Raw genomic sequence first — 72,089 nt, forward strand, 5'->3', positions numbered from 1 at the left:
ATTTACATAGAGCTGCCATATAAATATTAGATCGATATACCGGTTTAAGGTCTTAGACCCATAACAAGCGCATTTATTATCCGATTTCCATGAAACTGTTTGTTGTTTTAATCCTTCCGACATCCGACTCAAATATAGTTTCAATCGGAGCATATTAAGATATAGCTGTCATATGGACCGATCTGTTGATTTAGGGTCATAAGCCCATAAAAGCCGCTATAATTATCTGGTTTCGCTGAAATTTGAAATAGTGAGTTGATAGAAGATTCCCGATATTCAACTCAAATATGGTTCAGCTTGGTCTATATTCAGATATAGCTGCCATATAAAGTGATCTGCGGTTTAAGGGTCTTGATCCTATAAAAGTTGCGTTACTGGCCAGATTTCTGGCTACTAAGATGTTTTAAGCCTTCCGTCATCACACCTATATATGATTCAAATCTGACTTTATTTAGATATAGCTGCTATATAGACCGAACTGCCGATTGAAGGTCTTAGGCGCATAAAAGCCGCAATTATTATCCGATTTCGCTGAAATTTGAAACAGTTGTTGATTAAAGTCTTCCGATATCCCACCCAAATATGTTTCAGAACTTTTAATTTTCAAATATAGCAGCCATATACAGTGATGTACCGAATTGAAATTTGTGCAAAGATGCTTAATATCGATGTTGGTCGTTGGGGATTGGAAATGGGCCATATCGGTTCAAATTTAAATATAGCTTCCATATAAACCGATCGCCCGATTTGACTTCTTGAGATTCTGGAAGCCGCAATTTTTGTCCGATTAGGCTGAAAGTTTGCGTGAGGTGTTCTATTACGACTTCCATCAACTGTGCCAAATAAGGCTTAAATCAGTCTATAACCTGATATAGCCCTATGTAAACCATTCTCTCGATCATACTTGTTCGGTTCCAAGAAGCTTTAATTTTTGCTTGACAGAAGTTAAGTATCTTATATATAAAATTCAATTTGTGTTTGTTTGTTTGTTCCGTATAGACTCAAAAATGACTGAACCGATTACCTTGAAATTTTCACAGATTTCACAGGTTGGTCTGGAAGGAAACATAGCCTATATAATTTTTTGATATCGGGAGGGGGCCGGACCCTACCCCTTACTCCTAAAGTACTACCCAAAAATAAAAGTGGACCGATCGGGACAACATGGGATTCAAATGAAAGGTATTCAAGAGTAAAGTACGAATTTTATAACAAAAGTTGGTCCAGGTAGCTGGGGGCCGCCCTAGCCCCATAACCCCTTAAAATATGTTTATTTGACGACCATGACAATATGGGACTCAAATGAAAGGTATACGGAAGTCGATTACGAATATGGTGACGATGTAGGAATAGGCTTTATAATTTATTGATAACGGAATCAAAAGTGAACCAATAAGGACAATATGCGTATCAAATGAAAAGTATACGGGAGTAGATATCGAATCTGGCATACGAATTCATGTCGAAGAATAGGCGGTCACTCCGCCCCCACACAAACGCCCAAAATGGGCACATTAGCCAATCCCGGATATATGGGACTCGGTTTGTTTGTTCCGTATAGACTGAAAAACGGCAGAACCGATTTTCATGAAATTTTCACATATTGGGAAGGGTGGTCTGGAAGGAACCATAGCTTTTATAATTTTTCGATATCTGAAGGGGGACTGACCCACCCCCTTATGCGAACATCCAAAAGTGGACCGATCGTGACAATACAGGTATCAAATGAAAGGTATTGGAGAGATAGTCTAAGTACCCATCGGGCCACCCCAATCCCAAAACTCCCCCAAAACAGACATGTTGGACGTTCGTTTCAATATGGGACTCAAATGAAAGGTATTTAGGAGTAGATTTCGAATCGGGCATACAAAATCAGATCGCAGTGTAGGGGGTCACACCACCCCTCATAAACTCCATTAGACCCATTATGACTACATGAAACTTAACTGAACTTAGTTTCTTAAAATTTTCATAGATTGTGTATGTTTGTCTGGAAGAAAACATAGGCTATATAATTTTTGGATATCGAATGGTGGCGGACCCTCCCCCTTACCCCAAAAAACGCCACCCATATCCGATAGTGGTCCGATAGTTGTCCGATGGGCAAAATAAGGGTATCAAATGAAAGGTATTGGAGAGCAGAAAACGAATATGGCATTAAAATTTGGGTCCAAGTACCCAGCGGGCCTCCCAACCCCAAAACTCCTCTAAACAAATATATTCGAAATTCATGTCAATATGGGTTTCAAATGAAAAGTATTAGGCAGTAGATTACATATATGGCATAAAACATTAGGTCCAAGTAATGGGAGGTTACCCACCCCCAAATACCCCCAAATGGGCATATTAGCCGATCATGGCTATATGAGAATCAAATGAAAGGTATTTGGGAGTAGATTACGAATATGGCATTAAAATTTGTGTTTAAGTCAAGGTGGCGCTTTTCCTCCTAAAGATACGTGAAATGGGTTATTTGACCCATTATGACAATATGGGACTCAAATCAAAGGTATTTGAGAGTAGAAAACTTATTTGATATCCAATTTTGGAGCCAACTATTTTGGGGTACGCCCTAAACTAAACTTAATTTCCGTTGGGAATAAAAAAAGAATTTGATATCTATTTTCAGTGCAAAGTGCCGGTGGCCGCCACAGCACCAAAACACCCTTCAAACGGTCCATATTTAACGGCCATGGCAATATGGGGCTCAAAATTAAGGCAATTGGAATTGCTGCACGAATTTGATATATATTTTTGAGTGAAGATATCTGAGGTGCCATCCCTCCCGTAAAAAGCTCTTCTCATTACCCTAATTTTTGAAAACACTTGGAACCGAGCAGGGGCAAACTTCTCACACATCAATGAGTGCATTCCGATTCAAGTTTAAATTCAATGATAAGGGATCTTTTTTATAGCCGAGTCCGAACGGCGTCCCGCAGTGCGACACCTCTTTGGGAAAAATGTTTTAAATGACCATGCATGACATTGTGCCTCGATATCCGCATTCAGGGCGAAGTGTCCCTACCCTAAAAGGATAATAGAGAGTTAAAGAAGGCGCAGCGGAGCGGGCCCGGTTCGGCTAGTATGGAATAAAATTATGCCCTACAACTAAATTTATTTTGTATAAATTTTTAGCAGAATCCATGGTGGTGGATTCCTTAGATTTGGCCCGTCCAACTTAGCAGGCTCTCACTTGTTTTTTTTTTTTTTTAATTTCGTCTTTAGGAATCTTTTTCTTTGTAATTTTGTCTTTAGAATTTTTTTTTGAAATTGCCACTGAAATTTCGTCTTAGACAAGTACTATGTTTGCTTTTCGCGATATTTTTCCCCGATTACTTTTTTATATACACAAAAAAAAAACGAACTAGTAGCAGTAATTTAAAAAAATTCCTTTGGTAATAGATTTCTTACCAAAATATTGTCAAAATTTTGTCTTTAGAAATAATTTCTTTGAAATTTGAGATAAAATTTGATATCATTCTGTGTTCAGAAAAAAATTTACTAAAATTTTTTATGAAAAAAATTTCATTATTACGTTATTTAAAAACAAAAATCATTTGTAGTTAGAAAAAAAATTTAGTGGATCCCGGGCATGAGCAAAACATTTAATTTTCTTTTAAAAAAAAATAGTGAAGTTTTGTATCCATACAAAAAAACGGTAGGATTAAGCACGGTTGTAGAAAGTCGTAGCAGAACACCTCAAAATTTCAGCCCAATCGGTTAACAATTGCGGCTGCTAGGGGCTCAAGAAGAAGTCAAGTCGAAGGACCACTTTATTTGGAAGCTTTAATAAAAACGACCAACATCAATAAGAAGTTTATGTGCAAAATTTCATGTGGCAAGATTTACGCGAACGACCGCTACCGCTATCGCTATTGCGATTTTAAATGACAGAGGGATGGACATAGCTAGATCGACTAAGAATGTAAAGACTTTCAATAATTAATGCACTTTATGGGGTCGCAGATCAATATTTCGAGGTGTTGCAAACAAAATGACCAGATTAGTATACTCCATAAATATTCATTGACACTGTTTTTAATTTGCCTCATTTTTCTTTTTTTTCAGTGTTCAAGACAACACTTAATTTGTTTTCAAGTAGATTGGTTTCCCTAATAGAACTCTTTCTAAAAGTTGTTTTCTAAAAACAACCTTCAAATCCTTTAAAAACAGATTATTATCCTTGGCTCAATGCAGCAACACTCAGGGTTAAGCACTGCCAGAGTTTGTACGACACCAACACAGACACACGTTGAGAGCTCCTTTAACAGCCAAGGACTATTTTGACCATTTTTGTTAATTTGCTTAAATCTTTGCTTAAATTGCATTTGCAATTTGCTAGTTACACTCTTTTTTGTTTGCTATTTGGCAGATTGTTCCTTCCAAATACACACAACAGTGGCCCCTACCGACGTATCATTCTTAATCTTTGCAACAGAATAACTAGGGCCCTGGTTAGTTTGTTTGTACAATATTTGTGTCGGAGTGGTGGTGTTGGTGGTGGTAGTGTCAGCTTCCAAGCCTTTATCGGTGCCCAGGATTTGGTTTCGCCACCGATCCCAGACCTGATGGTGTGTGTAATGGTATCCTACGGTACTGGTGATGGCGATGGTGCTGGTTCTGATCCTGGTTGCTCCCTTTGCATCCACCATGGCTCGTTCACAACAATGTGTCGATTATGCAAAAATCGTCTTTTACGTTTTTTTCCTGCCCCCTTTTGCTGATGGCTTAACATTCTGCCAATTCAGGCAACTCCATTCAGTTGAGTAGAGAAGCAGCAGCAAAATCGTTTGGAATCTATTAAAAAAAGGCTATTAAAAGTGAATTTTATGGCATCTTAAATGTTCTGTGATTAAGGGGCAAAGGGAATCAGCTACCGTAAATATGCAAACAGCTACCACCAATCAACTGGTGGCCCATTTTTGCTTGTTATTGATCCCATATCCTTTGCCAGTGGGAAGAGTATTAACAGCATTTGGCCTAGGCAAATGCATTCAGCATTCAGGGTGTATTGCATTTCGGCGAAAATTGTTATGGGAGCCATAGAGATAATATCTTACAGCAGTTTGTTGCAAATGTCTGTGTTTTTAATACCCTACGCCGCTACTGTGGTGCGGGGAATTATTGCGTAAGGCAATTGTTTGTAACGTCGAAATGGGATGATGATAAGTTCTATCGAAAGGTATGCCAATCTTATGAACAAAAATTTACTCCTGAACTTTCTTACTTACCATTGAGTGCAGTGGTATTCAATTCAATTTCAAGCACAATAATAAATGACCTCCTTGCCATAGCCAAGTGCGAAGCGCAGGCCGCTTGACAACACCTCTTCGTAGAGTACCTTTTTTATGGCTAAATACCACACAATTTGTAGGCCAATTTGAGGCACCACGTTTCCTCAACAGAACGATTTTAATAACTGACAAGGTCAAATAATTGGATTTGGATAGTTAATTTAACTGGAAGTACCAAATCCAGAGGCCTTCTAAAAAGATTCACGGGCATTAAGCAATATGCAGGCGCGCTACTGGATCTATAGGTGCTTGTATAGGGTGATTTTTTTGAGGTTAGGATTTTCATGCATTAGTATTTGACAGATCACGTGGGATTTCAGACATGGTGTCAAAGAGAAAGATGCTCAGTATGCTTTGACATTTCATCATGAATAGACTTACTAACGAGCAACGCTTGCAAATCATTGAATTTTATTACCAAAATCAGTGTTCGGTTCGAAATCTGTTCAAATTTTGACAAATTTTGTTCAGCGATGAGGCTCATTTCTGGTTGAATGGCTACGTAAATAAGCAAAATTGCCGCATTTGGAGTGAAGAGCAACCAGAAGCCGTTCAAGAACTGCCCATGCATCCCGAAAAATGCACTGTTTGGTGTGGTTTGTACGCTGGTGGAATCATTGGACCGTATTTTTTCAAAGATGCTGTTGGACGCAACGTTACGGTGAATGAACACATTTCGAACCGAACACTGATTTTGGTAATAAAATTCAATGATTTGCAAGCGTTGCTCGTTAGTAAGTCTATTCATGATGAAATGTCAAAGCATACTGAGCATCTTTCTCTTTGACACCATGTCTGAAATCCCACGTGATCTGTCAAATACTAATGCATGAAAATCCTAACCTCAAAAAAATCACCCTATATAAACCCACATACTAATGTAGGCCTCTGTATTTTGGTTGACTGCGATGGAGAGGAAGTGCAACAAAAGAACTCTAAAACAGGTTTAGAGAATACGTGAAAGCTTGACCGCTGTAGAGTATTCCAAAGAGCATAGGAGAGTTTTTCAAACAGAAACACATAAAATTCAGAAAAATTTATGAAATTTTTATTTGAATCGATAGTACGGTCCTTGTAATTGAATGTTTAAAGATTATTTCATGACCGTGACAGCGCCTCAAATGATACATCCGCTTAGTCCAATTTTGGCATACTCTTTCCAACATTTCAACCGGTTTCTCACGAATAAATGCTTCAATGTTGTCTTCCAATGTGTCAATTGAAGCGGGCTTGTCTGTAAAGTCATGAGCTTTTTCATAGCCCCACAAAAAATAGACTAAAGGCGTTAAATCGCGCGATCTGGGTGGCCAATTGATCGGTCCCGAAGGTGAAAAAAAAGTACACCGATCCCAATGCGTCAATTGAAGCGGGCTTGTCTGTATGGATATGAGCTTTAACATAGCCACACAAAAATTTGTCTAAAGGCGTGGAATCGCACGATGTAGGCGGCCAATTCACTGGTCCTGAACGTGAAATAAAATTTTCGCCAAACTCGCCTCTCTATAAGTCCATTGTCACGCGTGCTGTGTGGCACGTGGCACCGTCTTGTTGAAACCACATGTCATGCAAGTCAAGCTCTTACACTTTGGGCAAAAAAAGTTCGATATCATCTCACGGTAACGCTATCCATTTACAGTTACGTTATGATTCGCATCACCTTTAAAGAAGTGCGTTCCAATGATGTTACCAGACCATAAACCGCACCAAACTGTGACTTTGTTTGAATGCATTAGTAGCTCTTGCAATGCTTCTGGCTGATCTTTACTTAAAAAATGGACAATTCTTCTTAATTACGAACCCATTGAGCCAAAAAATACTTCGTCGTAAAATAGTTCTTCCACGCGATGAACTTGCTTAACATAGCTCGCATTTTTGTAACAAACTTCAATAATTTGCAAGCTTTGTTCGTTTGTAAAACGATTCATTCTTAAATTATAGACCAAACTGAAGATGTTTGACAGTGAAACAAACATGGAAGTCATAGCAGAACACTACATGCAAAATTTCGGCCAAAACTGAGGCTTCCTGGGGCTTTAGAAGTCAAATTGGGAGATCGGTTTATATGGGAGCTACATCAGGTTATCGACTGAATTGGACCGTACTTGACACATTTGTTGGTAGTCGTAGCAGAGCACGGCGTGCAAAATTTCAGCCAAATCGGACAACAATTGCGTCTTCCAAAGGCTCAAGAATTCAAATCGGGAGATCGGTTTATATGGGAGCTATATCAGGTTATATACCGATTTGGACCGTATTTGGCGCAGTTGTTGGAAGTCATAATAGAATACTGCATGCAAAATTTCAACCAAATAGGACAAAAATTGCGGCTTCCAGGGGCTCAAAAAGTCAAATCAGGAGATCGGTTTATATCGGAGCTATATCTATATCTGAACCGATGAGGCCCACCTTGATTTGAACGCAAATTTTAATGTCATATTATTAATCTACTCCCAAATATCTTTCATTTGAATCCCATGAATCCCATATAGCTATGGTCGCTGATATGCCCATTTGGGGGTATTTGGGGAGTGGGCCGATCCCCCATTACTTAGACCTAATTTTTATGCCATATTTGTAAGCTACTGCCGGAAACTTTTCATTTGAGTTCCTTTCGTCTTCTACACATTTTGGGGTTAGGGCGACTTTCTGGGTACTTAGACCCACTTTTTAATACCATATTCGTGTTCTACTCTTCGATACCTTTCATTTGATATCCATATTGTTCTTATCGGTCTACTTGTGATTTTGGGTGGTATTTTTGAGGTAACGGGGAGAGTCCGCCTCTTTCAGATATTAACAAACTGTAAAGCATATTTGTTCTTCCTGAGGATATTCGTAATCTACTCCCGAATACCTTTCATTTATGTCCCATATTGTCATGCTTTTCCAATAAACCTATTTTAGGGGGTTTTAGAGTTGGGGAGGCCCCCCAGTTATTTGGATAAAATTTTTAATATGAAATTCGTATTCTACTCCTGAATACCTTTTAGTTGAATCCCATATTGTCCTGATCGGTACACATTTATGGTCCGCCCTACATCCGATATCAAAAAAATATATATAGCCCACGTTTCCTTCCAGAGCAACCTACACAATGTGAAAATTTCAAGATAATCGGTTCAGCCGTTTTTGATTCTATACGCAAAACACAAACAAACCGACAAACAAACCAAACAAACACAAATTCTTTTTTATATATAAGAAGAAGATATACATTTTCAACGCTACAAAGTCCTAGACACGCCCGTCCGTCCGTCTGTTTGATGATATAACTCTTCATCCTTAAATTCAAAAATTGCCTCTATCTTGATATAGTTCCCCTTATACTGATCTCCCGACAAGAAATCTTGAGTTTATAAAGTCCTTTTGTTGCCCCGATATCAATGAACAACCGTATCGAGTTTGGATAAATTGGTCCCCCAATTTAGGCGTTTGAGCCCAGAAACGCGTTTTTACTACCCAATTTCACCGTTGCATGGATCCTGAGTATGGACTTGATTTGCCCATATTTGTATGCCGCTGCCAAACATCCCTGTTTTCCGACTGAAACCTTTAAAGGCGCAAAAGCCGCATTTCTTTTCCAGAATTTACGAAATTTAGAAGAGATCCCTTAACACATGCACCAGTTGTAGTCAACATCATAACGTACGCCTTTTGACCGGAAACTTGAAACAGTTAGAACTTTTGTAATAGTATTTGGTTCCTCGACTTCTATAGTTTTTATACCCTCTACCATAAGATGGGGGTATACTAATTACGTCATTGTGTTTGCAATACCTCAAAATATGAGCCTAAGACCCCCTAAAGTATATATATATATTCTTGATCGGCGTGACATTTTGAGTCGATCTTGGCATGCCCATTCGTCTGTCCGCCCGTCCGTCTGTCTGTCGAAAGCACGCCAACTTTTGGAGGTGTAAAGCTACGCTCTTGAAATTTTATACAAATATCGGTTCATGTTTTTATATAGCTGCCATAAAACCGATTTTGGGTTTTGACTTCTTGAGCCTCTAGAGGGCGCAATTAACGTCCTATTCAACTTGAATTTAACACTCGATGTTTTGTTGTTACTTCCTACAACTGTGCTTAGTATGGTTCAAATCGGTTCATAACCTGATATAGCTGCCATATAAACCAAGCTGGGGTCTTGACTTCTTCAGCTTTTAGAGGGCGCAATTCTTATCCGATTTGGCTGTAATTTTGCATGAGGTATTTTGTTATGACTTTTAACAACTGTGCTTAGTATGGCGCAAATCGGTTCATAACCTGGTATAGCTGCCATATAAACCGATATTGGTCTTGACTTCTTGATCCTCTAGATGGCGCAATTCGCATCCGATTTGGCTGAAATTTTGCACGCGGTTTTTGATATCACTTCCAACTTATTGATATTCCAACTGTGCTAAGTATGATCCAAATTGGTTCATAACCTGATATAGCTGCCATATGAACCGATCTTGGATATTGAGTTCTTTAGCATGAGGTGTTTGGTTGTGACATCTAACAACTGCGCTAAGTATGTCGCAAATCGGTACATAACCTGGTATAGGTGCCATATAAACCGATCTGGGATCTTGATTTCTTGATCCTCTAGAGGGCGCATTTCTATTCCGATTTGGCAGAAATTTTGAACAACAGCTTCTCTCACGACCTTCAATATGCGTGTCTAATATGGTCTGAATCGGTCTACAACTTGATACAGCTCCCATATGAGCCCCTACAAGGCGCTATTCTTATACGAATGGACTGAAATATTACACAATGACTTCTACAATGTTCATCATTCAATTTATTTATGGTCTGAGTCGAACTATAACTTGATATAGCTCCAATAGCATAACAGTTCTTATTTATTATTCTTTGTTTGCCTAAATAGGGATATCGCGCAAAGAACTCGACAAATGCGATCCATGGTGGAGGGTATATAAGATTCGGCTCGACCGAACTTCGGCTGCACGCTCCTACTTGTTTTTTCTGCATTCTTAACGATTACACAGAAACGATAAGGAGTGATTTTTCGGTAATTAACTTGGTATTTTTATGTATGGAAAATCCTATCAAAAATTGAGGTCAGCCTACCAATCTACTAAGAGAATAAAAACCTACCAATCTACCAAAAATGGCAACACTTGTTGGAAGTTGTATTGATATCTTAAAAAGTTTTTATTTTGTCAGATTGGAGCGAATTTTGAGATTAAAAACCGCTCCGCTCCTGCTCCACTCCGGGCTCTAAAAGTTTGGCTTCCGCTCCGGCAACGCTCCAATCCACTCCGAATCCCTGGTTAAAGACTACAGCAGACACAATTGAGGTTCGATCGTAAGAAATCTTGCAAGTTTCAATTCAATATTTCGATGAAGATATGCAAAATATGTCTGGCATAGGTTCCATGTATCAAAAGTACGTATGTGTAAACTAGGTGGTGTAGGGTATTCTATAGTCGGCCTCTGCCGAATTTTGCCTTTCCTTAGTGGTTTTATATACCTTTTTTGGTGTAAACGTTGATGTCATCGTAATCAATTTGAATACAATGAAGGCAATGATGAACGATTAGTGTTCATTAAAGCAGATTGGATATTCGCCCAATAAGGGGCGCATTGCAAATAATGACAAATGTAAAAAATTCCCTTTGCTATACGCAACACAATCGGAGTTCAATGACTGTGAAAAATACATGCAATATTGTGTTTGATACACAACTGTGTATGTGACATGTTTTTAAGAAGATTAAATAAGTTCTGTGATATACAAGTACGTACAAACGGATTAAATACCAGACTTATATTGTGCAAGCGATATACTAAAAATATAAAAAATATATAAAAAAAATTTATATACTTAAAAAAAAAATTAAAGAAAAAATTATCAAAAATTGATTTTCAAGAATTTCGCAGATATTTTATACTCAACGAATATTGATAGATTAGGTTGAAAAGAGGGTGGAGATACTAATCCGCCCCATGTCACTATGGACATACATCTAAGCCAGTACTCGGCTTGATGTGCGCTCTAACAACTATAAGGTAACCTCTAAAAAGAAAATTTTAAGTTAGGAATTCCGTGCTACTTATAAAAACCTTAATTGTTTTCAATACCACTCCCCAAAGTTGGTTCATGTCTGGTATTGTGTCTCCACCTAAGTGCCGGTATCTGTTGGACGCGAAAGCCGGGCAACGACAAAGGAAATGCTCCAACGACTCATCATCTTCCCCACATGCTATCACTTGCCGCCCCAATTTTACATAAGTGAGCTCGTAGTCCTATGTGTCCCGTTATAATACCAATAGCTATACTGACCTACTTCTTACTTCCTTTCAGTAATAGCATCGTCTTCTCACGATCTGGATCCCCCCATAGGATTTTCGCCGTCGTCGCCCACTCCCCTAACTCGGACTGCGTCGACCAGAAAGGCTTCGGGATAATCAAGTTTATTGACGGCAGTCCTCTACGCTTCAGCGCCAAATCGTCTGCGCTTTCATTTCCCCTTACTCCGTTATGGCCCGGTACCCAAACGATGCGGATTTTCCCATCCTCAGCGAAGGCGTTAATCTCCTTCTTACACTGCAAGACTATTCGTGACTTTATCGTCCTGGTTGTTATTGCCCTTATGGCAATTATACTCTCGGTAAAGATTATCACACTCAACGTCCTCGCGTTAGCACCATACCACTTCACGCATTTCGTGATCGCCCTGATCTCCGCCTGCGGGACCATATTATGGTCAGGCAGTCAAAAACAGATCTCACCCCCTGGGTTCTTAATGTAGACCCCCAGGCCAACTTTGTCCTCTAGTTTTGATCCATCCGTCTAACATGATCTTCCAGATGGCAATACTAGGGTTCCGTCAATCCAAGACTATGCCAAATGCAGCAGTGCTTCGCACTCGTCTTCAAGGTTCATCTCAGGTATCCGAACGGAAACCTCTTCCCCTCCTTGAGGTTTCCTATCGTCCCCTCGATTATACCGCGATGGTATGAGTTGCTCCCATCCTCAATCCATTTTCCCATCGCCTTAAGTCTCATAGCCGCATTGGGTGCCTCACACTTAATCTGTATGTCATTGGGTCGGATATCTAGAATAGTCTCCAGTGCCCTAGTGGGTGTGATTTGCCTCTCCATAGCTCCGCCCATGCCAAGACAACATGCTCTCTGAACCTGTTGTATGGTCCTTATGTTCTCCATAGCAGTCCACCAAACTACTGAGGCGTAAGTAAGTATTGGTCTAATCACGCTCCCGTAGAGCCAGTGCACTATCCTCGGATTCAGGCCCCATTTCGAGACTATGGCCTGTCTACATAGTTCCCAACATCTGTGAGCCTTCTCAGTACGCTCATGTATGTGACACTTCCAATTCAGTTTTCTGTTCAAGATCACACCTAAGTATTTGACCTTGTCAGATATCGAAATCGTCCTATTGAGGAAACGTGGTACGTTAAACTGGCGCACCTTCGTCTTCCTCGTGAACAGGCATATTTCAGTCTTCTCTGGTTTAACATTGGGACCTCTGGGTCTAGCCCAGTCATATGTCATATGCAAGACCGTTTCAGCCCATCTGCATAGTTCGGTCGGATCCTTACCCCTTAGAAGTCTATGTAGCAGACGGCATCAAATCCCTCCTCAGTCAGCATTCGTAATAGGTCACTTATGGTGGTCACCCATAAGAGTGGCGATAAAAAAATGCCCCCCTGTGGCGCGCCCTGTGCCACTTTCTCCCTTATATTTATGGCATGAGACACAAAATTTATCCACCTGTTCGTTAGCATATGGCTTATTCAGTCTCTAAGGACCGGGTCCACCCGGTACTGTTCTAAGGACTGGATCAGTGTGTCGGTCCGCACATTGTTAAAAGCCCCCTCGATGTCAATGCCTACTGCCAGGGCGTAACTTTTGGCATCGAAGGATTCTTCTATTTTATGCACAACCTCATGGGGAGAAGTCTCCACCGACCTTCCCTTGACAAAGTTCGCTGGATGTCCTACTCTTTACCATGGTGTCCACAATACGTTCCATAGTTTTGAGTAGAAAGGACGTAAGGCTTATAGGTCTGTAGGCTTTTGGTGTCGCATAAATTGCCTTGCCAAGCCTGGGTATAAACACCACTCTTGCCTCCTGCCAGGCTTTCGGAGTATATGCAAGTCCTAGGCACGCTGTGAAAATATTGGCCAGATTAGACGCCAGATAGTCTGCCTCTTTCTGTAGTAACGCCGGAAATATTCCATCAGGTCCGGGTGACTTAAATGGTTTGTAGCTCCTCAAGGATTCCTTCACCATAAATTCCGTAATTATAATCCTTCAGTCAACGTATTTATTCCAAGACTACGGTGTCCCCGTAAGTCCCGTCGTATCCTGTTGAAAATGGGTTTTCATCAAAAGCCTCAACATGTCCTCCGTTGTCTCTGCTCTCACCACCATGTCGTCTACCAAAGTTTCAGTTTGAACATGGGTTTTTAAGAGAAACTTTACTGAAATACTGAGCTGAAATTTTGCACAGATCCTTTTTTTGACCATAAGCAGGTTAAGTTCGAAGATGGCCTATATCGGACTATATCTTCATATAGCCCCCATATAGACCGATCCGCATATTTAGGGTCTTAGGCCTATAAAAGCCATATTTATTATCCGATTTTGCTGAAATCGGTCCAGACTTGAATATAGCTGCCATATAGTCGATGTCTCGATTTAAGGTTTTGGGTCCATAAAAGGCTCATTTACTGTCCGATGTCGCCGAAATTTGGGACAGTGAGTTTAGTTAAGCCCTTCGACATTATTTTTCAATTTGGCTCAGATCCGTCCAGATTTTGATTTAGCTGCCATATAGACCGATCCACCGATTTAGGGTCTTATGCCCATAAACGCCAAATTTATTATCCGATTTGGACGAAATTTGGGACAGCGAGTTGTGCTAGGCCCTTCGACATTCTTCTTTAATTTGACCCAGATCGGTCCAGATTTGAAAATAGCTGCCATATAGACCGATCTCTCGATTTAAGGTTTTGGGGCCATAAAAGTCGCATTTATTGTCCGATTTCGTTGAAATTTGGGACAGTTAGTTGTGTTAGACCCTTCGACATTCTTCTCTAATTTGACCCAGATCGGTCCAGATTTGAAAATAGCTGCCATATAGACCGATCTCTCGATTTAAGGTTTTGGGGCCATAAAAGTCGCATTTATTGTCCGATTTCGTTGAAATTTGGGACAGTTAGTTGTGTTAGGCTCTTCCACATTTTTCTGTAACTTGGCCCAAAACGGTCAAGACTTGGATATAGCTTCCCTAGAGACCGATATCTCGACCTAAAGTCTTCGCCCCATAAAAGGCGCATTTATAATCCGATTTCACTGAAATTTGACACAGGGACTTATGTTAGGCTTATCGACATCCGTATCGTATATGGTTCAGATCGGTTTATTTTTATATATAGCTACTTTAAAGACCAATATTTTCTTATACACAATTGAACAATGACTTGTACTTAAAGGTGCTATGGGCCATAAGGCATGCATTTTTCACCGGATTTTGACGAAAGGTGGTTTGCATATATACCAAAGTTCGGCCTGGGCGAACGTAACGCCTTTTTACTTGTTTTATCTTGGCGGCGTCATTAACACTATCGACCTGTTCGCTGAAAAGCTTCCAGGAGGTAATCCTATTGTATTCCTTGAGCAGTGTGTAATACACATCCCAATAGACTTCCGCTTTTTTACGACGGCTCTGTTAAAAAATCTGCGGACCTCTTTCCCAATATTGCGAATATTGTTAACCATATGAAAATAGGTGGAATTATTCATTATCAATTTGCTCGCAAAACTATTTTATACAATTTGATCAACTGCTTACCACAACATTTTCATCACCTGCCACATATCGGCAAAAAACCATAACAAAATTAATTTTAATTCTTCTGGCGAACAAGCCCCCTTCCGATTAATGCATTACATTTAGAGACTATTGTTCCAAAATAATTTGATATCGCATTTAAAATTAAAACAACAGCAAAGTAATAATAACAACAGTCTCAATTCATTCAACCGAGTTCATTGAACTGTTTTTAGAAAACCACTTCTTTAGTGTTAGACAGCATCGCCTTCTTGGTCACGATCTTCATGGGAGATCACAAAGTCTAGTCATATCATTCAGGTGTAGCTTTCAATCTCAACTTACCAATTGACCGTGAAAACCTCGACGAATTAAAATGATTGTTTGCTTTGTGTCAGTTAAAAAAACAGAAAGAATAACACACGTTTGTGTTTTTAATTTTTGTTTTTTAAATTGTGGTGCACACTCGGGGAAATAGTTTACTAAAAACAAGTAAAAACGTGCTAAGTTCGGCCAGATCAAATCTTGGCTTCACACCACCATGGATTCCGCTAAAACTGCACTCTTTATAACTGAATTTGTATTTGAATTATTTTGGTCTCAAGAAGTCATATCGGGATATCGGTACTTAGGGGGCCTATTTTCTTATATGTAAAATTGAATTTGTGTTTATTTGTTTGTTCTTCAAAAAAGGCTGATACGATTACCTTGAAATTTTCACAGATTGTGTAGGTTGGTCCGGAAGAAAACATGGGCTATATAATTTTTAGATTTCGGAAGGAGGACGCCCTTCCTTTCCCAAAAATACTACCAAAAACAAGTGGACTGATCGGGACAACATGGGACTCAAATGAAAGATATTCAGGAGTAGAGTGCGAATTTCGTATTAACAAGTAAAAAGGCGTTATGTTCGTCCTGGGCGAACTTTGGATACCCACCACCTTGGGTATATATGTAAACCACCTTTCATCAAAATCCGGTGAAAAATGCGTACCTTATGTCCCATAGCAGCTATATCGAAATATGTTCCGATTTGGACCAAATACTTATAAGTACAAGTCATCGTCAATTGTGTATAAAAATATATTGGTCTTTAAGTAGCTATATCTAAAAATAAACCGATCTGAACCATATATGACACGGATGTCGAAAAGCCTTACATAAGTCACTGTGTCAAATTTCAGTGAAATCGGATTATAAATGATACTTTTACGGGGCCAAGACTTTAAATCGAGATATTGGTCTATATGGCAGATATATCCAAATCTGTACCGATCTGAGAAAAATTGAAAAAGAACGTCGAAGGACCTAACACAACTCCCTGTTCCAAATTTCGGCGAAATCGGACAATAAATGCGCCTTTTATGGCCCCAAAACCTTAAATCGAGAGATCGGTCTATATGCAGCTATATCCAAATCTGGACCGATCTGAGCAAAATTGAAGAAGAATTCCGAATGTCCTAAAACAACTCCCTGTTCCCAATTTCGGCGAAATCGGACAAAAAATGCGCCTTTTATGGCCCCAAAACCTTAAATCGAGAGATCGGTCTATGTGGCAGCTATATCCAAATCTGGACCGATCTGAGCCAAATTGAAGAAGAATGTCGAAGGGCCCAACACAAATCACTGTCCAAAGTTTCGGCTACATCAGACAATAAGTGCGCCATTTTTGGACCCAAAACTTTAAATCAAGAGATCGGTATATATGGCAGCTATATTCAAATCTGGACCGATCTGAGCCAAATTGAAGAATGATGTCCAAAGGCCTATTTCAACTCACTTTCCCAAATTGCGGCGACATCGGACAATAAATGCGCCTTTTATGGACCCAAAACCTCAAATCAATAGATCTGTCTATATGGCAGATACATCCAAATCTGGACCGATCTGGGTCAAATTGAAGAAGGATGTCGAATGGCCTTACATAACTCACTGTCCCAAATTTTAGCAAAGTCGGATAATAAATGTTGCTTTTATGGGCCTAAGTCCCTAAATCGCCGGATCGGTCAATATGGGGGCTATATCAAGATATAGTCCCATATAGCTCATCTTCGAACTTAACCTGCTTATGGACAAAAAAAATCTGTGCAACATTTCAGCTCAATATCTCTATTTTTAAAAACTGTAGCGTGATTTCAACAGACAGACGGACGGACATGGCTAGATCGTCTTAGATATTTACATTGATCAAGAATATATATACTATATAGGGTCGGAAATGGATATTACGGTGGTGGGTATAAAAATGTCAATTTCGTGTTGTAAGTTTTTCCTGCTTTTGAAATGTCATTTTCTCTTTTTGTCCCTCCATCCCACAGGCATATACGACATGCTGATACCAGCATAGTTTATCTCCCTAAACCAAGGAACCAGTCTAACGGATACAAATTGTAATTCAACCGGTGATACATCATTAGGCACTGGCGGATTCAAAACAATTTTATCGCCCAAAGGAATGTCGACTCCGACACAATTTCCCCAATGACATCTGACAAATACTTATCAGTGACAACCTGTCATAATGTGTATCAACGAGTAGTTCTAATGTTTCCTCACTAGACATTGTCCATAAATTCTCAAGCTTCGGAATTTATCTAACCATAATAGGTTTCAAGGATAGTATCTTCCTTAGCCTAGAGGCTTCAGATGTATCCTTCAATTAGCTGCCGAATACCTCCCAGGTTTTTTTTTGAGCTTTTCTCAGATCGCCCTTGGAATTTCTTAGCTCAGCCTTATAGAAGTCCAAATCGAGTGATACCCTTATGGTTTTCGCCCTGTTGCGGAGTTTTCTGCAGCCCATCCTAAGACAAACCAGTTATGGGGTCCACCATGGCGGTCGCTGTTTGCCCCTATAAAATTCCGTAAAGATAAAGATCCGTTCACAAACGGCGGACTTATTTCCATTAATCTTTATACCCACCATCGAAGGATGGGTCTATTTTCATTTTGTCATTCCGTTTGCAACACATCAAAAAATCCATTTCCGTCCCAGTAAAGTATACATATTCTTGATCGTCGTAAAAATCTTGTCCGTCAGTCTGTCTGCCCGTCCATTTGTCTGTTGAAATCACGCGACAGTTTTTAAACAGTCTTGATCTGAAACTTAGCACAGACACTTTTTTATACAAAGCACCAGTATACCCCATCCTGTATACTAATCTAGTCATTCCGTTTGTAACACCTCGAAATATTCGTCTAGGACCCTATATATTCTTGATCGTCTCGACGTTCTGATTCGATCTAGCAGTGTCCGTCCGTCCGTCTGTCGAAATCACGATAGCGGGCGAACGCGTAAAGCTAGCCGCTTGCAATTTTGTACAGATATTTAATATTGAAGTAGGTGGTTGGTGAATGCAACTGGGCCATATTAGGTGAAATTTTGCATGTAGTGTTCTCTTATGACTTCCAACAACTGTGCCTAGTTCGGTCCAAATCGGTCTATAACCTGATATAGCTCCCATATAAACCGATTTCCCGAAATCGGTTCCTAAAAGCTTTAATTTTTGGTGGTTTGACAGATGTTTGGTACGTAGAATAGAATTATGCACTCATTTCATTTCATTGCCATAAATTTTTAGCAGAATCCATGGTGGAGGATTCCCAAGATTCGGCCTGGCCGAACTTAGCACATTATACAATAATTTGTTTGTCCATAGGAAGGTTCGAAGATGTGCAATGTCGGGTAGATCGATCTGCCGGTTTAGGACAGCGAGCTGTGTTGGGACCCTCGAATTCCTTCTTGAAGGTGGCCCACATCGGTGATGATTTGGATATAGCTACCATATAGTCCGATCTCTCGATTTAAGGCCTTGGGCCCATAAAGGGTGTATATTTTGTCCGACTTCGCTGAAATTTAGGACAGTGAGTTGTGCGAGGCCCCTCGACTTCCTTCTTAAAGAGGGCCCAAATCGGTGATGATTTGGATATAGCTACCATACAGACGGATCTACCGATTTAAGGTTTTGGCCCTATAAAAAGTGCATTTATGGCCCGATTTCAATGTGTAAGGCCACTCTACAACCTTCTTGAAGATGGCCCACATCGGTGATGATTTAGATATAACTGCCATATAGACCGATCTCTCGATTTAAGGTCTCGGGCCCATAAAAGGCGCTTTGATTTCGATAAAATTTGGGACAGCAAGTTGTGTTAGGCCACTCGATATCCTTCTTTATTTTGGCCTAGATCGGTCCAGATTTGGATATAGTTGTCATATAGACCGATCTGCCGATTTAAGATCGTGGGCCCATATATTGTCCGATTTCGCTGAAATATGGGACAGTGAGTTCTGTTAAGCCCTTTGCCATTTTTTTTCAATTTGGCCCAGATCGGTCTAGATTTGGATATAGCTGCCACATAGACCCATCTTTCGATTTAAGGTCTTGGACCCATAAAAGGCGCATTTACTGTCCGATTTCACTGAAATTTGACACAGTGACAGTGATGTTAATCTTTTCGACATCCGTGTCGTATATGGTTCAGATATGTCTATATTTAGATATAGCTACCAAAAAGACCAATCTCTCGATTTAAGGTTTTGGGACCATGAAAGACGCATTTATTGTCTAATTTCCCTAAAATTTGGGACAGTGAGTTGTGTTAGGCCCCTCGACATATTTCTACAATTTGTCCTAGATCGGTTCAGGGTTGGATATAGCTGCCATATAGACCGTTCTGTAGATTTAAAGTCTTAGCTAAAATTTGACACTGTGACTTATGTTTGGTTTTTCGACATCCTTGTCCAATATGGCCAACATTGAACAATGACTTGTACTTATTAGAACACTAAATGTCCCTGCCGATTTTGGTGCAAATCGGACTATATTTCGATATAGCTGCTATGGGGCATAAATTATGCATTTTTTACCGGATTATGACGAAAGGTAGTTTAAATATGAGCCCGAGGTGGTACGTATCCAAAGTTTGGCCAGGCCGAACTTGTCGCCTTTTACTTGTTCTTAGTGACATAAGGCCGCACCCTCTTTTCAACCTTACCTATCCTAATCTAGTCGATATTTTGGACACTAAAAATGATATCCCGCACACAACAGCATGTTTTGTAGGGGTTTTCGATCACTTTGCAGCAAATAAAAATTTTTCAATATTAGGTGCTTTTGGGGGAATGAAAAAAAAAATTTTAAGGTCGAGGTGGCCCACTTTGAAGGCCCACCCCTGGCTTTGTTTTTCCATTCACACTTCATCCTATTGTGAGTTAGATGAGATTTAAAACTGTGATGAGCTTTGAACCTAAAACATCCAAACGTGTTATGTTGCTCTTTAAGAAAATCCCATTTATAGCATATTTGGCAGAAACATTTTATGAAAATGAATTTTAATTCCTTATACGAAAATACAGCATGCAATGTTTTACTCCGTTTAATGGCTGAAAGCCATCATATTACAACTCAGAATCCATATAGGAGGAAGACATACTACACTCTTTTATATTTCCGTATACCGAGAACAGAAAGAAAATCGGGTATGAGCTACCACTTATTTTCCTCGTTAGGTGTTGCAAGAGAATCATCCATTTGCCAGCTGGCATGAAAAAAACCACATGAACTTTAATGTGTAGAGAGATGAAGGGACGGACAGTGGTTTAACAATTGTAGCAACTTGCAAGATTCATTATTTTACAATAACACACACAAACACAATGGAATACAAAAGGTTTTGTGTACTTTGTGCAACACTTCAATGTTTAAACTTCCACCCAAAGTAAGCAGCAACAAGTCGGAAGACAGACGGACAGTCAGACAGTTAGAGATACGGCTTGGCCGTTTCTATGGCTGGCTGACTGACTGCTGGGTTGCTGGGCATGTTGTTCGGGCGCGTCTGCCATAAGCCCCAACCAACGTCGACCAAAGACTCTTGAGAACTCAAGTGGCGTATATGTTTTAAACTTCAACACGGTATTCACAAAATCCATAAGTGTTGTTTGTTGTTTGTGTTGCTGTAGCTATTGCTGCGTGCTCATGTAGGGGGAGTAGAAGGGTCTAAGCCAAGGCGCGGTAGTTGGATAATGATGAATGTGTTGGCTGAGCAAGCAGAAGAAGAAGAGTGGAAGGAGAAGGTGTTGTTCACCTGGTATATTTAGAGTAAGTGGTTCACTCGTTGAATGTTGTCGGTTTGTCTTGTGATGGAGTCGTTTCGAGTTGTTTAACGCTTTTGTTTTTTTTTGCGCTATCCCCTTGTCTTAATGCGTGTCTGGCGTATTATTTAGTTGTCTAGATGAACACTTCCTTAAAGTTCTTTGCAGAATCCCAACTCGCCACCCTCAACCACAGCTCAGAGTTCAACGTCAGCGCCAGTATCTTCCGGTATCGCTTATAGCTAAGCATTTCCCCTTTAAACGAAAAAAAGTTTGCAAAAATTTAAAAATATAAATAAAAAGGTTAACGGATCGAAACAAATCATTCGATAACCAGTGTTCATTTATTCAACATATCATTAGAAATTTTAAGACCTCATTAAGATGGTGGGTATCATTTAGCAATTACGTCTCCAAATATTCCTAAGAGATGCAAACATTTCTTTGCCTTCTTCTTTCAGCGAGTGTTTGGCATGTTGGGTTTTATGGCTGTTGCCTCTGCTGCAATTATTCCGTTGCAAAATGGTTTAAGGCAGCAGAATACCAACCCGGATGTGTCTGAAAATGGACTTGGACTAAATGGCGAAGGCTATACATACCAAGCTAATGGTTTAACAGAAAACCTACAATCCTCCGTAGAGGGCAGTGGGTTCGAGGAACTACCAAAAGCAGATGCCACCAATGTGGGCAATGATGGCTATGAGTATCAAATTGTGCGACGCCTTAGATATCGTCAACGTCGCGATGTCTCCGAAATCGCCAACGAATATTTGCCTCCTTCCGAGGAAGCTCCTATGGAAACTGTTTCTGAAGCTATTGTTGAAGAGGAACCTCAAAAATCGGCCGCCCTGGGCTCAGATGGCTATGAATACAAGACCGTGCGACGCTTGAAGTACCGTCAACGTCGTGATGTCTCCGAAATCGCCAACGAATACCTGCCTCCTTCTGAGGAAGCACTTGTAGAACCTGTTGCTGAAGTTATGACTGAAGAGGAACCCAAAGAATCTGCCATGTTGGGTTCCGATGGCTATGAATACAAGACAGTGCGTCGCTTGAAATACCGTCAACGTCGTGATGTCTCTGAAATCGCCAACGAATACCTGCCTCCTACTGAGGAAGCACCTGTAGAATCTGTTTCCCAAGTAAAGACCGAAGAGGAACCACAAGAATCCGCCATGTTGGGCTCCGATGGCTATGAATACAAGACATTGCTTCGCTTGAAATACCGTCAACGTCGTGATGTCTCCGAAATCGCCAACGAATATTTGCCTCCTTCCGAGGAAGCTCCTATGGAAACTGTTTCTGAAGCTATTGTTGAAGAGGAACCTCAAAAATCGGCCGCCCTGGGCTCAGATGGCTATGAATACAAGACAGTGCGTCGCCTGAAGTACCGCCAACGTCGTGATGTCTCCGAAATCGCCAACGAATATTTGCCTCCTTCTGAGGAAGCACCTGTAGAACCTGTTGATGAAGTTATGACTGAAGAGGAACCCAAAGAATCTGCCATGTTGGGTTCCGATGGCTATGAATACAAGACAGTGCGTCGCCTGAAGTACCGCCAACGTCGTGATGTCTCCGAAATCGGCAACGAATATTTGCCTCCTTCTGAGGAAGCACCTGTAGAACCTGTTGATGAAGTTATGACTGAAGAGGAACCCAAAGAATCTGCCATGTTGGGTTCCGATGGATATGAATACAAGACAGTGCGTCGCCTGAAGTACCGCCAACGTCGTGATGTCTCCGAAATCGCCAACGAATATTTGCCTCCTTCTGAGGAAGCACCTGTAGAACCTATTGATGAAGTTACGACTGAAGAGGAACCCAAAGAATCTGCCATGTTGGGTTCCGATGGCTATGAATACAAGACAGTGCGTCGCCTGAAGTACCGCCAACGTCGTGATGTCTCCGAAATCGCCAACGAATATTTGCCTCCTTCTGAGGAAGCACCTGTAGAACCTGTTGATGAAGTTATGACTGAAGAGGAACCCAAAGAATCTGCCATGTTGGGTTCCGATGGCTATGAATACAAAACAGTGCGTCGCCTGAAGTACCGCCAACGCCGTGATGTCTCCGAAATCGCCAACGAATATTTGCCTCCTTCTGAGGAAGCACCTGTGGAACCTATTGATGAAGTTACGACTGAAGAGGAACCCAAAGAATCTGCCATGTTGGGTTCCGATGGTTATGAATACAAGACAGTGCGTCGCCTGAAGTACCGCCAACGTCGTGATGTCTCCGAAATCGCCAACGAATACTTGCCTCCTTCTGAGAAAGCACCTGTAGAACCTGTTGATGAAGTTATGACTGAAGAGGAACCCAAAGAATCTGCCATGTTGGGTTCCGATGGCTATGAATACAAGACAGTGCGTCGCCTGAAGTACCGCCAACGTCGTGATGTCTCCGAAATCGCCAACGAATACTTGCCTCCTTCTGAGGAAGCATCTGTAGAACCTGTTTCCGATGTTAAGACCGAAGAGAAACCTCAAGAATCTGCCGCCCTGGGCTCAGATGGCTATGAATATAAAACAGTGCGTCGCTTGAAATACCGTCAACGTCGTGATGTCTCCTCCGAAATCGCCAACGAATACTTGCCTCCTTCTGAGGAAGCATCCGTAGAGCCGGTTGCTGAAGTTATGACAGAAGAGGAACCAGAAGAATCCGCCATTTTGGGCTCCGATGGCTATGCATATAAAACAGTGCGTCGCTTGAAATACCGTCAACGTCGTGATGTCTCGGAAATTGCCAACGAATACTTGGCCCCTTCTGAGGAAGCAACTGTAGAACCCCTTGCTGAAGTTATGACTGAAGAGGAACCCAAAGAATCCGCTGCCCTGGGCTCCGATGGCTATGAATATAAAACAGTGCGTCGCTTGAAATACCGTCAACGTCGTGATGTCTCCGAAATCGCCAATGAATACCTGCCTCCTTCTGAGGAAGCACCTGTAGAACCTCTTGCTGAAGTTATGAAAGAAGAAGAACCTCAAGAATCCGCCGCCCTGGGCTCAGATGGCTATGAATACAAAACTGTGCGTCGCTTGAAATATCGTCAACGTCGCGACGTCTCGGAAATCATCAATGAATACATTCCACCTTCCCAAGAAAACGTTTCAAGTGTTTTCAAAGAATATTTGGCTCCTTCTGAGGCAGCATCTGTAGAGCCTGTTGCTGTAGTTATGACAGAAGAGGAACCTCAAGAATCCGCCGCCTTGGGATCTGATGGCTATGAATACAAAACAGTGCGTCGCTTGAAATACCGTCAACGTCGTGATGTCTCGGAAATTGCCAACGACTACTTGCCTCCTTCTGTGGAAGCACCTGTAGAACCTGTTTCCGATATTAAGACCGAAGAGGAACCTCAAGAATCCGCCACACTGGGTTCAGATGGCTATGAGTACAAGACAGTGCGTCGCTTGAAGTACCGTCAACGTCGCGATGTCTCGGAAATCCTTAATGAATACATTCCACCTTCCCAAGAAAACGTTCCAAGTGTTGCCAAAGAATATTTCTCTCCTTCTGAGGAAGTTCCTGTAGAATCTGTGCCTGAAGTTATGATTGAAGAAGAACCTCAAGAATATGCTGCTCTTGGCTCTGACGGTTATGAATACAAAACTGTGCGTCGCTTGAAGTACCGCCAACGTCGCGATGTCTCAGAAATTGCCAACGAATACTTGGCTCCTGCTGTAGAAACACCTGTTGCAACTGTTTCTGAAGTAAAATCTGTAGAGGAGCCTCAAGAGTCCACCATGTTGGGCTCCGATGGCTATGAATACAAAACCATACGTCGCTTGAAGTATCGTCAACGTCGCGATGTTTCCGAAATTGCCAACGAATACCTGCCTCCTACCGAGAATGAGGGCAAACCTACAAATGAGTATGTCCCACCCTCATCAGAGTCTATCTTTCAAAGCCAAGAGTTATCCGCTGATACGGCCATTTTGGACAAGGATGGCTACAAATACAAGACTGTACGCCGTTTAAAATTCTAATTTCCTTATATTAGACATGATGTTATCCTTTACGAGTTGTTATCGAATAAATTAGTTTCTTTGTTCTCCCTCTCTCTTCTGCAAGAGATGGTAAGATGTTAAATAACTTTTGTTGTTTGTTTTTGCGGGCAATCCCAAGCAAAGCAAAAATTCAATTTCAAAATGATTTGTTTTAACCCACCAATATATGTGGGTGGTTTGTGAACCTTGATTGTCCTGCTACTCAGTGGGATAAATCTTTTATAGAAATAGAATAGAGAATGTTCATTTAGCCCAGATTACTTTGTTAGAATAACATATTGGCTTTTGATAAACACAAGTCGCTGACGCACACATGCATTCACAAGGTCCCACGTACACTTTTGAAATAAAATACAAAAAAAAAAAAAAAAAAACATTGAGATGAGGAGAAAAAGTACTCTAATAAACAACATTAAATCAAACAAGCGGAAAAATCTAATTCCAAAAAACAAATCCCCAAAAGATTTTTGCGAAAACAACGAAATTGCTACGTTTTCCTTCATTTAAACAAACTCATCCTTTTAAGCCAACAATCGAGAAATCCTTGGACCTTTCCTTAGACTAACATCAGTCGCAAAAACGGCGTCAGCAACTTAAGGGGCTTCATTTTTGGGCGATGGGCATCGTTAATGTCATCTTCAGCGTCCCCATCATTATCATGATGATGATGATGACGATTATCATTGTCGTCATCAGCATTGCCTTTCAATTTCCCAAGGCGAAATGACTGGGCAAAATGTCCTTTTCATTTAGCAAATAAATAGAGAAACAAAATGTTAAATAAGGTTTGCTTTTTGGTTTTTGTTTTGCTTCTTTTTTTTTAAATTAAAAATGAACCGAAAGTAAACATCTAATCATTGTTAAACACTATCAGACCCATACAGTCGTCTAAGCCAATGGGACATTGTTAGAGTTGCCAACTACAGACAATGTTTTTCCCCTCTTATCCCGTTTCTCTTCGGTATTCAAAGAAAATTTTCGTGATTTTGTTACCAAAGTAGAACAATTTACCACTATTGGAGACTGAATATCATTTTCAATGTGACAATGGCAACTCTTAGCCATTAGACATTACCCAACTCCCATGATAGCAAATCAGGTTGGTCAATGAGGACTCCACCCATTCTAAATGTGTTTTATCATTGGCAACTTTCTTGACATCGAAGATTGTGCAAGTACCATACAAAAGTTTAAAGATTTGATTCTGGGGCTAACATACAGATCGACTGCGGTTGTGAGTCCTTCCCAGTGGTCAATTCACTATGTCTCATGTCATCCACTGACTGAGTGACGGTCGAGCATTTGGCATTCCGTATAAAGGCATCACACAGCACCCTGTGTAGTTTTTGTGTTTGTGGCGGGGGGACGTTGTGAGTACTGTCATGTCATTCAATTTAATGTATGAGCTTAAGTTGAGTCAATAAAAATCCTTTGTAATCAAAAAAAACATAAAACCACAACTTTTCTGTCCGGTCAAATAAATTTGTATTTGTTTCCTTCTGCATGCACTCCCCAGCAAAACAGGCAGTCAATGGGGGAATTTCCCGTTGTGATGGCGGAAGAAAGAAGAATAGAATGACGACAATGATGACATGGTTTGTCGGGGACATGACCAAGTTCTTTGATAGAGTGCTTAGAAATGGTTGGCAGTGGTTTTCTCATTTTGACTGTTGCGTTTAATCCACCCTTTTAGTGGTTTTCATGCAACTGCTAAACGAGAACACCGAGTGAATAGAAGTCTTTCCTTCTGGCAAGGTACCCTCATTGTAACCACATGAGGCAATGTTCATAGTTGTTTGATTGGATCATAATGGGGGACTTTTTCAAGATCCTTATTATCATGGCATTAGCCGGGTAGATATGTGATATTGATTTTCAATTGTAGTGAATTTGCACTGGGGCGAATTTAGTTTATCAACAATCAAGCCAATGTAATGGATGACCCTATTTGATGTGGAATACTTTGTAGAGAATTCATTCTACGCGCCACCTCCCAATGGGTCAGCAGTTTCAGAGCCAAAAAGTCCCTCTTTACACTCACCATCACAGGATGGGGTTTTATTCATTGATTCATTCCGTTTGCAGCACATAACAAATCAGTTTCCGACCCTACATAGAACATATATTCTGGATCATCGTGAAATTTTAAGACGATTAAACGATATCACTGTGTCTGTCCATCCGTCAGTTGCAATCATGTTGGCCCAACTCACTGTGGCTTGAAAACTTCTCAAACTCTTGTTAAATGGATAACAAGTAAAAGCGTGCTAAGTTCGGCGGGGCCGAATCTTATATACCCTCCACCATGGATCGCATTTGTCGCGTTCTTTTTCCGGTTTCTCTTTTTAGGCAAACAAAGGATAAAAGAAAAGAATTGCTATGCTATTAGAGCTATATCAAGTTATGGTCTAATTCGGACCATAATTGCATCAAATGTTGAAGACCATAGCAGAAGTCATTGTGTAAGATTTCACACAATCGGTTAATATGGGAGCTATATCAGGCTATATACGGATTCAGACAATATTTGATATGTAAGTTGAAAGTCAAGGGAGAATCCGTTGTATAAAATTTCAGCAATATCGGGCAACAATTGCGCCCTCCAGCGGCTCAAGAAGTCAAAATTCCAGATCGGTTTATATAGCAGCTTTATCAAAACGTGGACCGATATAGCCCATTTACAATTCCAACCGACCTACACTAATAAGAAGTATTTGTGCAAAATTTCAAGTGGCTAGCTTTACTCCTTCGAAAGTTTGCGTCCTTTCGACAGATAGACGGATGAAACTAAAATTTCGAGAAGTTACAAATAGAATGACGAAATTAATATACCCCCATCCTATGGTGGAGGGTGTAATAAAGCGTTTATTGGTTTTAGACGCTTTATCGGCGAATCGGTCTATATGAGAGCTATATCCAAATATGGACCGGTTTGGCCCATTCAATAACTTAATCTGCTTGCAGTAAACAGAGATACGTCAGCTATATATCTCAATTTTTGTAGGTTGTGGAGTGAATACAACAGACGGAAGGACGCACGGACGTACAGACGCGCATATATCGTTTAATCGCCTTATAATTGTACGACAATTCGAAATATATATACTTTGTGGGTATATGGATATTTCGATGTGCTGCAAACAGAATGACTAAATGTATATACCCCCTATCCTATGGTGGTGGGTATAATATCACTAAAATTTGTTAAAGAATTTAAGCTCTTGCGCATTCGCAACCCCAACCACAATTTGCGGGACTGAGGTAACCAACTTTAAAAGCCCACCGAGAGGCCTAGGGTCCATTCCAAATTTTGTAAAAATATATAGATCCCTTCAAAATGGCAAACTTTATTACTAATATACCTATGGCCTAAAACTTTTTTCGATTGAAATCGCTTGCACGTTAATGTTGCACAGATCACTTCTTTACATATATGAAGTGATTTAGCAAATTAGAGTTTGTCTAGTCCATAACTATCACATATTTGGTTACTGCATATTATATCCTTCACATCGCCGCTGGCATGTGAAGGATATAACATAATTATCTAATTAATCTTTTCTATGTTTATCCAATTAAAATTCCCCATCATCATTATAATCATATTATCGTTGTTATGATAAAATGGTTTTTCCAAACGTTTCCTGTTCTTTTTTAAGTATTTTCACTTTTTTCGTATTTATCATATAATTATAGTGGAACCCCCACACAGGTTTAATAAATAAACGTTTTTTAATTAACTACAAATGGATGACATAAAATAATGAATTCACATGCACATATTTACTTAATAACGTTTCATCATTATTCGTGGGACTTTTTGTGAAGCTTTATTAAAATTCAAGGCAATTATAAAGAAATTTGATGTATACAAATTCAATGGCAGTTATTTGCACATCAGAGAATGACGGCTGCCGCGGAGATGGAGACGAACTGTGATAATACTGTTATTAATTCCTTTTGGACATTTTTAATTCGGGCATGAGAGGGTTATCCGCCCGAATTCAAATGGGCGTGGTAAAAATTATTTTTTCTAGACATATGAGATATAGCAGGCCTCAATAGCAACTGACAAAAATTCCAATGCACTGGGTGTCCTGGTTCAAGGGCTGCAGAATGTTGTGCATATACAACATTGGGCGAGGGTGTTATAAATTATAATAAAAGTTTATTTTTATACCCACCACCGAAGGATGGGGGTATATTCATTTTGTCATTCCCTTTGCAACACATCGAAACATCCATTTCCGGCCCGATAAAATATATATATATTCTTGAACAGCGTAAAAATCTAAGAAGATCTAGCCATGTCAGTCCGTCTGTCCGACTGTCTGTTGAAATCACGCTACAGTCTTTCAAATAGAGATATTGAGCTGAAACTTTGGACAGATTCTTTTTTTGTCCATAAGCAGATTAAGTTCGAAGATGGGCTATATCGGACTATATCTTGATATAGCCCCCATATAGACCGATTTGCCGATTTAAGGTCTAAGGCCCATAAAAGCCACATTTATTATCCGATTATGCTTAAATTTGGGACAGTAAGTTGTGTCAGGCCGTTCGATATCCTTCTTAAATTTGGCCCAGAACGGATCAGACTTGGATATAGCTGCCATATGGACCCATACGACGATTTAAGGTCTTGAGCCCATAAAAGGCAAATTTATTGTCCGATTTCGCCGAAATTTGGAACAGTGAGTTGTGCTAGGCCCTTCAACATTCTTTTTCAATTTGGCACAAATCGGTTCAGATTTGGATATAGCTGCCATATAGACCGATCTCCCGATTTAAAATTTTGGGCCCATATAAGGCACATTTATTATCCGATTTCGCCTAAATTTCGGACAGTGAGTTGCGTTAGGCACTCCGACAACTTTCTGCAATTTGGCCCAGATCGGTTTAGATTCGGATATAACCGCCATATACACCGACCTCTCAATTTAAGGTTTTTGGGCCATAAAACCCACATTTATTAACCGATTTTGCTGAAATTCGGGACAGTGAATTATGTTGCGCTAGTCGATATCCTTATTTAATTTGGCTCAGATCGCTCCAGATTTGGATATAGCTGTCATATATACCGATCACTCGATTTATGGTCTTGGGCCCATTAAAGTCGTAGTGAGTTGTGTTAGGCCCTACGACATCCTTCTTCAATTTGGCCCAGACCGGCCCATATTTGAATATAGCTGCCATATATTTAGACCGATCTCTCGGCGATTTGTGTTAGGCCCTTCAGCATCGTTCTTCAACTCGGCCCAGATCGGTTCATATTTGGATATAGCTGCCATTTAGATCGATCTCTCGATTTATGGTCTTGGGCCCATAAAACAACATCCCTCTTCAATTTGGCACAGATCGGTTCAGATTTGGGTCAGATCGGTCTATATTTGAATATATCTACCAAAAATACCAATATTTTGTTCTACAAAATTGAACAATGACTTTTACTTACTGGACCACTTAATGTCCGTTTCGAATTTGGTCCAAATCGGACCATTTTTTGGTATAGCTGCTAAGGGGGCATAAATTGAGTATTCTTCACCGCTTTATGACGAGAGGTGGTTTACATATATACCCGAGGTGGTGGGCATCCAAAGTTCGGCCTGGCCGCCTTTTTACTTGTTTGCACTGAATCATTGAATTGTGGCTAGAGATCAGATACTTCAGAACAAGAATTTCAACCATTTCAACCTTCACAGTGGGAAGGTATGAGAAAGTAGCCTCAATAGCTTATTGATTTCAGAATACGTTATCCTAGGAAAAGAATAAATTCGTATTATATGTTCAAGGAAGCATTATACAATTCGTTTAATAGAATACATTATTTAACAATGTATTCGGAATGAGTTTTATAATTAATGCATTGTAATTTTATGATCCATTTTAATTTTTTTTTATTTTATAAAAATCTAATTATTAATCCCTCAAAAATCATTAAACAATTTATTCTGCTAAATATAAAAAAAAAAAATTGGATTTTAAACACCATTATGATTTTGGATAAATTTTCCTTTTTAGGAGGCAAGGACTTATGCGTGATATCAATTTAAACGGCAATTATAATCAAATATGGTCTGATTTAGAATATATTTGGCATATATGTGAGGGCTGTAATGTAACCTACTGGTAAAAACTTCGGCAAAATCAGACCAAGACACGCATTTATTAGCCAATGAAAAAATCCAAAAATAGGAAGAAACGTCTGTCATTCTGCACAACGCAGGGCAAACTAAATGATGTATGTTGTTTGATACGACAAGAAGGCAACAACAGAAAACGGAATTCATAATGAAAAAGAATCGTCACTCACAAAAACGCAATATTCCAACTTCATTTGATACGGTATTACACGCGGTAATCAATGTGAATTTTTTTGTCAAATGAAATTACCCCCTTTATTCTTTGATATATCTTAATAAATGCCATTTCTATAACGAATTATATTATGTACTAGCTGGACAGGGCCCGCTCCGCTACGCCTTCTTTCCCTCTCTTATTTTATCTGAGACCTATACGGGCACGGGCAGGAAATAAAATAATAATAAGTAAGGTGGTAAGGCCTTTCAGATATTTCAAAATTGCTGTGATCGGTAAATATATGCGGTATAGGAGTATTTTTGAGGGTGATATCAGATTCGTGATCTAGTCCATATATTGTCATTATTGGTTTATATTTGGCGGGTTTTGGAGGTGGCGCGGCCCCTGTAGATATCCCACCCTATATAAGGATACCAAATTTCTGTTTAAGTTATTATAAACAAACTAAATTTCGCTTAAATCTACTACGTTGTCTTGGTTTTGGTTGTGAATTGGAGTAGCCAAATCCTTTGACCGGAAAGTGGGTATCATATTCATACTCTGTTCCCAAAAACCACTTTTGAGCTGCATATTGCTATAGTCGATACATATGAAGGGTTTAGGGGGAGTTTTTGAGTTGAGACGTATCTGAAACATTTGGCCATAAAACAGATACCAGATTCGAGTCCCTTTTTTCCATAATCCACAAATATGTACAGTTTGAGAGCTATGTAGGGTGTGTCGGCCACCCAGACACTTTGCACTGAAAAAATATCTGCATCGTGTTCTACTCTCAATTTTCTTTTGAGTCCCAATTGCCATTGGCTTAGGGGGAATTTATGGGGTGAGACAAACCCCAAAACACTTGTCCTCAAAATTGGATATCAAATTCGTTTTGTACTATCAAATACTTATTATTTATTGTCATAGTAGACAAATATGACCGATTTGAAGGGAGTTTAGGGGGCGGACCCCAAAATAATATCAGCATCGTGGTAGAGCAGAATTTTGTTTGGCCATATAATGTCAAGCATTTTGAAGGGCAACGGGTCTCGTTCAGATCCAGACTAATTATTATACCCTACACAAACACTGTGGTACAGGGTATTATAAGTGTGTGCATTTGTTTGCAGCGCTAAAAAGGAGAAGAGCTAGACCCATCGATAAGTATGCCGATCGACTCAGAATCACTTTCTGATTCGATATAGCCATGTCCGTCCGTCTGTGAGTCCATGTATGCTTGTAATCAAAGTGCAGGTCGTATTTATTGTCCATTGATTTTGGTAAAAATCGCTTCAGATTAAGATACAGCTCCCATATATATGTATCGCATAATTTGCACAAAATTTGGCACAGATTGTTCTTTTGCTGATCTTAACAGGTCTACAAAATTTTATCAAAATCGCTTCAGATTTAGATATAGCTCCCATATATATGTATCGCCCAATTTGCATTTAAATGGCCGTGGTAGCTACTATTTTCAACCGATGTGCACAAAATTTGGCACGGACTGTTTTGTTAATGATTTTAGTATACTTGCAAAATATCATCCAGCTCCCATACATATGTTAAACAATGTGTATGTCATATTTGAACTATACTTTTAAATACCTTTAATTTGATACCCATAGTATCAAATTAGCGGTGAAAGTCCTGTTGGGGGAGGGGGGGGGGGACCCTCCGAACATTTTGGGCAAAATTTGTATACCAAGTTCGCACTCTACTCTACAATACCTTTCATTTGATACCCATATTGTCCTAATCGGTAAATATGTCCGTCCGGGTGGGTTTTGGGTGGGGTGTCCCCCCAAGGTATTTGACCCAAAAATGTTATACCAATTTCGTGTGTTTTGGGGGTAACATTACGTGGCATACAAAATTTCGCTTAAATCGGTGTACGCATCTCCGGAAATTTGGCGTTTTTGAAAATTGGGGTATGGGTAAGGTCCGGATATCAAAAAATTTAGTACCCTATTTTCAGTCGTGTTTGAGTCTATACGAAACAGACAAACAAACAAACAAAGCGCAACAATTTCATTTTTATATAATAGAAGATTCTAAATGTAATACATTCACCATTTGCATACTGGGTTTTTACACAAAAGTTTAAAATTGCAAAGAACTAGCCTTTACTCTTCTTCTTACACGACCGTAAGCGGTTCATGTAGAAACTGATTGCGATGCTCTAACTGCTTGCGCAATTAACAGCATTTCAAGAAAGCCTACTCTATTGATCTAGAACCATATCTACAAGTCTGTCTTTATAAGTTGACTTTCTTAATGCATTAATTTTCCTGAAAGCAAATATTTTCTTCCAAAAATCAAGGCTTCCTATGAGCATACTTTCCAATATTGCTAATCTCTCTGCAACGTGCCTTTTCAAAATACATAAAGTCACACTCCAATTAATTTTTTTTTCACTTCGCTGCACTTATAGGGGAAACTCAATAAGTCATAATAATTATTTTTAATTAAATTATCACATTTTTTCTGTCTATACTTAACCAAACGAACAACAACAACATATCAAAAAAAAAAAAAAAGCAAAATATCTCTTTAATTAGTATAATTATAAAATGAAATCACCACAAATTACAATTGCATGTATTTCATGGCAATGTGAGAAATTGAGAGGACAATAGAGTTTGAGGTAGTTAATAGAATTTCAAATCCAATTACTACAATAGTTATAGCCGTTTTGTTTCATTTGCAATCAAGCATAACGGAATCCAAAAAAACCTAAACACCGTAGGAGCCACTGAAGTGGTAAGTCAAATTAAAATACTTACCCCAAGGCAGAAGGATGTATGCAATTTGAGAAGCTGATTCATTATGAGCCAATTTTTGTTTGATTTTAATACCAGACACAAAGGTTTGGGGAGTAAACTAATCGAGTCATTTCGCTTGAAACGCATCTAAATATTGACCTGCGACCAGATAAAGTATATATTCTTAATTGACTTGACATTGCAAGTTGATCTATCTATGACCATCCGTGTGTGGAAATAACGACAGACGGCTGGACAAAAAAGATGTCCTCTAGAAATTTTGCACACATACTTCTTATTAACGAAGGTCTACGGGTGTTGTATATGGGCTACATCGCTACAATATATACTCATAAATATATATTACACTAGCTGGCCCGCAACACCCCTTAAGCGGCTCCCTTCCGACAAAGGTCCAATTTTGAAAATAATAATACGGGAATAAAAAGGAGTCATACGGTGCCAAATCAGGACTATACGGCGGATGATTCATCAAATCGATGTTTTGAGTGCTCTCAAATACAGTGGTTTGAGCCGATGTGTGAGAGCTCGCATTGTCGTGGTTAAGAGTGATCCGTCTTCGGCTGACTTCTTGGAAACCAACTGGCAAAAAAAATGGAAGTGTATCACTCAGATTTTGTTCCAGATTTTGCGATGTTCCACTGGCACGATTGCGACTTGTCCAGTTTTTCCGAAAAAACCGGCGATCATTTGCTTGGAAGTGCTTCGTGCACTTGCAACTTTTGTTGGATTTGGCTCATCTTGAAACACCCATATAGTCTACTGCTGCTTACTCTTGGGCCCATACGCGTAAATCCACGCTTCATCACCTGTCACGGTGTCATAGACGTGTTTCGAAGAACAGCGATCGTGTTTTTGGAGCATTTCTTTCGACCAATCGACACTAGCGTTTTTTTGAGCGATTGACAAATTGTGTGGGATCCAATGCGAAAAATTTTTTTGACATTCAAATGTGCATGCAATATTGAATGCCTTTGCCACGAAATTCGTCTTGGAGTGAACTACGACCTTGGTTGAATTCAACATACCATCCATAAACACTGGTCCTTTATGGAGCTTCATCGCCAAAAAATTAATTAAGTTCACCGATGCACTGTTGTTGAGTTAATCCACGTCGAAAGTTGTAAAAAATAATCGCACGAAAATGTTCACGATTTAATTCCATTTTTTGGGCGAGATGAATCTTTAAAGTTACTGTAAACAATACAAATAGCGCTCATATGTCAAAACGTTCTCAGTACGTATAACCTTAAAAATGGCAAGCTGTCAGCTGGCAGATTGCAACACAAGGGTTGTTCAATCCAGATATATAAAAGGTAACCCACGTATGGTCGGAAATGGATATTTCGATGTGTTGCATACGGAATGACAATATGAATATACACCCATCCTTCGGTGGTGGGTATGCACATTTTTATACCCTCCACCATAAGATGGGGGGTATACTAATTTCGTCATTCTGTTTGTAACTACTCGAAATATTCGTCTGAGACCCCATAAAGTATATATATTCTTGATCGTCGCGACATTTCATGTCGATCTAGCCATGTCCGTCCGTGCGTCTGTCCGTCCGTCCGTCCGTCCGTCTGTCTGTCGAAAGCACGCTAACTTCCGAAGGAGTAAAGCTAGCCGCTTGAAATTTTGCACAAATACTTCTTATTAGTGTAGGTCAGTTGGTATTGTAAATGGGCCATATCGGTTCATGTTTTGATATAGCTGCCATATAAACCGATCTTGGGTCTTGACTTCTTGAGCCTCTAGAGTGCGAAATTCTTATCCGATTGGAATGAAATTTTGCACGACGTGTTTTGTTATGATATCCAACAACTGTGCTAAGTATTATTTGAATCGGTTCATAACCTGATATAGCTGCCATATAAACCGATCTGGGGTCTTGACTTCTTGAGCCTCTAGAGTGCGCAATTCTTATCCGATTGGAATGAAATTTTGCAAGACGTTTTTTATTGTTACTTTCAACAACTATGTCAAATAAGGTTCAAATCGGTTCATAACCTGATATAGCGGCCACATAAACCGATCTGGGATCTTGACTTCTTGAGCCACTAGAGGTCACAATTATTATCCGATTTGCCTGAAATTTTGTACGACGGATTCTCTCATGACCATCAACATACTTGTTTATTATGGTCTGAATAGGTCTATAGCCCGATACAGCTCCCATATAAATCGATCTCTCTATTTTACTTCTTGAGCCCCCAAAGAGCGCAATTCTTATTCGAATTGGCTGACATTTTACACAGGTCTCCAACTCATAATTTATTTGCGGTCCAAACCGGATCATATCTTGATATCGTTCTAATAGCAGAGCAAATCTTTTCTTATATCCTTTTTTACCTAAGAAGAGATGCCGGGAAAAGAACTCCGCAAATGCGATCCATGGTGGAGGGTATATAAGATTCGGCCCGGCCGAACTTAGCACGCTTTTACTTGTTTCTGATCAGTTTATATCCTTCAAAGAGGGTGATATCCCAAAATATTGAATATTGATTGGTTTTCACTGTACTTACAACATACATTTATGAATTTCTATGAATCCGAGTAACCAAACAAAAGGTCTTGTTAGGAAAAATTATATATTCACATACTGAGCAATATAAATAGATTTTAACAAAGTAATGAGCTCATTAATGTTTTGTTCATATGCTATTGAAAACTATTTCCAACTCGTATTCGAAGCGATAAAAATAAAGTTCAACTTCTCTTTCTCTCTCATGAAAGTTTCAGGAGTCAGGGTGAAGTTTTAAAGTTTTGGGGTGACTAACTGAGCTCATTAAAATAATAAACACATAAACTGTTTGCAGAATCATCCTGTTCTTCAATTTGTTGTTGTTGTTGCTATTAAACTCCAACTGGTTGCCATTATTGGCAACATTTTTGCAAACTCATTGAAGTGGCAAAATACAAAATGCCGAGTGGGATTGAGAAGTATGTAGTGCGGCGTACAAGAATAATTTGTATATTTATGAACATGTTAACATTGAGACATAAACAGGGAAACGCATAAATTTTCCCCCCTTCTGGCATACATAATTTATTTATTGTGCTTAGTGATGTTAGAAATATATATTGTAGGGAACCGGTAAGAGCATTAGTATCTAGGATGGCTAATAGAACCGTAAAGGAAAGTCGTTTTTCAATCAAGTTACCGCTCATCAAATATTATCAGAAAATTGTATCCGTATCTAGACTCGAAATCTATGCAAAAATACCCAGCTTCGGCCTAATATATAGAAAATATACAATCGGTTATTGTCCGGCTGCAGACCATAGGGTAATTTGTTTCTATTATAAATGGAACACAACGAAGCCCGTTTTTTTCAACTTAGGCAGAAAAATGTGTTTGTTGGCTTTGTAATAGCATTTGACTGGATTCCTAGATCGCGATTTCGTTTGGAACCATCCAAACTCGTCGGTAGGATTTGTCAAAAAGGTATGTCTTCTAGGTGGAAACTTTACTCTTAAGAGTATTTTCATTTGTAGCGCAGCAAGAAAGAAAAATACTCCACTTCATATGTTTCCACCAAATCAAGACATCCAACTATTACAAACAAACACACCCAACTGCCCAAAATAAACAAATAGGGAAAGGCAAAAGTCGAACGTTTCCGACTATTAATAAAAAGTGTAAATTGGTCGAGATTATCACATGGAGTATATATTTCACTTTGAATCAACTTTGTTGAACCTCGGCAGAAGTGTAGAATCCGTAACAAAATTTGGACAAGTCCGTATAAAATTTCGATAACAACGGCTCGATATGTCTGAATCGATATGGCCTAAATCTGAATCGATATGGTCCATTTGCAATCCCCAACGACCTAAATATTAAGTATCTGTGCAAAATATAAAGCACCTAGCTTTACGCGTTCGACCGCCATCGTGATTTCGACAGATTGAGGAACGGACGTACGTACATAGCTAGATCGACTCAGAGCGTCGAGACGAGCAATCTACTTTATTGGGTCTTAGATGAATATTTCGAGGTGTTCCAAACGGAATGACTAGATAAGTATACCACTATCCTATGGTGGTGGGTAGAAAAATGCATCATTTATGAAACCATAGTAGCTATATCCAAATATAGTCAGAGTCCACCATATTCTGGAAGGCTATGCCAAGGTCGAACACAACTCATTGTACCAAATTCATCGGTTAAAAAGTGCACTTTTTATGGGTCTAACAACTTAACTCAGGAGATCGGTATATGTATTGGGTTGCCCAAAAAGTAATTGCGGATTTTTCGGTCGGCCAAATGAAGTTGATGATGACCCAATTAAAGCATTTATCGAATTGTATCGTCATGTAATTGAGCGTGAGATAGAAGTTAAATATACCAAAATCAACCGTTCATTATCACATAAAAAGTCTTGGACTGGTGAAAAAGCTTGATATTTGGGTACCACATGTATTGAAAGAAATTCATTTAACAAACCGAATCAACGCTTGTGATATGCACCTTAAACTCAATGAATTCGATCCGTTTTTAAAATGAATCATAACTGGAGATGAAAAATGGATTGTTTACAACAACGTAAGTCGAAAACGATCATGGTCCAAGCATGGTGAACCAGCTCAAACCACTCCAAAGGTTGATATCCACCAAAAGAAGGTTATGCTGTCTGTTTGGTGGGATTGGAAGGGTCTGGTATATTTTGAGTTGCTTCCAAGGAACCAAACGATTATTTCGGATGTTTACTGTCAACAATTGGACAAATTAATTACAGCCATCAAGGAGAAGCGACCAGAATTGGTCAATCGTAAAGGTGTCATATTCCACCAGGACAACGCTAGACCGCACACATCTTTGGTCACTCGCCAAAAACTGAGTGAGCTTGGCTGGGAACTTTTGATACATTCACCATATAGCCCTGACCTTGCACCATCAGACTACCATTTATTTCGATCTTTGCAGAACTCCTTAAATGGTAAAACTTTCGGCAATGATGAGGCTATAAAATCGCACTTGGTTCAGATAAAGGCCAGAAGTTCTATGAGCGTGGAATACTAAATTTGCCAGGAAGATGGCAAAAGGTTATCGAACAAAATGGCAATTATATATTTGATTAAAGTTCATTCTAAGTTTTATTAAAACTGCATTTACTTTCTTTTAAAAAAATCCGCAATTACTTTTTGGGCAACCCAATATATAACATCTATATCTATATCTAAATACAGACCAAACTGGAACATATTGAACACGAATGTGGAAGATTCTTACACAGCCCGCGTAAGCCTAACAACGAATTTTTATTGGCGTTGCACACGTCATGGTATTGGTCTGAAATCACTGCTGCAACACTTTAAATAGTTCGTTGAGTGATCACCAATCGGATACGATTTGCGACCTATAGGGGCTCAAGAAATAAAAACGGGAGATGGGTTAATATGGTACTAATATCAGGTTATGAACCAATTTGGACCATACTTGGGACAGTTTTTGGAAGTTTTAGCCAAATCGGATAAAATTCAGCTCTGACTTTATGATTCTTGTTTGAACCGTTGGGTGGAGCGGACGTTTTGTTATTTCACTCCGCAAGAATTTTCCTGTAGTTCGTAATACGTCATTATTTGCGATAGAAGTATCCATTAGGTGGTTGATGATCTGCGTCTGTTTCCAGTGAAGCGGCAGATCTACAGCCCGGGAGTAGGCTTAGAATGGTCTCCAAAGACCCAACAGCAGTGATAGTGGTATCAGACCGTAGCATGTTTTCTGCTACTGAAACCTCGACTGGTGGAGCGGTTGCTCCAGGCTCCTCTAGCCGACAGACGACTGGTCAGCAGGAAGACACCTGGTTTCAGTCTCTAGGACAAGGCCGAGCCAATTCTATCTTCGCAAGCCTATAGTTTGCCTAGGACAACGGCCTTCCCCGGCAAACCATCACGCTCATTAAGAGGTTGGAATAATAGAAGACGCATCACTCTCAAGTTTATTGAAAGGCTTGGTGCGAATGATTCTATGACGCTAACTAATAGGAAAGAGGCTCCCTAAATTGGTCTCGGGAATTTGTTGCACAGGCTATCACAAAGACTAAACGTCTAGATTCGGAAACTGTACCGCAGTCAGCCAAAAGGTTGTGGTCACCTGGAGGACATCCCATGCCTTTAAAGAACTAGGGCAAACAATAGTAAGGTGGGTGGAAGAACCCTTGATAATGTCCCTTGGTGTAACAGTTGGCGACAAGGGAGAATAACAGAGCTGTATACCTAGGAATAATTGGAGTGGCATAGTCAAAGGTCATCAGTATATTTCGATGTTCTTGCGGAATTTCCTGGGTCTCCTCCAGTTTGTGACGATGCAGGCTGGTATCGAGGCCGATACAGACTAATTTCCTTCGTTGATTAACACTCAATTGATATTTATCGTTGTGCGCTAAGAAGGATTGGTGAGATCTGGCCAGGTGCAGCACTAGATTTAGTCAAGAAGGAAGATATTCCTTCTCGACCAATGGCGCATGCTTGGATACCAAGGATTCCCTCAGATCCTGAATCGATAGAAGATTAGGGAATGTAATCCCAATATTTCAACCACCGACTGGAAGATTGGTAGATTGGATGAGGCTGATGGTGACCGGAGACATGCAGTATTTGTACTAAACTCCGGCTGTCTGTCCTAAACAAGTCTGAAGGGGTTGTATCCTACGGATTCAACAAGTTGAAACTGAAGGTCTATAGAAGCGGTGGTGTTGGGGAATCAAGAGACAACTCAGCAGTTGTTAATGAACAGTTTTTTGAAGAAATATCGGCCACATCGCAAAGGTCTACCGGATTGCAGGAGACTGAAAATCCTCCTGCCATAATCAAGACAGGAGGGGATGGCATCGCAACGTGAGCAGACAAACCCTGTGTGGATGGCTCATCCGGTTGGACTGGGCTCAAGGTGCGCGCCAGCGGGGAAGCACAGAGCTCAAAAAGTACTTCGACAGTAGCAGCTAGTGAAGCAACTAAAGAGGAAACGTCCACACCGCAAGTGTCCAGTGTCCTGGGGAATAGTGGTTCCAATATTTCGTCACCAGCCCCTGGATGCGAACGGAAGCTTATCATGACAAATTCTAACGAATCTTGTGAGTATGAACTGCTGGTGGAGTCAGAAGACGAAGCTAACACAACAGTGTTGGAAGTTCTGAATCCTGACTATGGTCAGGTTTCTACATATAAATCTCCACCATTGTAAGGCTGCTACGGCTGCATTAAAGGTCCTCCTGATGGCAGGGGGATTTGACGTGGTTCCTATCCAGGAACCATGGGTGTGTGGAGGAATGGTACGTGAACTACGAATTTCAGAGCCTGTATTCTAGCAAAGAGAGGTCTAGATGTCGCTAAGCACTGAAGATTTTGTAGTAGCCTGCCTTGAAACAAGTCTCATTACTGGCTGGCTTCCATATATATGGCACACCATTCAGAGATGCCGCCTTCAAACCTTAAGTCGCTGGCTGAAGCCGCTTTTATAGGGAAGAAGAGTCTCATCGTAGAAAGTGATGTTAATACACGTACAAATATGTGGAAGTTCGGATGTCAACGAAAGGGGTGATCTGCTTATGGAATATATTATAAATTGCAATCTGGCGATTTGTAATGAAGGGGTTAAACCGACCTTTATAACCAGGAACAGGCAGGAGGTACTAGATATTACCTTTGTATCAGATTGTATAAGTGGAAGAATATGCGACTGGGAAGTTTTGGATGACCACAGCTTCACTGATCATCTGACTTGGAGAAAATACTGCAGAAGTCGTCGCTCGGCTGTACAGAAGACAGGCGAATTTCGGTACAAATTCTGAATGTCTTTCGCTTCTAGACAAGAAAAGGAAGTGGAAACTACGGAGGATATAGACATAGTGCACAAGTGGATCACGAAAGCCCTGAATGACTCGCTTGTGTCAGCATGCCCTAGTGCCAAGTAAAGCAGCAAACAGCGACCGCCATGGTGGACCCCAGAGCTAGTTGGTCTAAGAAAGGACTGCAAAAAACTCTTCAACAGAGCAAAAGCCAATTCGGAAATTCTCCAACGGGTAATGTGGCGACAGAAGAGGTTGTCACTGGTATGCATTCGTGGGAGGATATAAGGGAAATTGTGTCTGCGCCGAAAATCCTTTGGGCGATAAGAAGTTTCAACTCCTTCAAATCGCCAGGCACTGATGATGTATCACCGGTTGAATTACAAGCTGTGTCTGATAGACTGGTAGATTGATATGTGAGAAGTTTGCCCTTAGTGGAATGTTCATGGGCCAAATTTGCAAAATTTGCATATTTGTCTGATAGACTGGTTCCCTGGCTTAGGGAGATATACTCTGCTTGCATCAGAATGTCATATATATCTGTGGGATGGAGGGTCGCGAGAGGATGATAGAAACGTATCTTAGCGCAAACACTTCTGGAGATCGCCTGTCGCGGCAGCAGCATGCATAAAGTAAAGGCAAGTCCACTGAAACAGCCCTTCACGACCTAGTAGGCTACATATAGGGTTCTCTCGCTGTCAAGGAATATAAAATGGTAGCATTTCTTGACATTGAAGGTGCTTTCAATAATGTAAAACCGACGTCAATCATGAAGGAGTTGGAGTTTCTTGGCATCAACTCTACTGTATGTGGATCTAAAAAGATGGGTCAGCAGAGGATGACGTGATGACGTGGCTATTGCGGTTAGGGGAAAATTTGCCAGCCTTCTTTGATATATACTTCACGAAGCGCAGCGAGACTTTCGGGCTACCGAAAGTGGTCTAGCGATAGAAGACAGAAGATAAAAGTTACCCACAGTGACACCTATCTCCTTTTGAGGGCCTTACGGGGACCGTTAGGTGAAAAGTAAAGCGTTTTTAAACAACGAGACGAAATTGATAAACTTTACTACCGAAATTCAGAGTCAGTGGCTTCAATCTTAAAAGCACTACGATTAGGCTAATTTGTGGCTGAATGGCTTCGTCAATAAGTAAAATATGCGTTATTGGTCAGACTGCAATCCACACGTACTCCATGAGTCATCATTGCATCCCGAAAAAATTACGGTTTGGTGCTGTTTATGGGGCGGCGGCGTCATTGGGCCGTACTTCTGCCTCGGTCGTGCGATTTGATGCCATTGTACTTGCCTGTGGGGCTATGTCAAGTCTATGTTCTATGTCAACAAGCCAACGACGATTGATGAACTTTGTACGAATATCGAACGTCAAATTGCAGCAGTATCAGCCGATTTTTGCTTGAAAACCTCCCAAAATTGGGTTCAGTGTCTGGACTTGTGCAAACGTGCCCGTGGTGGTCATGCAAAAGCAATCGAATTCCATATAGAATGACATCAATCGTACATGCATAGAAATAAATAATTTCATTGATATCGGTAACCGTTTCTTTTATTTAAAAAATTCTTGAAAGGCCCCACTTTATAATTGCTCTTCACCACGGTCTGAAGTGGACGATAAACTCTACCGAGGTATTGCTTTGGGTTTTTTGTTATCAATTGATCTCCTGGGTACGGCAGTGCTGTTTAGATGATGGATGATAGATAGTGCTGGTTTATCAGTCGGAGTAGAAGGGTTGACGGTAGGATGGATGGTGGAAAGGTTGAAGCGACGGGGCGGATGGATGAATGGTTAGTAGATTACTTGGAAAAGCTGAGTGAGTTGAAGGCTACCGTACCGTTGTAGTCTTCGGAGCTGGTAGAGTGGGTGTGAGCGTAGAAGATCTGATGGTTTGGATGTTTTTTTTCCATACGGTCTCGCTGCTATTCCTTGCGTATAGCAGAATGAATAACGTGTTGTGTGAATGTTTCGGTGGCATTCCTGTTTTGGATCAGTCTTGTGCTGAGTCATATTGTACCACTATTCGTGATAGAACCGATTGGAAATACGATATGCCTGGTTACCCGACCACTGAAATATGAAACAGATCAACCCCTATTTAGAAGCAACTATGGATATGGTAGTGGAGATATAATAAAATAGGATGATTAAAGATCCATGATTTCATAGTTCGAAAGGCCGAACATAACATGTTTCTATTTGTTTTTAAGACACTTTTATCTGCAAACAAGTAAAAAGGCGTTAAGTTCGGCCGGGGCTAACATTGGATACCCGCCACCTCGGGTATATATGTAAACCACCGTCAAAATCCGGCGAAAAATGCATACCTTATGCCCCATAGCGGCTATATCGATACGTTCCGATTTGGACCAAACACTAATAAGTAAAAGCCATTGTTCAATTGTGTATAACAAAATATTGATATTTTTAGTAGCTATATCTAAAAATAAACCGATCTGAACCATAAACGGCACGGATATCGAAAAGTCTAACGTAAGTCACGGTGTCAAATTTCAGTAAAATCGGATTATAAATGTGCCTTTTATGGGGTCAAGACTTTAAATCGAGATATCGGTCTATATGACAGCTATATCAAAATATGGACCGATTTGGGCCAAGTTGCAGAAACATGTCGAAGAGCCTAATACTACTCACTGTCCCAAAATTTCGTCGAACTCGGACAATAAATGCGCCTTTTATGGGCCCAAAACCTTAAATGGAGAGATCGGTCTATATGACAGCTATATCCAAATATGGACCGATTTGACCGACTTCAAATCGAGATATCGGTCTATATGACAGCTATATCCAAATCTGGACCGATTTGAGCCAAATTGCAGAAGTATTTCGACGGTCTTAACGTCGAAATTTTTGACGGTGAGTAACGTCAAAAATTTCGACGACATCGGACAATGATAGAAGTATCATGGGCCCAAAACCTTAAATCTAGAGATCGATCTATATGGCAGCTATATTTAAATCTTGATCGATGTAAGCCAAATTGCAGAAATATTTCGAGGGGCTTTACTTAACTCACTGTCCCAAACTTCGGGACAGAGAAGGATATTGAACTGTCCCAAACTTCGGGACAGAGAAGGATATTTAATGGCCGAACGCAACCCACTGTCCCAAATTTTGGCAAAATCGGACAATAAATGCGCCTTTTATGGTCCCAAGACCGTAAATCGAGAGATCGGTCGGTCGGACCGATCAGGGCCAAATTGAAGAAATATATCGAGTGGCTTATCGTAACTCACTGTCCCAAATTTCGGCAACATCGGGCAATAAATGCTCCTTTTATGGGTCCAAAACCTTATATCGTGAGATCGGTCTTTATGGCAGCTATATCCAAATCTGGACCGATTTGAGCCAAATTGAAAAACAATGTCAAAGGGCCCAACATAATTCACTGTCCCAAATTTTGGCGACATCGAATAATAAATGCGCCTCTTATGGGCCCAAAACCTTAAATCGAGAGATCGGTATATATGGCAGCTTTATTCAAATCTGGAACGATCTGGGCCAAATTAAAACAGGATGTCGAAGGTCCTAACACAACTCACTGTCCCAAATTTCGGCGATATCGGACAATAAATGCACCTATATTGGCCTAAAGCTTTAAATCGAGAGATCGGTCTATATGGCAACTATATCCAAATCTGGACCAATCGGGGCCAAATTGAAGTAAGATGTCGAGTGGTTTAACACAATTAACTGTCCCAAATTTCAACACAATCGGGTAATAAATAGTGGCTTTTATGGGCCTAAGACCTTAAATCGAGAGATCGGTCTATATGGCAACTTTATCCGAATCATGACCGATCGGGGACAAATTAAAGAAAGATGTCGAGTGGGTTAGCACAACTCACTGTCCTAAAATTCAGTAAAATCGGATAATAAATGTGGCTTTTAGGCCTAGGAGCCTAAATCGGCGGATTGGTCTATATGGGGGCTATAGCAAGATATAGTCCGACATAGGCCATCTTCGATTTTAACCTGCTTTTGGACCAAAAAAAAGAATCTGTGCAAAGTTTCAGCTCAATAACACCATTTTTATAGCCTGTAGCATAATTTCAACAGACAGACGGACAGACATGGCTGGATCGCCTTAGATTTTTACGGCGATCAAGAATATATATATTCTTGATCTGATATTTCGATGTGTTGCAAACGGAATGATAAAATCAATATACCCCCATCCTTCGGTGGTGGGCATAAAAACGAAAAAAAAAACATCGGGACATCTCTATTCGTTTTGTGTTAGAGTTGAAATTTTGTATATGGTCTCGTTAACACCTCAGCTCTAACCATTTCAAATTTCAAAGAGTTATCTTTATCCGTTCTTAAATGACATAGTTTTTATTTGTTTTTATCGGTACTATCCCACTGTTTTAGTTTTTAGTTTTTATCGGTTCTATCCGCCGTGACAGGTTACTGTCTGATTGAAAAACATGCTGATACCATTGAAAGTAATAGTTTTTGCGAAACATGTAACCATTCTCTGATTTAGCGGATATGATAATTCGTAAGTTAAAAAGCTTCTTAAAGCGATTTAGCTGGGTCAAGGGTAAAAACCAAAAGGCATTTTTCTTCTCTTGTGGTATTACAATGGTTTAAAATCTCTAAGTGAATTTGATTGGAGACTTCCCGTAAAACGTAATCTAACTTAGCTTTTCTTTGTTAGATTTAAGTGTGATCACTTCTCTCTTCTCCTCGCAGGACGGTTGTATAAGAGAGTTTTTGCAAGTCCCAGACATTTACGAGCTTAACATTGAACTTTAAGAAATTAACCGAATCAGTTCAGGGGAATCGGTCTCACATCACTATGAGTAGCATGCTAGGGTTTCGCATGGGTACTCACACTCATAGGTTTGCCGTCATTATGGCATTGTGTTGTATTGTAATAAAATGTTAGTTTTGTGTATTACCACATATTGAACATGTGGAAATTTGACATTTATTGTTGTCAAATATTTTATTTATAGTTACGCACATTTTTTTTTTGCCATCTCTGTCGCATTTATTTACTCCGTCGTCCTTGTAGCCGGAATTAGATTATATTAGTGTAGCCAAGCGTGTTCTGTGGCATGTCATACAAGACCAATTTCCTTTCCCCATTAAAAAAAAAAAAAAAAAAACAAACCCAAAAAGAGTACAAAAGGGCGGGTATATTGAAATGTTTTCCTTTTTGGCAAAACAACAAAAAGAACTTCTTCATCTCCCGAGCGCGTATAAAAGAAGAACGAACATAACAATTGTTAGCAATAATAATAGATTTCGATTTGATTTGTTCACAAAGTCGTTGTGATGTTAATAATCGAAGAACAAAAGTTTCGTAGACCCTTTGAATGGGCGCATTATGGCGCTTTGATATTGAAGGAGCTGAAGGAGACGGGTGGTGGAAGTATTGTAGCAACAATATTAGATCATCATTGACATCGTTCGCATCATGATGTGTTTAATGCCTTTTTAAGTATTGTCATATAAACTTATTGTTATATGAAGTGATTTATGTAAGGAACACATGTTCAGGGCTCAATTTTTAACCACAAAAACAGCCCGGCTAAATGAAGTATAGCAAACATGAAAATATATGAAGTGCCAAAACAAAAAGTTGACAATTTATTGCGAAATAAACAAACAGAGTAAAGAGAGGGAGAGAGAGAGAGAATGTGAATATGTTGTTAAATGTTGTTATTACGGTATAAAGTGCTTGTAGAAGTATTGACCAAACGTGGCTTAACAGATAACTCATATCACCATAGAAATTTATAGTGATAGTCTAGGGCTACATAAAAGCTATTCTCCATTGTCCTATCAGGAACAAAAGAAGGAAAAAGCCTTCGAGTGCCTTACGTTTATACACCGCTTCAAAAAGCCTAACAACTTTCCAAGGCTTATTCAATTCTATTGAAATTCAGCAAGCTTTGCAATTTTTGTTATATTGTCATTGTAAAAAAGTAAAAGATATCTATTTATAGGCAAACATGGATAAGAATTGATATGCTAATGGAGCTATACCAAGTAATGAACCGATTTGGGGCCAAGCTTGGTTTGGATGTTTAAGACCAAAGTAGAAGTCATTGTGCAAAATTAACGCCAAATCGAACAAGCAGTGCGCCCAATAGCCGCTCATAAATTCAAGATCAGAGATTGGTTTATATGGGAGCAATATCAATTTATTCACCGATTTGGACCGTACTTGGCACAGTTGTTGAAAGTCAAATTAAAACACTTCCCTTAAAATTTCGGACCAATCAGATAATATTTGCTAACTCTAGCGGCTCAAGAGGTCAAGATCCGAGATCGGTTTATACGGGAGATATATATCAAGCAATGACCGTCCGCTGTTCCACAATGTTGCACGCCCATTCGTCATCCACTCCCTTAACTAGGACTGTGGCGACTCTAAAGGTTTCGGGCTAAACAAGTTTATTGACGGCAGTCCTCGGGACTTCACCGCCAAATGATCTGCCCTTTTATTTCCCCTTACTACGTTATGGCCCTGCTTTTGCCATCCTTAGAGAAGGCGTTAATCTCCTTTTTACACTGCAAGACTGTTCGTGACATTACAGTCCTGGTTGTTATTGCCCTTATGGCAATTTTACTGTCGGTAAAGATATTCACACTTGATGTCTTCGCGTTAGAACCACACCACTTCACGCCTGCAGGATCGTATTATGGTCAGGCAGTCTAAAACAGATCTCAGTCCCTGAGTTCTCAATATATACCCCCAGGCCCATTCTGTCCTCTAGCTTTGATCCATCCGTGTAACATGATCTTCCAGATGGCAATACTAGGATTCCAAGACAGTGCCGCTGGCAGCAGTGCTTCGCACTCGACCTCAAGGTTCATCTCAGGTATCCGATCGGAAACCTCTTCATTTCCTTCCAGGTCGCCACGATTATACCACGATTGTATGAGCTGCTACCATCTTCAATCCATTCTAGCAACGCCTTAAGTCTCATAGCCGCAGTGGCTATGAGAGATTTTATTCAAAATTTCAGCCAAATCGGATTATTGCTGCTCCCACAAGAGGCTCAAGAAGTCACGATCTCAGATAGGTTTATAAGGCAGCTATATCAGGTTATAAGCCAAATAAGACCACACTTGGCATAGTTCTTGAATGTCAAAACAAAAGGGAGCTGTATTAGGCTATGCCATATTCGACATTTGAACCATTCTGAATAAAGTTGTTGGAAGTCATAACAAAACATGTCATGCAATACTTCAGTTAAATCGGATAGGAATTGCTTCCTGTAGAGGCTCAAGAAGTCAAGACCCCAGATCGGTTTATATGGCAGCAATATAAGGTTATGGACCGATTTGAACTATTCTTAGCACAGTGCTTAAAAGTCATACCAAAACACCTCATGCAAAATTTCAGCCAAATCGGATAATAATTGCGTCCTCTAGTGGTTCAAGAAGTCAAGATCCAAGATCGGTTTATATGGGAAATATATCAGGTCATAAACCGATTTTAACAGTACTTTGCACAGTTATTGGGAATCCAAACAAATCACTTCGTGCAAAATTTTGCGACCTATAGCAGCACATGACTTCAATTTCATTTTTTAAGTACGGGAATAAAAAAAAACAAGTCATTCGGTACCAAGTCAGGACTATACGGCGGATGACTCTTTAAAATGCAGTTGTTTCGTATTTTTGGAACATGTCAAAACGTTTCGTGTACGAATAACCTCAAAAATGTCAAGCTTAACGATAGAGCTGTCAGTTGGCAGGTTGCAACAGCTCAAAAACAAAATATAAAACCCCCGAGCGTCTTTATCTTCTTAAGATTTTCAAAGTAATCACTTCAAGTTTTCTGGGTGATGGGCTACTAACCAGAAGTCCCAACATATCCTTATATATCCACTACCATAGGATCTAGTCTTTGCGTTTGTAGCACCTCGAAATATTTATCTTAGACCCCATAAAGTTTATATATTATAGATTGTCTCTTCGTTCTGAGTCGATCTAGGCATATCCGTCCGTTCGTCCGTCTGTCTAAATCACGACAGGGGAGAAGCGCGTAAGTAAGTATTTATGAAGGTCGTTGGGGATTGCAAATGGACCATATCAGTTCAGATTCGGGTACAGCTCCCATATAAACCGATCTCCCGATTTGACTTCTAAAGCCTTTACAAGCCGCAGCTTTTCTCCGATTTGGCACATAGTGTTCTGATATGACTTCCAATAACTGTACTTAATACAGCTCAAATCGGTCTATAACCTAATATAGCTCTCATACAAACCGATCTCCCGATTTGACTTGAGCCCATGGAAGGCCGGAATTTTCGTCCGATTTGTCAAAAATTTCCAAAAAGTGTTCTGTTATTACTTCCAATAACTGCGCAAAGTACGGTTAAAATGGGTCAATAACCTGATATAGCTCCCATATATACCGTTCTCTCAATTTGACTTCTTGAGCCCCTGAACGCCACAATTTTTGTCCGATTTGGCTAATATTTTCCATAGTGTTCTGCTATGACTTTCAATAACTGTGCCAAGTACGGTCCAAATCGGGTCACAATCTGATATGGCTCCCATATAAAGGGTGATTTTTTTGAGGTTAGGATTTTCATGCATTAGTATTTGACAGATCACGTGGGATTTCAGACATGGTGTCAAAGAGAAAGATGCTCAGTATGCTTTGACATTTCATCATGAATAGACTTACTAACGAGCAACGCTTGCAAATCATTTAATTTTATTACCAAAATCAGTGTTCGGTTCGAAATGTGTTCATTCACCGTAACGTTGCGTCCAACAGCATCTTTGAAAAAATACGGTCCAATGATTCCACCAGCGTACAAACCACACCAAACAGTGCATTTTTCGGGATGCATGGGCAGTTCTTGAACGGCTTCTGGTTGCTCTTCACTCCAAATGCGGCAATTTTGCTTATTTACGTAGCCATTCAACCAGAAATGAGCCTTATCGCTGAACAAAATTTGTCGATAAAAAAGCGGATTTTCTGCCAACTTTTCTAGGGCCCATTCACTGAAAATGATTTGCAAGCGTTGCTCGTTAGTAAGTCTGTTCATGATGAAATGTCAAAGCATACTGAGCATCTTTCTCTTTGACACCATGTCTGAAATCCCACGTGATCTGTCAAATACTAATGCATGAAAATCCTAACCTCAAAAAAATCACCCTTTAAAACGATCTCCCGGTTTGACTTCTTGAACCGTGGAAGCCGCCATTGTTGTCCGATTTACCTTAAGGTTTGCAGATGGTATTCTTTTACGATTTCCAACAACTGCGTCAAGTACAATTCAAATTGGTTTATAAATTGATATAGCTCCCGTATAAACTAATCTCTCGATATAATTTCTTGAGCCGCCCTAGGAAGCCACATTTTTAGTCAGATTTAGCTAGTATTTTCCAAATGTGTTCTGCTATGACTTCCAATAACTGTGCCAAGTACGGTCCAACTCATTCTATAACATGATATAGCTCCCATATAAACCGATCTCCATATTTGACTTCTTGAGCCCCTGGAAGCTTCGATTTTTGTCCGATTTACATAACACATTGCAAATAGTATTCTGCTATGAGTTCCAACAACTGTGCCAAGTACGGTTCATAACGGTCTATAACCTGACATAGCTCCCGTATATACAAATCTCCCGATTTGAATCCTTGAGCTCACGAAAATCACATTTTTTGTCCAATTTGGCAAAAATTTTGCAGATAGTGTTCTGTTATGACTTCAAATAACTCAACCTATTACGGTCCAAATCGGTTTATAATCTGATATGGTTCCCACATAATCCGATCTCCATATTTGATCTTGATCTCCATTCTTGATCTATTACAAGGCGCAATTTTTGTCCAATTTAGCTGAAATTGGACCATATAAACCGGTCTCTCGATGATCCTTGTTCGGTTCCAATGAAGCTTTAATTTTTGCTGGTTTGACAGAAGTTCGGTATGTAAAGCATGATTTTTAAGAGCTATAGGAAAGCTTAAAAAAAACAAGTAAAAGCGTGCTAAGTTCGGCCGGGCCGAATCTTATATACCCTCCTCCATAGATCCCTTTTGTCATGTTCTTTGAATGACATTTTCAAATAGAAAAACACCAGTCATAGAAAAACATCACCTCCAAAATTTCAGGCAAGTAATAATTGCGCCCCCCAGAGGCTCCAAAAGGCAAACTGGGAGATCGGTTTATATGGCAGCTATATCAGGTTATATACCAATTTAGACCATACTAGGAGCAGTTGTCTTAAGCCATACCAAAACGACTTATGCACATTCCCACCATATATGAAAAGAATTGCGCCCTCCGGAAGCCCAAGAAGTCTAATTGGGAGATCGATTTATTTGGCTGCTATATCAGGCTATGGACTGATTTAGACCACACTTGACACAGTTGTTGGAAGTCAAATCAAAACACTTCATGCAAAATATCAGCCTATTCGAATAAGAATTGCTCCCTCCAGAAGATCTAGCAGTCAAGACCCAAGGTCGGTTTATATGACAGCTATATGAGATTATCAACCGATTTGACCATACCTAGCACAGTTGTCGGAAGAGACACCAAAATACTACGTACAAAATTTCAGCCAAATCGGATAAGAATTGCGCCCTCTAGAAGTTCAAGAAGTCAAGACCCAAGATCGGTTAATATCGCAGCTATATCAAAACATGAGCCGATTTGGCCCATTTACAATCCCAAACGACCTACACTAATAAGAAATAATTGTGTAAAATTTCAAGCGCCCAGCTTTACTCATTCGGTCGGACATGGCTAGATCGACTTCAAATGTCATTACGATTAAGAATAGATGTATATTTTATGGGGTCTTAGACGCATATTTCAAGGTGTTACAAATGGAATGACGAAATTAATATACCTCCCATCCTGTGGTCGAGGGTATAAAAACACATAAAATTCAGCAAAATGTATAAAATCTTTATTTGAATCGATAGAACGGTCCATATAATTTAATGTTCGAAAGTTATTTCATGCAAATGTTGAGTGTAACTACACCTCAAATGGTCCATCCGCTTAGTCCAATTTTGGGATGCTCTTTAAAACATTTCGGTCGAAATCTCACAAATAAATTCTTTAATGTTGTCTCCCAATGCGTAAATTAAGGCAGGCTGGTCTGTATAAACACGAGCTAACATTCAAAAATCTCTGACACCAAGTTTCGAGGTGTCTCCCACCACTTGATTTTTCCATCGGGCTTTTAGTCTTCCCGGTTTGCGTGTACCAACGTGTTTGCCTTCAAACACGCTACAGCAAAGAATTCTTTTTTGCTGTAGCTTCTTCATTCATTCTGACAACACGACCTAGCCAACGCAGCCGTTGTATTTTGATGCGTGTAACTATGCAATCGTCGTCATACAGCTCGTGGTTCATACGTGCCTACATTTTCCATTATCGCAAACTGGTCCATATATTTTACGAAGAATCTTTCTCTCAAATACTCCAAGCACTGCCGCATCTGCTTTCACAAGTAACCGTGCTTCAGAACAATATAACAGCACGGATAGTATCAGTATCTTCTGGCCTTGTTTCTAAACTGTTTTCTTAGTCCGAAGTAGCATCTGTTTGCCAGTATTATTCTTCGCTTAATCTCATAACTGGTGTCATGGTGTTACGGCGGTACCGAGGTAGATAAAGTTACTGACTGTTGTGGTTCCCAAATTTCTCCATATTCTTTATCTGCTCGGTTGTGTAAGGCTTTTTGGGAGTTGAAACCATCCATTTCGTCTTGACTCCATTTACTGCCAGACCTATTTCTAAACTGCCTACTTGTTTTTAAACTGCATACTTAGTCCAAAGTAGCATCTGTTTGCAAGTATTATACTTCGCATTATTTCAAAATTGGTGTCATTCGTTTCGGTTACGGCGGTGCCGAAGTAGATAAAGTTGCTGAATATCTCAAAGTTGTGGTTCCCAACTTTCTCCATGTTCTTTATCTGCTCGGTTGTACAAGGCTTTTTGGGAGTGGAAACCATCCATTTCGTCTTATCTCCATTTACTGCCAGACCCATTTTCACTGACTCTCTTTCGATTCTTTCAAAGGCTGCAGTTTCTACTTTCGGTGACCGACCTATGATATCGATGTCGTCGGCATAGGCGAGTAGCATGTGTTCTCTTTTGATTAGTGTGCCATATCTATTCACATCTGCATCTCGTATAATCTTCTCCAGCAGAATATTAAAGAGATCACACGATAGGCTGTCTCCTTGTCTGAAACCTCGTTTGGTATTAAATGGTTCGGAGAGATTCTTTCCTATTCTTACTGAGGAACGCGTATCAGTGCCATCCTGCAGAGTCTTATTAATTTTGCAGCGATACCAAACTCAGACATGGCTTGAAATACCTTTGAACGTAAAGGAGTATCGAAGGCGGCTTTGTAGTCAACAAAGAGATGGTAGGTGTTGATTTGTCCTTCTCGGGTATTTTCGAGGATTTGGCGCAGTGTGAATATCTGGTTTAAAGCCGCTTGATAGGGCCCCATTACCACATTTTAATCTTTCACACAGTACGCTCGAGAGTATCTTGTGTGCGATGGGTAGGAGAGTTTTTCCTCTGTAGTTGGCACATCCGTCTTGTCTCCTTTCGGGTGTACGGGACATAGTATGCTCAGATTCCCGTCATCGGGTATGCGTTCTTCTAGCCAGATTTCGCAGATGATGCATACGCCTTATCTGCGTGCCGCCTCCGATCTTAAATAGTTCAACGGATAACCCGTCGGCTCCTGCTGCCTTGCTATTCTTTAGTCGGGTCACTGCTACTTGGACCACATTCTGGCTAGCAGGTAAACATTCTATACCGTCATCAGCGATTGGTTCTGCGGTTTCCTCTTCGCCGCCAATGTCGGACACTAGCAGTTGGGTAAAATGTTCTTTCCATATCCTCAGCATGATGCCTGTGTCAGTTACCAGATTTCTGCTTATTCAATTTTATTTTTTCAATTTTAGCGCGAGAAAATTTATTAACAAGGGTTGTTCGTTTTCAAGACGATTCATGGTTAAATAATAGACAAAAGTGAAGATGTTTGACAGTGAAATAAAACACGAAACGTGCGAGAGTTGTTTAAACCAGTGTTGCCAAAAAGATAATAGTTGAAAAATCACCCTTTAGAATAAAATTATGCCCTTCAACTAAATTTAGTTTGTAAAAATTTTTGGCATAATGCATGCGGGTGGGTTCTCAAGATTCAGCCTGGGACTTAGCACGCTTTTATTTGTTATCTTTCTATAGGTGAACTCGGACACATTTTAGCTCAATATTTTTAACGAATGGATGAGGGAAGACCAAGATAAGCCTGTATTTTGCCAAGTTAAAACCAATTAGAACCGTTGCTTGGTTTCCGACATTCCCAAGTCACCCTTTCTTTGCGATTTACTTATTGAGAAATCCCAAAATAAAAGAAAACTTCTGTTACATCCAGGGAAATATACTTGCTTCCAAGATTACTGACTACGGCCTTCTGGCAACTATGAGTTGACTATTACGAGAGATGAGCTGCGCAACGCCACTCTTATGCGATATATTTATTCGAATAGTTGTGGCCATTGATGAGCACAAAGGAATAAATGATCTGTGTTATGTTAGCATGCTCAGTTTGTTTGTGTGTATGTGCTACAGATAAATGAAAGATATACACACATATGTACATGTATTGAAGATTCGTTATGAAAAAAATTGTCAATACATAATCAAGGACAAGCTACAGTGCACCACCCAGCCAACAATGGCAAAACAAATGCTTAACAAAAGAGTTAAAAAAGGAAAATAAATTACAAAACAAACAAAAACCCATTGTAAACAATGTGACCCATTCAGAGCCCCATCATAAAGCCTTTGTAGAAAGGCATCATTGATTGACCATAAGCCAATTGAAAACCAATGATGTTTGTTATATGACATCCTTTTCTGGTTAAGTTTTTCTTTATTTGTTCAATATCCTTAACAAAGAATGTCAAAAGTGGTTTATGCAATAGCGATTTTAGTTAAATATGTATTAAATAAATGCGCATACTCGTTTTCAGTCATAAAGAATAAAATGTTGTTTTTATGAATTGATGAAGATTTTTCGAATTGAGACCACTGCATTTATTCATTTTAGCAACATTACGGCAAAGGAAATGTCTATATTATTGTAGATATAAGAAATCAATAAACATGAAATATTTCAACACATTATTATAATGAATAAAAAAATACTCAACAATAGAGCTGTCTTAGAAAAATTGTAGCTCAAATTAAAAAAGAGGTGTCTCATTGCAATTTTTGCTATTGGCGCTCCATGGATCTCGGACCATCTCTTCACTAATACTAGAATAGCACAGCCAGTGCTGAAGTCCATACGCTTCCGAAATAAGGGGAAAACCAACATTAGCAAATTCAGAAGACTACTCAGAGGAACCCAGTCAAGTTACTTTGGATTGTCCAAGTACAGAAGATATTGACTGTAATGTCAACAAGATTACGATTACGGACTGACCATCGGAGGTGTAACAACCACGACGCACAGTGCAATAGAATCGAAAAAACACTAGTAACAAGTAAGAGCGTGATAAGTGCGGCCGGGCCGAATCCTTTATACCCTCCACCATGGATCGCATTTGTCGAGTTCTATGCGGGGTATCTCTTTTTAGGCAAACAAAGAATATTGAATAAGAACTGTTATGATATTGGAGCTATATCAAGTTATAGTCCGATTCGGACCATAAATGAATGCTGAACATTGTAGAATTCATTGTGTATTGTGTATTGCTCCTTGCAGGGGCTCAAGAAGCAAAATTGGGAGATAGGTTAGTATGGGAGCTGTATCGAGCTATTGATCGATTCAGACCATATTAGACACGTATGTTGAAGGTAATGAGAGAAGCCGTTGTTCAAAATTTCTGCCAAATCGGATGAGAATTGGGCGCTCTAGAGGCTCAAGAAGTCAAGATCCCAGATCGGTTTATATAGCAGCTATATCAGGTTATGTACCGATTTGTGCCATACTTAGCACACTTATTGGAAGTCATAACAAAACCATTCATGCAAAATTTTAGCCAATTCGGATGAGAATTGTGCGCTCTATTGGCTCAAGAAGTCAAGATCCAAGATCGGCTTATATGACAGCTATACCAGATTATGAACCGATTTGAATCATACTTAACACACCGCGTGCAAAATTTCAGTCAAATCGAAAGAGAATTACGCCCTCTAGAGGCTTAAGAAGTCAAGACCCAATACCGGTTTATATGGCAGCTATATCAAAACATCGACCGATTTGAACCATACTTAGCGCAGTTGTTGGAATTTAAATCGGACGAGAATTGCGCCCTCTAGAGGCTCCTTCAAAACAAGGACCGATTTGGCCCATTTACAATCCCAACCGACCTACACTTATAAAAAGTTTTTGTGCAAAATTTCAAGCTACTAGCTTTACTCTTCCGAAAGTTTGCGTGCTTCGACAGACAAACGGACGGACAGACACATCCGTCCGACTTAAAATGACATGACGATCAAGAATATATATACTTTATGGGGTCTCAGATGCATATTTCGAGGTGAAAAAAACAGAATGACTAAATTAGTATACTCCCATCTAATGATGGAGGGTATAAAAAGGCGTTATGTTCGACCGGGCCGAACTTTGGATATCCACCACTTCGGGTATATATGTAAACCACCTTTTATCATAGTCCGGTGAAAAATGCATAATTTATGCTCCGATAGCAGCTAAATCGAAATATGGGCCGATCTGGAACAAATTCGGCACGGACATTGAGTGGTGTAATTAGTACAAGTCATTGTTCAATTTTGTACAACAAAATAATGGCCTTTTTGGTAGCTATATCCAAATATAGACCGATCTGAACCATATACGACACGGATAAAAGCCGAAAAGCCTAACATAAGTCGCTGTGTCAAATTTCAGCGAATTCGGATTATAAATGTGCTTTTTATGGCGCCAAGACTTTAAATCGAGAAATCGGTCTATATGGCAGCTATATCTAAGTATGAACCGATGAAGATCTAATTGAAGAGGGCTGTCGAAGGGCCTAACACAACTCAGTGTCCCAAATTTCGGCGAAATCGGACAACCAATGCATTTTTTTAGGCCCAAGACCTTAAATCGAGAGACCAGACTATATGGCAGCTATATCCAAATCTGGACCGATCTGGGCAAAATTGAAGAAGAATGTCGATGTTACAACTCACTGTCCCAAATTTCGGCTTATTCGGACAATAAATGTGCCTTTCATGGGCCCAAGACCTTAAGTCGAGAGATCGATAAATATGGCAGCTATATCCAAATCTCGACAGATTTGGGCCAAATTGCAGAAAGAAGGCGTGGGGCCTGACACAACTTAAAGTCCCAAATTTCAGCGACATCGGACGATAAATATGCCTTTTATGGGCCAAAAACCTTAAATTGAGAGATCGGTCTATATGGCAGCTATATCCAAATCTAAACCTCTCTGAACCAAATTGAAGAAGGATGAGAAGGGCCCAAAACAGCTCACTAGCCCAAATCTCGGCGACATCGGACAATGTATGAGCCGTTTCTGGGTCCAGGACCTTAAATCCAGATATCGATAAATATGGCAGCTATATCCAAATCTCGATCAGTTTGGGCCAAATTGCAGAAGGAAGGCGAGGGCCTGACACAACTTTAAGTCCCAAATTTCGGCAAAATCGGAATATAAATGCGATTTTTATAGGCCAAAGACCTTAAATCAAGAGATCGGTCTATATGGCAGCTATAGTCAAATCTGAACCGATAGGGGCCAAATTGAAAAATGATGGTGAAGGGCCCAACACAACCCACTGTCCCAAATTTCAGTAAAATCGGATAATAAATGTGGCTTTTATGTGCCTAGGACCCTAAATCGGAGTATCGGTCTATATGGGGGCTATATCACGATAAAGTCCGATATAGCCCAACTTAAAATGCTTATGGACAAAAAAAGAATCTATGCAAAGTTTCAGCCAAATATCTCTATTTTTAAAGACTGCAGCGTGATTTCAACAGACAGACGGACGGACATGGCTAAATCGTATTAGATTTTTACGCAGATCAGGAAGATATATATTTCGATAGATATTTCGATGTGTTGCAAACGGAAACCGTATTGGACCAATACCGATCGATTGCAAGTTCGTGTGCATATTGACGGAATTTTTAATGAAGACAAGGTGCGCAAGATGGGTGTCACACTTGCTGTTTCATCAAGACAATGCACCAGTTCACAAATCCATCATTTCGATGATAAAGATTCATGAATTAAAGTTCAAATTGTTCCAGCACGCACGTCATTCGTCAGATTATGTTTGGTTTCCGAACTTAGAAAATAGGCTCGACAAAAAAAAATCTGCGAGTAATGAGGTCGAAGTTGCGGTGGTTGGAAGAGCTACAAGCAGAGAATCGAAGCTAGTGAAATTCGCTGGAAAAGTGTATCGAGATAAAGAGAAACAAATTTGTTGTGGTTTTTTTGTAAGGTCCGTTACTTTGGGAATGCCTTCGTATCTAGCAAAATTTTAAGTCAATTTCCTTGTAGAGACAAATAGGTGGACGGACGGGGCGGACATGGTTACAGCGACTAAAAATGGCGTCTTAAATGAATATTTCGAGGTGCAGCAATAAAAATGGTGTTACTACAAAAAACGGCTTCTAGACTATATGTATATCTGATCGGGATTTTTCGCTGGTGTTGTAGTCACAAACGTTCTTTGCATGCAAAATTTCAACCTAAATGTGCAAAATGTGAAGCGATATATACATTTCTGCACTGATATGACCCATTTGCAATCCTGGCTATTAAAAAATAATTTTGCAATATCTCAAGATGATATCTTTATTCGTTCGACCGCTAAAATTATTATAATAAGGTGCGAGGGCACCATAGAACAGAGGGTAGAACGCCTATGAGTCTGAACGCCTGGGTTCGAATCCTGGCGAGAACGTCAGAAAAATTTTGCAACGTTGCTCATCTCCTGCGAATACTGGCGGCATTTGCAGGGTTCTGTGCGATGTAGAAACTACCCCAAGATGTGTCGCACAGCAGCACGCCTTTCGGACTCGAATCGGACAGCTTTCATTGATATGTGAGAAATTTACCTCTGTTCCTTAATGGAATATTCCTGGGCCAATTAGCATTTGCATTGGATCACAGCTCAATATTTTGGGTTGTTACAAACGGAATGACAAAATTAGTGTACCCTTGCCTATGGTGGTGGAGTTGAACTTTCTATAAAAATGACATTTGCCAACATATCGCTACGAAAGGCAAAATTTGGCAGGATTTTCTTTGCCAATTTGCTTTGGCTATTTCAAATAGACACCATATTTATATGAACTACCTTTTCTCTGCGAATATTCTCATATAGGCTGAGCGTAATACCTTAAATGGATAAATGTCTATTTTCATTCTTGATTAGAAATTCGATGTTGCTTTGCTCATGTTCCGCTAAAGGTAAGTGTGCATTCGTTGATTTTCATATCAAATTACAAAATCCATTATCCTTTTGCTTATCAAATCGATTGCAACAAATCTCTGCAATTCGATATCACTCACCCATCTTCATCGCTTCCTCCTAACTATGAAAGCAATCCATTTCACAATATTTGGGAAAAATGATGGAATTTTAACATTCTAGGATATCAAATTGTTAATGCACAAAGCGAGTCGCTTCATAGCCCATGCTCGTTAGGGTAATAAATTGTGCTGCTTAGCACAATAAAAAGGAAGGGTGTTTGGGTGGTGGTTGTGCTAAGCTAATAGATGCGTCATTGCCGATAAAACTAAGGACTCTTGATTTTCTTCACTTCAAATGTAATTGTTTATGAGTTAACGATGACAATGATGCTGCTGATGATGACGACAAAGATTATATATATTTTTTTTTTCGTTTTTGCCAAGTGTCCTTGCGAGCCAATTTTTTTGTATGTTGCGTTGCACGGGATCACAACAATATCAACCCCATTTGACATGTAGACAAAGCCGCCGCTGTCGTCCATTGTTTCAAAGTTTTTTTTTTCCTATGATGCTTATCTCGAAATAGTTGTTCGTGATGCAAAAAGAAAGTGTCCTTGTTGTTGATGTTATGTTTGTTGTTTTGCGAGTAATGATTAATTTTTAATATTTTTCTTCTTGATCCCTTTGGTGAATGTTTTGTTTTCCCCAATGTTAGCTGCCAGCTATGTCAGACACTATTTATAACCTTTTGGAAATAGCAACAACTACAATAACAACAATGAAAATGGCAAATACAGTGGTACAAATCAAAAATAATAATACTGAAAATTATTCTAAATATTACCAAAAATAGTTTTCTAAGTTCAAAAGTGAAAATTTACGAGGACACTCTACGCTCAAGTAGGCCATATAACTTTGAAAATTTAAAATTTGAAACAGTAAGTAGTATAAGGCTTCCCGGCAACTGACCCAAATTTGATTCAGATCTGACTATATTTAGATATACCTGGCATATAGACCGATCTCCCGATAAAGGGTCTGAAGCCCATAATAGCTTTATTTATTACCCGATTTCACTGAAATATAAAAAAGTGGGCTATTTTAAGCCTCCCGACATGTGACCTAAATATGGATTAGATCAATCCATATTTAGATATAGCTGCCATATAGACCGATCTCCCGATAAAAGGTCTGAAGTCCACAAAAGCTTTATTTGTTACCTGATTTCGATGAAATTTAAAAAAGGGTTATTTGAAGCCTCCCGACATCTGACCTAAATATGGTTCAGAGTGGACTTTATTTAGATATAGCTGCCATATAGACCGATCTGCCGATAATGGGTCTGAAGCCCATACAAGATTTATTTTTTAACCGATTTCTATAAAATTTAAAACAGTGAGTTATTTTTAGCCTCCTCATATCCGACCTAAACATGGTTCAGATCGAACTATATTTAGATATAGCTGCCATATAGACCGATCTGCCGATAAGGGATCTGAAGCCAATAAAGGTTTATTTATTACCCGATTTCCTCCCAACATCCGAACTAAATGCCGAATTTGGGTGCTTAAGTTATCCAATTTTCACCGGATTGTGACGAAATGGGACTTAGATATATATACCCGAGGTGGTGGGTATCCAAAGTTTGGCCCTGTAGAACTTTATGCCTTTTTACTTGTTTTTTTATTTGATTTCGCTGAAATTTGAAACGTTGAGTAGTTTTAGGCCACCCGCCATCCGACCCAAATATGCTAAAGATCAGACTGTATTTAAATATAGCTGTCATATAGACTGATGTGCCGATTAAGGGCCTGAAGCTCATAAAAGCTTTATTTATTACCAGATTTTGTTGAAATTTGAAATAAAAAATTAAAAAGTGATTTATACTTATTAGACCACTCAATATCCGTGTCGAATTTGAGTGCATAAGTTATTCAATTTTCACCGGATTGTGACAAAAGGGGGTTTTCATATATACCCGAGGTAGTGGGTATCCAAATTTCGGCCCGGCTGAACTTAATGCCTTTTTACTTGTTTTTTTTTTTTTTTTTTTTTTCTTTATTTAAGTCTATAGATGATAAATACCCTTGCAGACTAATAACAATATATTTACAAATGTATTAACCTAAGAATTTAAAAATAATATAATTTTCCTTTTTAATCTTTCTCGATTCTTAGATAGATCTACAATATTATATCTTTCAGTTCATTAAATTGAAAACATAGGTGCCGAAAAGGATCATTATTGGCATAGTTGGTTCTATAATAAGAAATTTTCAAAAGACCAAAATATCTAGCAGATCTGATAGGAATGTTAAAGAAAATTCCACTCAAAAGAAAGCAAGAATCCTCTTTGTTCAACTCGAGGATGGGCTATATCGGACTTTATTTTGATATAGACGCCATATAGACCGAACTACCGATTTAAGGTCTTAGGCCCATAAAAGCCACACACATTTATTATCCACTTGATCAATTAGACCGATCTCTCGATTTAAGATTTTGGGCCTATAAGAGGCGCATTTATTGTCCGATTTCGCTGAAATTTGAGACATTGAGTTGTGCTAGGCCTTACGACAACTATTTCCAATTTGGGCCAGATCGGTCCAGATTAAGAAATAGCTGCCATATGGACCGATCTCTCGATTTAAGGTCTTGGGCCTATATAAGGCGCATTTATTTACCGATTTCGCGGAAATTTGAGACAATGAGCTGTTAGGCCCTTCAACATTTGGATTTACAACATTTTATAGCCGCCACCATAAGACGGGGACATACTAATCTAGTCATTCCGTTTGCAACACCTCAAAATATTCGTCTAAGACCCCATAAAGTAAGTATATTCTTGATCGTCTCGACGTTCTGAGTCGATCTAGCCATGTCCGTCCCTCAGTCCGTCGAAATCACGATAGCGGTCGAACGCGTAGAACTAGCCGCTTGAAATTTTGCACAGATACTTAATATTGATGTACACCGGTACTATGGTGGGGACACGATACCAGACATGAACCAATTTAAGGGAGGGGTATGGAAAACAATTAAGGATTTTGTAAGTACGAGGGTTGCCTTTTATATTTGGGTATAGGACAACCCTTACGTTGCAATCTGCCAACTGACAGCTCTATCGTAAAGCTTGACTTTTTTGAGGATAATTAGAAAACACTTGTGTTGCGATTTGCCAACTGAAAGCTCTATCATAAAGCTTGAAATTTGGAGGTTATACATACTCAGAACGGTTTGACATACGAGCGCTATTTGTTTTGTTTACAGTAAATTAACAGATTAATCTCGCCCAAAAAATGGAATTAAAACGTGAACATTTTCGTGCGATTATTTTTTACAACTTTCGACGTGGATTAACTCAAGAACAGTTCATCGATGAACTTAGTTCAATTTTTGGTGATAAAGCTCCATCAAGGGCCAATGTTTATCGATGGTATGCCAAATTAAACCGAGGTTGTTGTTCACTCCAAGAAGAATTTCGTGAAAGTCGTCGAAAATAAGTTGTGGTCATTTGACGGTCTTGCAATATCAGTTGACTGATGTGACCTATGTGAGATTAAGATAACCTTAGGCATTAGTGGGACCAGCATGCATTCAATATTGTATGAACATTTGACTGTCAAATAAATTTGTTCGCATTGACAATCGCTCAAAAAAGAAATGCTCCAAAAATACGAACGCGGTGCTTCAAAACACGTCTATGAAATCGTGAGAGGTGATGAATTGTGGATGTACGCGTGTGAGTCTGAAAGTAAACAGCAGTCGATATATGGATGTTTCAAGATGAGCCAAATCCTGAGATGAGCCTGTTTTTTTCGGGAAAACTGGACATGTCGCAAACGTTCCACTACAACAACGCAGAGCAGACATTTCTGAGGAGTAAAACCGACCGCCGTAGACGGATCAATCTTCACCGCGATAATGCGAGCTCTCACACTTCTGCCCAAGGACTGCATTTTTGAGCACTCAAAACATCTATTTGGTGAGTCATCCGCAGTATAGTCCTGAAATATCTTCAAATATCTTCCAGAAAGGTCATCATTTTTCGACAACTGTAGAAGCGGTTGATCAATCAGAGTGGCAAAATCTTCGACAATTGGTTCAAACGCATGCAAAAGTGTATAGGTCTTAATGGGGAATATTCTGAAAAGCAATGAAGCGACTTTCGATGGTTAATATTTGATTTTGTTCTCTAATTCCGAAATATAAAAGGCAACCCTCGTAGCACGAGTGCCAAATCTTATCAAAGTCGGTCCAGATTTCGATAAAGCTTTAAGCTGTGGCTACTACCGCCTTTAAGGCTGTAGTAGCCACATCTTAGTCTCTATCGTAGGGGAATCCTACAAGATTCTATTCAATATAATAAAAGGTATGCAAAATTAAAATCTTACTCTATAAATCAACAAAGGTTCCATGCATTAAAAGTAGTACGCAGACTTGGTGGTGTAGGGTAATATATAGTCGGCTCCGCCCGACTTTTGCGTTTCCTCTGCTATGTTCCACTAGCCGAACTCAGAATAGCATTCTAAGCGCCTTGATGTTCTGTACTCATTCTAAAATTTCTGACACCAAGTTTCGAGGTGTCTCCGACCACTTGATCTTTCCATCGGGCTCTTGGTCTTCCAGGTTTGCGTGTACCACGGTGTTTGCCTTCAAAAGACTTCTTTGCTGGAGTTTCTTCGTTCATTCCGACAACATGACCTAGCCAACGCAGTCGTTGTATTTTGATGCGAGTAACAATGCAATCGTCGTCATACAGCTCGTGGTTCATACGTCGCCTATATTCTCCATTAACACAAACTGGTTCATATATTTTACGAAGAATCTTTCTTTCAAATACTCGCACTGACTCATCTGCTTTCACAAGTACCCATATTTCAGAACCATGTAACAACACGGGTAGCATCAGGGTCTTGTAAAGTGTAATCTTCGTCTGTCGAGAGGTTGCCTTTTTTCTAAACTGCCTACTTAATCCAAAGTAGCATACTTTTGCCAGCATTATTCTTCGCTTTATCTCAAAACTGGTGTCATTCGTTTCGGTAGAAAAAGATGCTGACTATCTCATAGTTGTGGTTCTCAACTTTCTCCATTTTCTATATCTGCTCGGTTTTATGAGGCGTTTTGGGATTTGAAACCATCCATTTCGTTTTATCTCCATTTACTGCCAGACCCATTTTCACTGACTCTCTTTCGATTCTTTCAAAGGCAGCAGTACTACTTCCGGTGACCGACCTATGATATCGATGTCGTCGGCATAGGCAAGTAGCATGTGTTCTCTTGCGATTAGTGTGCCATATCTATTCACATCTGCATCTCGTATAATCTTCTCCAGCTGGGAATTAAAGAGATCACACGATAGGCTGTCTCCTAGTCTGAAACCTCGTTTGTTATTAAATGGTCCGGAGTGATTCTTTCCTATTCTTATTTTGCAGCGATACCAAACTCAGACATGGCTTGAAATACATTTGAACGTAAAGGAGTATCGAAAACGGCTTTGTAGTCAACAAAGAGATGGTTGGTCCTTCTCTTGTGGCAGTGTGAATATCTGATCCAGGGTGGATTTACCAGTTCTAAAGCCTCATTGATTGGGCCCAATTATCTCATTGACTTTAGGTTTTAATCTTTCACACAGTACGCTCGAGCGTATCTTCTGTGCGATGGGAAGGAGACTTATTCTTCTGTATTTGGTACATTCCGTCTTGTCTCCTTTCCTGTATACGGGACATAGTATGCTGAGGTTCTAATCATCGGGTATGCGTTCTTCTAGCCAGATTGCGCGGATACTAAATAGTTCAACACGTAACCCGTCGGCTTCTGCTGCCTTGTAGTTCTTCAGTCGGTCACAGCTAATAGGACCTCATTCTGACTAGGGGGAAAATATTTTATACCATCATCAGGGATTGTTTGTGCGGTATCCTTTTTGCCGCCGTTGTCGGACACCTACAGCTGGGTAACATATTCTTTCCATATCCTCAGCACAGTATCTGTATCAGTTACCAGATTTCCTATTTTGTTTCTGCAGGAGGATGTACCACCACCAAAGCCGGATTGATGTTTAATTCTTTGGTAAAATTTCCGAATTTCATTCTGACTCCTGTACTTCTCAATTCGCTCACACTCACAACATTCCATTTCCTTTTTCTTTCTGCGGAATAGACGTTTCTCCTCTCTCCTGTTCTCCCGATACCTGTCCTTTATCTGTAGGCGTTGCTACTGATTGCAGGGTTGCTCTATATGCCGCATTCTTGGCTTCAATAGCATCTCGACACCTTTGGTCGTACCATCGATTTCTTGGGGTAGGCTTCCGGCACCCAAGTACGGATTTCGCGGCATTTTCCATGGAAAGGACAATAGTTTGCCACTGCGCCATTACATTATCGGGACAAGGAGTGCTTTCATCGAGCAGTTAAGTCAGTCGAGTGCAGCATGCCGCTGCCATTTGCTGTGTTTGCAGCTTTTCAATGTCCAGCTTCCGTGCAGTGTCAGATCGTACTTTCCTCGCCATGTTCAAACGGGTGCGAACCTTTGCTGCAACAAGGTAACGATCCGAATCTATATTCGTTCCACGGATCGATCGTACATCTAACACGCTGTTGCCTTCCATCTATCACAACGTGATCAATTTTGGTTAATCGTGTCGTGATCGAGTGACAGCCGTTTTTAAGTCTACACGGAACAGACAAACAAACTGACAACCAATTTCATTTTTATGTAATAGAAGAAGAAGATAGATAGATTAAGAATAATACTGTATGCCGACTTTAGGAACATGTCATGCCGAACATTGAAAAATGATGCCGACACCGGGTTAAAAAGGACCTTTATTAAAAATTTTAAATTTCACAAAGTTAATAAAAGAACTTTAAATTTTTGGTTAATTCATCTAAAACAAAACATGTTTCGAATTGTGAAAGCATATATCAATTGAATGGAATACTTGTAGCCGAAAAGACGAAGGATTGAAAAAAGCTAAATCCTTAGACTGCCAACTTTTGGTACACTTACCCTACAGATTTGGAATCTAAAACAAACAAGACCATTCGATTGGTCATTTGACTCTGCCTGGAGGCAGAATAGGCCAAATTGTAAAATCTTTAAAACATGTAGAATAATAAGAACATTGAAAATTTGTGGAAATTAATTTTGCTGGAAATTGGTCATCATAAACTTCTTGTTAAACATTTATTCTGCACATTAATTGACAAATTCGGCACATTAGTAGTAACAGAAGGGGTGTGTATTTATGAAATGGCTCATTTGACGCCAGTGTAGTTAATTTATCTATTTAGTAAATCTTCATAATACTGTAACCAATTTGGGTTTATACCTACAATATTTTTAAAACAAACAACAAATTTTCAATAAAATTTCAAAGCTTGTAGTTTTAAGTCATTAGAGTCATTACTACCATTGGCTATGATGAGTCCATTCAAGTATAAACATATCAATTTTATGGGCCACCACGTAGGAGTATGCCACAGTTCAGCCAATACCCCTGTGCAACATTGGCGACATCAATGGTAACAGGACTATTAGTGTTTGTGTTTTCCCTCATATGTTTTCATATTTACGATTTTGTTTTTATATATGTGAACGTTTACTCTTCACTTTGTGATGGCGAAGGCGATGGCAATGGGGGCTATAGAATGTCTGCAACAATCTAACATGACATGATATCACGCATGATTTGTCAAAAGTTTTATGTTTCCCATGGTGTGTGTGAAACGGAGTCAGAACGAATGAATGAATGGATGGATGGCTGGCTATGATGAGCTCTGCTCCATCATGTAGGAGGACAAATTTCAACTGTATGGGTTGGCTTTTTTCTGCTATTTAACTGTCTGCTTGTTGCAAGTTGTTATTTGTCCTTTCGCCATCAACTATAATGGTACATACATACATACATCTATAAGCATCCTGGCATTTTTCATCCCCTTCTGGGATATTTAAACGTAATCGGGTGAGGAGTAAATTGTATTGTTGCTTGCTGCCTTCATGTTTTGCACAAACTGACATTATAAAAATTCCATTTTAATAGCACTCACAACCAGTTCAATGATGAACTTTTATATCGCTTAAATACATGTTATGTTTAAAGATATTTTATGATGCATCACGGGACTGAGAGATAGGGGGAATCTTTGCAAATGAAACTTTCGAAAATGAGAAAAACATTTTTTATGCTTTGGCTAGTAAGCGTCCAAATAGAATAATCATCTGATGTTGGTTTCAAAAATAGGTAAGCGCTGGAGGCTTAAGGAATCAAATGGGCAGAACGGTTTAAATAAAAGCTGTAAATCGATTGAACCCACTTCCAACCCTAACTGAACTACATCAATCAGAAATATATGTGGAGCTGCTAATTACCCTTTTGAATGTTAGCACGATTTCGACAGAAAGATGGAGCAAGTGACATGGCTGGTTTCACTAGGTGTGTATGTAACAAGTAAAAAGCCGTTAAGTTCGGACGGGCCGAATTTTGGATCAAATATACATATATACTTTATGGGGTCTCTGACGAATATTTCGAATAGTTATAAACAGAATGACGAAATTAGTATACCCCCATCTTATGGTGGAGGGTGTAATAATCTGTACTTGTCGTGCCTTTGCGCAACTCATGCAGAAACTGTTTTAGTGAAGAAGTTGTTTGACTTTGGGCAAGTTTTCTTCTTAAAAACCCCAACTGGAGGGGTTTTGGATCAGCGAAGGTTAATCACTTCCGGTTTCCTATCGTCGCCTCGGTTATACTGCGATGGTGTGACCTATGCTCCTATCCATTATCCCATGGCCTTAAGTCTCATAGCCGCAGTGGCAGCCTCACACTTAAACAGTACGTCTATGGGCCGGCTATCTATAATAGTCTCCAGTCCCCTATTGGACGTGGTCCTTATCGCTCCACATATGCCGCACAACATGTTCTCTGAACCTGTTGTTGCGAAAGACATCTCGAAACTTGAGGTCAGAAATTTGAGCAAGTGTGCAGGTGATTGAGGTTCTTAAAAAGCCAAAAGGTTTTTGCTAATGAGTTTATCAACCGATCCTAAAACTTTAAACAACAATATCCTCTATGACTCTAATAATACGTGCGCCATTCGAACAAAATTCTACACTCTTCCTTATTATACCTCCGACGGGTGAGAAGGTCCCTGGGGACCTTGTTCATTGATGTCTAAAAATGCGTTTTCATAAAAAATCCTATGCAAAAAGGACAAGTTTCGACGATGTACCCTATATATATAACTAGCCAAACCGGGACCGTTCAGCACCACTTTCTTCAACTCTCTAATATCTTTTTAGGCTGGGGAATGCGGATATCGAATTCGTGCCATTGTAGCCTATGACGCTGAACGCGTTCGAATCCTGGCGAGAACATCGGACAAAGCGGTTTTTATCTTTTTAGGGGAAAATGGCACCTCAGACATTTCGACTCAAATATGGATATCAAATTCGTGCTGCACTTCCAAATCCCTTTAATTTGAGCCCCTTATTGCCATGGCCGGTAAATATGAACCGTTTGAAGGGTGTTTTGGGGCGGTCACCCGCACTTTGCACTGAAAATGCATATCAAATTCGTTCTATATTCCCAACGGATATAAAGTTCAGTATAGGGCCTCCACCGATATCTAAAAATTATATATCCTATGTTTCCTTCCAGATAAACGTACACAATCTATGAAAATTTTAAGAAAATCGATTCAACAAAGTGTCATATAGTCATAATGAGTCTAATGGAGTTTTTGAGGGGTGGCATGACCCCCTATACTTTGATCTGATTTTGCATGCCAGATTCGAAATCTACTCCCGAATACCTTTCATTGGAGCCCCATATTTAAATGAAAGTCCAATATGATTGTTTGGGGGAGTTTTGGGGTTGGGGCGGCCCGATGGGACTCAATTTTTTTTTCTCCTTACCTTTCATTTGATACATATATTGTCTCGATAGGTCCACTTTTGATTTTGGGTTGTGTTTTTGGTCAGTCTATACGGAACAAACAAACCGAGTCCCATATATCAGTGATTGGCTAATGTGCCCATTTTGGGCGTTTTTGTAGGGGTGGGGTGACCCCCACACTTCGACATAAATTTGTATGCTAGATTCGTTATCTTACCCCGCATGATTTTCATTTGATACCCATATTGTCCGGTCTACTTTAGATTTTAGGTGGTGTTTTTTGGGTAACGGTGGAGGGTCCGCCCTCCAAACCAAGTCCCATATATCAGTGATTGGCTAATGTGCCCATTTTGGGCGTTTTTGTGGGGGTGGGGTGACCCCCATACTTCGACATAAATTTGTATGCTAGATTCGTTATCTAACCCCGCATGCTTTTCATTTGATACCCATATTGTCCGGTCTACTTTAGATTTTAGGTGGAGGGTCCGCCCCTTCCGTTATCAAAAAATTATAAAGCCTATTCCTACTTCCTGACCATATTCGTAATCCACTCCCGAATACCTTCCTTTCATTCCTTTCATTTGATTCCCATATTGTCATGATTGTCAAATAAACCTATTTTAAGGGGTTTTTAGGGCTGGGGCGGCCCCTAGGTACTTGGACCCAACTTTTATTATAAATTCTTACTCTACTATTGAATACCTTTTATTTGAAATTCATATTGTGCCGATCGGTCCACTTTTATTTTTGGGTAGTATGGGGTAAGGGGGAGAGAAAATTATATAGCTTATGTTTCCTCCCAGACCAATCTACACAATTTGTGAAAATTTCAAGGTAATCGGTTCAACCGTTTTTGAGTGTATACGGAATAAACAAACAAACCGACAAACAAACCCAAATTGACTTTTATATATAAGAAGAAGAAGAAGATGTGTAGAAGGCTTTCAAAAGGCGGGCTTTGTCCGACCTTAGCCTGGCCTTACCTGTTTTTCCTCGGAATTTTCAAGTAAGTCAAAAATATAACCCTTACAATAAAAATAGCTTAACAGACTTTCGTCTTACTGATAAAAAAAAGTATTTCAAACGTAAACCATTAAATTAAAATAATAGCATTTAATAACTTAATGAACGATTAAATTCATTTTAATTAAATTTTAATTCAAAACAGACATAAAGACCTTTCTTTTCAAAACACAACACAGCCACAGCTAAACTATGGCATTGGGCATAAATTAAATACACTTTCCACATCAACTCTTCGGCCACACCAGAGTCTTTTTCGTGTCCTTGTTTCCTAGCAATCAAAGGACACTAAGTAGTTATATGCTGTAAGGTATTAAAATATTCCCACGATTTTCAAAACGTGACAACAAACACTCCTCGACAACGACAACGACGACGACGCTTCAAGGAGCGCGTAATCTTCTCGACCAAATACTCCTGCTCATAGTTGAAAGTCAAAATACTTGCATAGTTATAATAATCTAGCAAATTGTATGTGGTTGTGCCCTGGATAATAATGAGTAAAATAGCAACATGCAACAAAACCATGAGGATATGTCGCCAATGGCTTCAAGTCCCATGGACAGATGCCAAAAATCTCACAATAATAATAATCATAATAACAACTAATGTAACTGAA

At 39.7% G+C, this 72,089-nt stretch overlaps 1 protein-coding gene across 1 annotated transcript; it reads left to right on the forward strand.

Annotated features, from left to right (window-relative positions):
* Positions 1 to 10,663: 10,663 nt before the first annotated feature.
* On the forward strand, positions 10,664 to 25,182 carry LOC106091679 (fibrous sheath CABYR-binding protein-like). The gene is made up of 3 exons (XM_059368476.1): positions 10,664 to 10,696; positions 21,658 to 24,307; positions 24,353 to 25,182. Exons 1-3 carry the CDS (start codon positions 10,664 to 10,666, stop codon positions 25,180 to 25,182), a joined length of 3,513 nt encoding a protein of 1,170 aa, XP_059224459.1.
* Positions 25,183 to 72,089: the final 46,907 nt, after the last annotated feature.

The sequence above is a fragment of the Stomoxys calcitrans genome, chromosome 1 (assembly GCF_963082655.1).
Source record: "Stomoxys calcitrans chromosome 1, idStoCalc2.1, whole genome shotgun sequence".
Classification (NCBI taxonomy): Eukaryota; Metazoa; Arthropoda; class Insecta; order Diptera; family Muscidae; genus Stomoxys; species Stomoxys calcitrans.

What these genes read in the sequence shown, in the direction of transcription:
- LOC106091679 (XM_059368476.1), top strand. Translation starts at nt 10,664, where the DNA reads ATGTCTGGCATAGGTTCCATGTATCAAAAGTAC. An exon ending in GTTCCATGTATCAAAAGTAC is followed by an intron (nt 10,697 to 21,657) that starts GTATGTGTAAAC and finishes TTCTTCTTTCAG; the next exon opens with CGAGTGTTTGGCATGTTGGG. An exon ending in TTCCCAAGAAAACGTTTCAA is followed by an intron (nt 24,308 to 24,352) that starts GTGTTTTCAAAG and finishes CAGCATCTGTAG; the next exon opens with AGCCTGTTGCTGTAGTTATG.